General features: G+C 35.3%; 3 protein-coding genes across 4 annotated transcripts in view; all 3 read left to right on the top strand.

The window, feature by feature from the left end:
• Positions 1–3,861: 3,861 nt before the first annotated feature.
• Positions 3,862–16,545, top strand: LOC117330331 (slowpoke-binding protein-like). Its single transcript, XM_033888538.1, has 14 exons — positions 3,862–3,964; positions 4,530–4,603; positions 4,956–5,047; positions 8,094–8,171; positions 9,064–9,215; positions 9,545–9,655; positions 10,562–10,657; positions 10,940–11,025; positions 12,039–12,142; positions 12,523–12,617; positions 14,152–14,205; positions 14,617–14,679; positions 14,975–15,039; positions 15,442–16,545. Exons 1-14 carry the CDS (start codon positions 3,935–3,937, stop codon positions 15,722–15,724), a joined length of 1,383 nt encoding a protein of 460 aa, XP_033744429.1. The 5' UTR covers positions 3,862–3,934; the 3' UTR covers positions 15,725–16,545.
• An 8,627-nt stretch (positions 16,546–25,172) lies between these two features.
• Positions 25,173–52,727, top strand: LOC117330330 (nicotinamide phosphoribosyltransferase-like). Its single transcript, XM_033888536.1, has 9 exons — positions 25,173–25,272; positions 30,212–30,442; positions 38,155–38,283; positions 38,943–39,101; positions 41,469–41,599; positions 45,189–45,417; positions 46,519–46,779; positions 48,140–48,262; positions 48,381–52,727. The coding sequence occupies exons 1-9, from the start codon at positions 25,216–25,218 to the stop codon at positions 48,513–48,515; spliced, it is 1,455 nt and encodes a 484-aa protein (XP_033744427.1). The 5' UTR covers positions 25,173–25,215; the 3' UTR covers positions 48,516–52,727.
• A 7,598-nt stretch (positions 52,728–60,325) lies between these two features.
• LOC117330329 overlaps positions 60,326–64,254 on the top strand; it is a 10,917-nt gene continuing 6,988 nt past the window's right edge. The window contains exon 1 of one of the 2 annotated variants that reach the window (XM_033888535.1): positions 60,326–60,675. In XM_033888535.1, coding sequence (XP_033744426.1) covers positions 60,393–60,675 — 283 coding nt within the window. In that variant the 5' untranslated portion in view covers positions 60,326–60,392. Of the gene's footprint in view, positions 60,676–63,947 lie in introns of those variants that run through there. The other variant, XM_033888534.1, reaches the window with a different exon arrangement.

Below are 64,254 nucleotides of genomic sequence, written 5' to 3'. Positions count from 1 at the left end.
GTTTCACCCCCTATCTACTTATCGCACATCTTATCTTACTTCGTCACCCATCAAGTCTTTATCTTACTTCGTCACCCCTCTAGTCTTTATCTTACTCCGTCACACATCAAGTCTTTATCTTACTTCGTCACCCATTAAGTCTTTATCTTACTTCGTCACCCCTCTAGTCTTTATCTTACTCCGTCACCCATCAAGTCTTTATCTTACTTCGTCACACATCAAGTCTTTATCTTACTTCGTCACCCATCAAGTCTTTATCTTACTCCGTCACCCATCAAGTCTCTATCTTTCTTCGTCACCCATCAAGTCTTTATCTTACTTCGTCACCCATCAAGTCTTTATCTTACTTCGTCACCCATCAAGTCTTTATCTTACTTCGTCACCCATCAAGTCTTTATCTTACTTCGTCACCCATCAAGTCTTTATCTTACTTCGTCACCATCAAGTCTTTATCTTCCCGCGACAGCTCATCTAGTCTTTATCTTACTTCGTCACCCATCAAGTCTTTATCTTCCCATCTCACAACATCAAGTCTTTATCTTACTTCGTCACCCATCAAGTCTTTATCTTCCCGCGACAGCACACCTAGTCTTTATCTTCCCATCTCACAACATAAAGTCTTCATCTTCCCATCTCACAACATAAAGTCTTTATCTTCCCATCTCACAACATAAAGTCTTTATCTTCCCATCTCATAACATCAAGTCTTTATCTACCCACGTCACAACATAAAGTCTTTATCTTCCCGCGACAGCACACCTAGTCTTTATCTTCCCATCTCACAACATAAAGTCTTTATCTTCCCATCTCACAACATAAAGTCTTTATCTTCCCATCTCACAACATAAAATCTTTATCTTCCCGTGACAGCACACCTAGTCTTTATCTACCCATCTTACCACATCAAGTCTTTATCTACCCACGTCACAACATAAAGTCTTTATCTTCCCATCTCACCACTTCAAGTCTTTATCTTCCCATCTCACAACATAAAGTCTTTATCTTCCCATCTCACCACTTCAAGTCTTCATCATCCCACGTCACCACATCAAGTCTTTATCTTCCCACATCATTATATCAAGTATGTATCGTCCCACGTCACAACATCAAGTCTTTATCTTCCCACATCACCATATTAAGTCTTTATCTATCCACGTCACCGTATCAAGCCTTGATCGGCCCACGTCACAACATCAAGGCTCTAACGTCCGCATCACCACATCAAGCCTTTATCGTCCTACACCACCACATCAAGCCTTTATCGTCCCACATCACCACATCAAGTCTCTAACGTCCCACATCACCAACTCAAGCTTTTATCGTCCCACATCACCAAATCAAGTCTTAATCGTCCCACATCATGATATCAAGTCTTTATCATTCCACATCACCACATCAAGTCTTTATCGTCCCCACATCAGCATATCAAGTCTTTATCGTCCAACATCACCACATCAAGTCTTTATCGTCCCACGTGACCACATCAAGTCTTTATCGTCCAACATCATCACATCAAGTCTTTATCATCCCACGTGACCGCATCAAGTCTTTATCGTCCAACATCATCATATCAAGTCTTTATCATCCCACGTCACCACATCAAGTATTTATCGTCCAACTTCATTTATATCAAGTCTGTATCGTCCCACATCACCACATCAAGTCTTTATCGTCCCACGTCACCACATCAAGTCTTTATCATCCCACGTAACCAATTCAAGTCTTTATCATCCCACATCACATCAAGTCTTTATCATCCCACGTAACCAATTCAAGTCTTTATCATCCCACGTAACCAATTCAAGTCTTTATCATCCCACGTGACCACATCAAGTCTTTATCATCCCACGTAACCAATTCAAGTCTTTATCATCCCACATCACATCAAGTCTGTATCGCCCCACGTCATTACACGATACCTATAACTTTACCCTGCCAAGTTTCAATTTGACCACGTGGCCCATGTCAACTTTATGTTAGCATGTGTCAATATTATACTTATTGATGTAACGATTTGTTAATCATAACCTAGAAACATCGATATATGTTTAAAGCTTAAGGTGACCACAGGCGTCTAATATTTATAGCCTATATATAGTGATTTACTGTACTTTTAAATGATACTAGAGCACACTGGGGTATTATTGACCATTTAAGGGTAAATTCACTGCATCCGAGAGTTGCACTGTCACATACTGCTCAAACATCGATGATCCGATAGCCTAATTGAAGAGCCATATTTATTGACCAACTGGATGCACATACGTTTTATGACCTTGAGATAACCTTCAGTGTTATTCAACAATATATGCCGGGTATTATCGACCACTTCCGGGTATTATCGACCGTAAGAAAACTTTTTAAAGAATTGATATATATTTTTTTATGGACAATATTTTCATCCAAACTAGATATAACACACTCCATATATGAATCTTCTTTTAAAATTATAATTGTAACTACAGAAATGTATAAGGTACTGGGTGCCGAAAACAAACTATGGAAACAAAATACAAAATGTAAGTTGTTTCACGCTACATGTATATGGGCCTTACAGTCTGCATCCCGATTCAGGTTTATGAGAGTTGCATCGTTGCTGCATGGAATCTACTACCATAAACTACAGAACTGATATTTATCATCAACCTGATAAGTAACCAGGTGTTAATTGTTTTCTATTGTTTTGTTGTTATGTTATAATATTGTTATAATTCGTAAATAAATTGTAAAGTTTATGTATATGTTACAGTGGGATTAAAGCTGGTACCCGATTCATTAGGGACTGTTCTGGTAAATAAATATAAACACAAGTGTATCTAAAAAAGATATAATCTAATAAATAAATCCTTTTATTGTAAGCTTATATCCATAAAATTACCAATTTGATTTTGAATACGGCTTATTTTGATTATATTCCACTGCATGTCTTAATTCTGATTGATCAGAAAAAAATGAAATACGTACCGGTGAGTGTATTCGAACATGTAAATTCAATTGTAAAACAAATTCGCGGAACTATCACTTTATTTTATCTTTTTTTCTAACCATTACACTACTGTACAAATAGTTTACTAATGAGTCAAATATATATATAACCTTTATAATGTTAAATCATACGTGCGGAACTCCCCTTTATTTTTCGATTTAGCCAGCGGTCGATAATACCCCGCAATTGTAATTTTGTCAGGGTATTATCGACCATCCCATTTTTCTTGTAGCTGACATGACTATCACATTTTTCATAAAAACCTTAAAAATAATCATTCATATAGGCCTACAGTTCATACAATAAAAACTGTCAGCCTATCTGCTTGTGCATAGTAAAAAAAAAACACTTTCATTTTCCCTTTCCAGTTAAATTATCCCGTAACGTTAAGTTGTTTTGAAAGACCCGCGCTAGCCAGTTTCAACACTGTCATCCATTAGTAATTTAAAGGCTCTCAGAAATATAAGGAAACCTCTAGTTATTCCGAAGGGAGTATTCTGAGTGATAGAAGCGATGGAATGACAAGACAACGCTTCTTACGACTTTTATCAAGCTTTAATAAGACAAATGGTCGATAATACCCAGTGGTCGATAATACCCCAGTGTCTACAACTGGAAATTACATTTGTAAAAAAAAAATTATTTGATAAGTGCCTGAGGCTGAAGCGGAGACCCGATGTTTAACTTAGACAAAAATGAAAAAGTTTTTGGTCGTTGTTTTAATTCGTATCTAAGTGCAGTATTTGGTATTGATAAAACCCCAAATAATATTAACTGAGATAGAGACTATACCAACCACAGTTATGTCCCTTGTCAAAACCGAAGCCTACCAGAGTTACGCCGCTTGACACGATCTGGAACGAAATCACATGACCGAAAAATCATGTGGGTGATAGTTCAAGTCTAGGTTACATGTGATGGAAACATCAGGCAGATGACAGCGGCAAAATGGCAGACGACGTGTCAAAGTATCTATACGTAAGTATGACCCAACAAGCAGACAGTATTGTCTTAGGTAACGATAATCAACTCATGGCCGTATAATTCTTTAGAAATGAAAGTTGATGATGATAACGCAGTCTAACTGTTTGTTTACTTTTGTCATCTTATGGATGACTGAGCTGGGTTCGTAGGTCTAATCATGTAATGGAAATATTCTTGACTTCGGCTTATTCTCAGACCTCACTGGAACAAGGAAATATATATCATGATAAATAATATTATCACATGTTCCTGCTGGAACCAAGATTGGAACGCCTGTCTCTGCTCTTCCATTCAGTTTCGTTTTAATCTTTTGGCCATAAAGAGTGAAAGTGATGTCGTACTAGTTACGTTTTTTTCTTACAAATATCATGACACTAATAAATGACTCGTGTGCATAACTGTCAACCCCCCCCCCCCCCCCCCCCCCCCCCCCCCCCCCCCCCCCCCCTCCTGCCTGTGTTGTTATTTAAAATAATCTCTATAAAGATGGGAAAATATTCTTAGATAAAAAAAATTGTAATGTTGATGATTTTGATAAAATTATAGATTAATTTGACAGGTTCCGATCCTCCTGGGAATCTTAGTTGTGGTGCTACTGGTCGTTCTCGTATGGTGTCTGTGTAAGAGATGCGGGTAAGTTACAACTGTTTTGTTTTTGTTAATGCAGATCTCTCTCTCAGTTTGTTAAGAAATGATGCAAGTTCAGTTTCAATTGATGACATTTCTCATGCATCCATAACTATTAAATTGTTAGGGTGATGTCTGCTTGCTGTGATTATAAGTATGTAAATGTAGTTTAATTGTTTATACATAAAAATTAAGTAATTGAATTGAATTGCAAGTTCTTTGTTTTGTATTACAGACATATCAGTATTATCAGCCAAAAAATATAATGAAGTAATTAAAATTATACCTGCTTTTGAAACAATGACAAATGCAGAAGTGTCACAGTTACAAATTTAAAATTGTAATATTCTATTTACAGGTCAAGATATGACTACAGTGTGTTGCGCAGTGATATGGAACTACCACAAAAAATGGACATGGAGAGACGAGACCAGCAGAACAGTCTCCGAGGTATTGATCTATAACCCCTTATAAGTTATATTGTAGATAATATACAATATGTACTATTATTGACATCACCTAAGTTAACGGTAGTTGTCTCCCCTTAGAAAATGCACATAACACCACCTGGCATAAGTTGCCATCCCTTCAAATGATATATTAGCATACATTGCCTTGACTCTAGCTGTTTGCAGTGCCTTGACTCTGGCTGTCTCCCCATAGAAATCCTACTTCGTACAAAATCAGATGGCCTACATTGAAAATTACACCTAAAAATATGCACAGGACTTTGAGGCTGATTCCCATTAGAGATCCTGCATTAATGCCCTACAATTTTTGGCAGACCCAGGTTCATTTATCTAACTTCATAGAACCTAAAATGTATAGGCAGCATTTATTAAGGTTATCTCCCTTTAGAGAACCATTGCTCTACAGCATTATATTATGTTTTTCCCTGAATGGGACCTAATCCTACATTATAATGCACCAGATAACATTTGGTATAGTTGTCTTCCCCTTAGATAACATACATATTACATCCGATTTTGGTTTTCTCACCTCATTGTAAATCTACTCATACATTTGTACCACTTTAACAATAGGTCGTGCTTTATTCTGCCCCAGTTTAACAATAGGTCATGCTTTATTCTGCCCCAGTTTAACAATAGTTTGTGCTTTATTCTACCCCAGATTAACAATAGGTCATGCTTTATTCTGCCTTAGTTTAACAATAGGTCATGCTTTATTCTGCCCCAGTTTAACAATAGGTCATGCTTTATTCTGCCCCAGTTTAACAATAGGTTGTGCTTTATTCTACCCCAGATTAACAATAGGTCGTGCTTTATTCTGCCCCAGATTAACAATAGGTCATGCTTTATTCTGCCCCAGTTTAACAATAGGTTGTGCTTTATTCTACCCCAGATTCAGTGTTTGAAAGTATGTATGAAAATTCCTTAGACAATTGGTCTACAGAAAATTTAAATCCCTTAGCCCAAGTCATTTTTCGATAGACCTATTTTGTAAACATATATTGTTTAAAGTAGCATAACTGCATCGCGCAAAAGCTTGCATCATCAAGTTCATACTCACTTAAATGTTTGAAGCCAATAACGACAGTAATTAATCAGGGTTTTCAATAAAAATATTTGTAAAAGGCTACAAATGAATAGTAACAGGTATACATGTAGCTGAGGATTACGATAATATGCAGGCCTCAGACCACAATTAATTTCCCTCTATGTTAAACCAAAGAAAAATAAAAATAAAAATATTTCAAAACATTGCAAAAAATCTAGTTTTCATATATGTTGTAGAACTGTTCAATCTGAATCTGCAGTGAGCTGGAAAGTACCTCATGACCGGCATTTAAGAAAGATATTTTTATTTAAATGCCACCACCCCTCTATATTATGGGAAAATCCGGAAAATTACAAAATATCACTACTCAAACCTTATAACTCCCTGTGTCCTTCCTCACAAACAAACATGCAAATGGTGTCAAAACAAAATTCTCCCACTAGAATAGATATTGCACTACAAATATATGTTAAAATTATGAACATATCTGCAATAGCTAAGTCAGGAAAAAATATTTAGTAACATACCTGAAATTTACTTATGTACTACAGTCGTGTACAACGACCCGGAAGTGTAACTGTGGTCTGAGGCCTGTATGTTTTTAGACATTTTTTAAAAAGTGAATTAAGTCATTTGAACCGGCCAAAACACCATTCTAACCGGTCAATTTGGCCGGCAACCGGTTCTAAATGAAAACACGTTACGTGCTATTCTCAGTAAAAACACCTTGATTGTAAACTCTGATTTCATATGATCGTTTGTCAGAATATATTGGAATGTTGTTTACATGAATTGAAATGTATGTCAGGACTCAAACTTTTCATAGCCATTCGGGCCAACATTTAGAAATTTTACATAGACCGGCCAGGTTTTCTATAGCCTCGGGCCATCGGACCACCTTTACTTTCGAACACTGCAGATTAACAATAGGTTATGCTTTATTCTACCCCAGTTTAACAATAGGTTGTGCTTTATTCTACCCCAGATTAACAATAGGTCATGCTTTATTCTGCCCCAGTTTAACAATAGGTCATGCTTTATTCTGCCCCAGTTTAACAATAGGTTGTGCTTTATTCTACCCCAGATTAACAATAGGTTATGCTTTATTCTACCCCAGTTTAACAATAGGTTGTGCTTTATTCTACCCCAGATTAACAATAGGCCGTGCTTTATTCTGCCCCAGTTTAACAATAGGTCATGCTTTATTCTGCCCCAGTTTAACAATAGGTTGTGCTTTATTCTACCCCAGATTAACAATAGGTCGTGCTTTATTCTGCCCCAGTTTAACAATAGGTCATGCTTTATTCTGCCCCAGTTTAACAATAGGTTGTGCTTTATTCTACCCCAGATTAACAATAGGTTATGCTTTATTCTGCCCCAGTTTAACAATAGGTCATGCTTTATTCTGCCCCAGTTTAACAATAGGTCATGTTTTATTCTACCACAGTTTAACAATAGGTCATGCTTTATTCTACCACAGTTTAACAATAGGTTATGCTTTATTCTGCCCCAGTTTAACAATAGGTTGTGCTTTATTCTGCCCCAGTTTAACAATAGGTTGTGCTTTATTCTACCCCAGATTAACAATAGGTTGTGCTTTATTCTACCCACAGATTAACAATAGGTTATGCTTTATTCTACCCCAGTTTAACAATAGGTCGTGCTTTATTCTACCCCAGATTAACAATAGGTTGTGCTTTATTCTACCACAGTTTAACAATAGGTTATGCTTTATTCTGCCCCAGTTTAACAATAGGTCATGCTTTATTCTGCCCCAGTTTAACAATAGGTCATGTTTTATTCTGCCCCAGTTTAACAATAGGTCTTGCTTTATTCTGCCTCAGTTTAACAATAGGTCATGTTTTATTCTACCCCAGATTAACAATAGGTTGTGCTTTATTCTACCCCAGATTAACAATAGGTTGTGCTTTATTCTACCCACAGATTAACAATAGGTTGTGCTTTATTCTACCCACAGATAATGCCTGGATGAACTGCAGTTTCTACTTGAGATCACACCCCCAGTATGATAAGGTCCAGCAACTGGAGGACATGGGTTAGTATCAGCAAATTGATAGTTGTTTGTTGTATACTGATAGGTTGCTTTACTCTAATAAATCATGTCGGACTATATCATCAGTATTACTTGTAAGTATTTATCATTTACTTATTGTTTGTTTAAACAAATTATAATTGACTAATTCAAATGTATTATATACCTGTGTATTGTCCAAAAGTTTGTCCAGCGTTGTATTTACCTGTCTATTGTCTGATATAGGTTGTCCACCATTACATTTACCAATTACATTTACCTGTCTGTTGTCCAGTAGATTCCCCCCCCCCCCCCCCCCCCCCCCCTTTACATTTACCAATTACATTTACCTGTCTGTTGTCCAGTAGATTCCCCCACCCCCATTACATTTACCAATTACATTTACCTGTATGTTGTCCAGTAGACCCCCCCCCCCCTTTACATTTACCAATTACATTTACCTGTATGTTGTCCAGTAGATTGCCCCCTCCCTCCCATTACATGTACCTGTCTATTGTCTGATATATTATATTTTACTGTGTATTGTCTGATATAGGCTGTCCCCACCATTACATTTACCTGTGTTTTGTCCACAATTACATCTACCTGTGTATTGTCCACAATTACATTTACCTGTATATTGTCTGATATAGGTTGTCCACCATTACATTTACATGTGTATTGTGTCCACCATTACATTTACCTGTGCATTGTCCACCATTACATTTACCTGTGTATTGTCCACCATTACATTTACCTGTGTATTGTCACAATTACATTTACCTATGTATTGTCCACAATTACATTTACCTATGTATTGTCCACCATTACATGTACCTATGTATTGTCTAATACCATGGTGGTGTTTATAGGGATCTTTATCACTAACACAACTATCTCTGTTACTGTTCAACAGGGTGTAGATCTGACAAATTTTGGTTCAAAGTATTTGACAAAAGAACAAAGTCGGAGAAAATTCTGTCAATATCACCATCCAGCCCAAATATGATTCCTTCATTTAGCCTAACAACTAGTAAAAACTTGAAAGACTTACTAACCCTTATCAAGGTAAGCCCAACACTGGAGATATTTATGTATGGTGATCATTGTTGATCAAATAAGGATTTATTGAAAATGAAAAAAGCTTTTCATAGTGCTGGACTTTTCAATGCTTTTTATACAGTTCTAAATAGTTTAAATTTCAATGTTATAGATAAAAAACATCAAAATAAAACATTTTATTCCTTAGTCAGAACATTACTTACTAGGTAATTCATTACTTTCCTATAGATATGGTTATGCATAAACAAGAAAATATACATATATGTGATGTTAGAGGAACTGATTATCGAACTCACTTGTATAAAAAAAATATGGAGATGCTCTTTTTTCTTCAGCATCCGTATTTGTTTCCACTGTCAGATGTAGACTTTGTCGTAGATCAGCGGCTTGTTGTCACCATTCAACCAGTGTCTATGAGGGGCTCACTTAAAGACTATATATATCAGGTAAAGATCTGTGCTCACTCAACAATTTTATGGATTAAGAAATCTATACCTGTATGTGTTTGTAGGAAAAGTGAAAGTGGTTGGAGGGAATTGTAGGTTGATATAAATTAGGAAGTCCAATGTATTGATAAATACTGTGTTTCTGTGTTTCAATATACATGTATTTCTTACCTATTCTAAATTCTGGTGAAGTACAATCTCAAGTCAAATTAAGTTGTTATCTGAACTATAAAGTCAGATGTGTAATTGATGAAAATCTATAGTTTGGAAACATAACATTTGACCAAAATATATGGAAGCACTTACCTTACATAAACGTTCCTGTGTGCAGAATTTAAAAATCAAATGAAAATAAAAAAAGAAGACTTTCTCAGGGACATGAGTACAGAGTTGAACCATAGTCTGTTTAGAAACAAATGAAGTGATATTGACTAAAGTAACGGGTATTCTTATAAAGATTTATCCGACCTTCAAGTTGTTTTTAGCTGACATCTGCAATGTAATATGTAGTAATTCCAATTATTTAAGTAGGATTATAGTTAATATTTATGCATAGGTCATATCAATAAAAAGGTACCAATATCTAGGTCATATCAATAACTAGGTCATGACAAGGTCATATAAAAAACTAGGTCATGACAAGGTCGCATCAATAATTATATAGTAGGTCATGTTAAGATCATATAAAAATCTGAGTAACACTAATATCTAGGCCATGTAATGTAGCATGATCAGTATTAATGCAAAGCTAGATAATACCAAGGTCAAATTGATAACTAGGTAATACATTGGCCATGCCAATAACTAGGTCGTACCAAGGTCTGATCAATTGTTATGTTTTAAATTCTTGCATTGTATCAATTCCTGCAATTTTGAAGATAACATGCTTGTCTGTTTATTTCTCAGTATAGATTTAATGAGCAGTATTCTCTGAAGTACAAACATCGAAGTCGGGGACTAAGTCCAGGACAGGTGAAGCTGTTTGGTCGTCAGGTGCTGGAGGTAAACAAGAGCATTGTGTCATTTGTTGTCTTAACTGATTGCAATCCCAAAGTAGTATTATCAACTGCATGAATTGAATATAAGGCAAGTTTTATACCTTTGCTTATACATAATGTACGAGTTCATTTGCTGAATGTTTCCATCATCATGTTTACTGGTACACAGCTATTAATGTACCTGAAAGGAAAATGTAACTCAGACAAAATTTGTATGACAAAATTCTCTTTGTATATAAAATATTAAAACACTTTATACACTGGATGTTGCATACTCTTTGTTCAGGCCCTGATCTTGCTGGATGACAAAGGTTTTCCTTCCCACGGCAATGTACAGTCTGGTAACATCATGTTCTCCAAGGACTGCTGCAGGTAGGCACATCTACATATCCAATACATTTGTATATATTCATTGTATAAATAAACCTGTTTCTGTATCTATTAATTTTCTATGTTAAACTCAGCTACAGATACTTATCAATGAAATATGAGGGGAAGATTCGTACTGGTTTATGGAAACCATACCTGATGTGGTTTGCCTGATTATTGAGATTTTAAAAACAATAATTAAATAAGTTTTCAGACAATTCTTCCAAATATTACTTCCATATTACATTTTCATCAGAGGGTCTTTTACTGGCCAATATACTTTATACTGGTAAAATATTGCATGTGTGAAATTCACAAAGGGAGACATTTCAGGTCCCTTAATTGTCTGGTGTGGAGGTGTTCATATACATGTGCAAGCAGCAGGAACTGATTCTTTGAGATTGTATATCTTCTTGTAACCTGTGTTGTTTAGTTCATTTGTTATAATGACCCACAGGTTAGGAGGATGTACTTTAGATTGTGTTGTAAACTTTGGTTGATACAACCCACAGGGTGGGGTACTATACTTGTATGTTATAAAATTCTGAAACGGTTATAATGACCCACAGGTTGGGAGGCTATACTCGTAGATTGTGTTGTAAAATTCTGTTATAATAACCCACAAGGTGGGAGGCTGTGCTTGTAGATTGTGTTGTAAAGTTCTGTTATAATAACCCACAGGGTGGGAGGCTGTACTTGTAGATTGTGTTGTTAAATTCTGTAACGGTTATAATGACCCACAGGTTGGGAGGCTATACTCGTAGATTGTGTTGTAAAATTCTGTTATAATGGCCCACAGGTTAGGAGGCTGTACTTGTAGATTGTGTTGTAAACTTTGGCTGATACAACCCACACGGTGGGAGATTATACTAAATTGTGTTGTAAAATTAATGACCCACAGGTTGGGAGGCTATACTTGTAGATTGTGTTGTAAAATTTTGTGATAATAACCCACAGGGTGGGAGGCTGTGCTTGTAGATTGTGTTGTAAAATTCTGTTGTCATTATGACCCACAGGTTGGGAGGCTGTGAGAATGTGTTCCTGGGATTCTCTTCTCGTCTATATCCAGTGATAAAGAGAAAGATCAAAGAAGACAAAGACATAGATATTATAAGTTTTGGTGAGTTGATCAGTGTCTCTATATGGTGCACGTGGGTTTTCCCCAGGTACTCAGGTTTCCTCCCACAGTAAACACCTCTTGTGCCCTTCCATCTGGGACAATAAGAGTGATTTATATAAGGTGGTATAACTTGTTAAAAAATAAAGTTTACAAGAATAGCTGATCAAATATCTGTAGTAGGAAGGTGAACATACTGCCAATCAACTATTATAAACAAATTTTCTTTTATTTTATGGAATGCCAACAAATGTGAAGGTTTATATTGATTGGCTGTTTTGATATATTGTACCTTGAATTCCAATGAATTAGATCAGTCTCAAATACTCAAGCTGATTTCCATGATTATAACTTAAAGTAATTAATGTTGTTTCTTTTTGTAGGTCATTTATTATTTGAGATGTGTACTGGTGCAGAGTTACCTACAGCCCACCCGAAACCTAATGATCTGGATAGGTGTACAAATGAACAAGTAGAGGTGAGCATAGAAATATATTAAAGGTTTATTTTCTCTCTGTTTGATAAACGAGTATAGTTAGCTCTCATGGTATAAAGTGTCATTGAGCTTACTGTAAAGTGGGAGTCCATCATCTTTTAACTTCTTCTACAAAACTATAAGCAACTGAGTCCTAACATATGACCAGGAGGTACATGGAAAAGAGTGTACAATGAAACCCTGTTATTTCGTCACCCGTTATACCGCCAAATTCGCTTATCACCATCAATTTATTCAGAATGGATTTCCGCCGAGGCTAATGCATCCGTACCGCCAAACTCACATACCGTCATCCGCCTTCATATTTCGAGAACAAATGGTAAAAATAACATCATCTTGACCTCATTAATCGCCATATTGAGTCCAGAAGGACGTGTGTTTATATGTTATTGTTACGTGGCTGACTGCCGAATGACATAATTAGCTGTACACACTGAGCGCGTGTACACACATGAAATCAATGAACCATGGCTAGCACAAGCATTCTACAGCTGAATCAGACATTCAGAAATGTTTATCTCTTCAAGAGTTTGTTCTGTCAGTTTGTCAGTCGAAGGCAAAACAAACAACAATTTATATATTTTTCAGCGCCCCGGTAGAACATGCACACAGTTAAACGAGGTAGCATTTACTGTAGACCATGTGATGAAAATTACGACGACATTCTCTGGAAAATAATTAAATTTGATATTTATTTGTTATCAGAGCATATCTATGTAAAATTTGATGCAATATTTTGATATGAATAAATTGTTTTTGATTTTCAAAGTCTACAGTTCTTACGGAAACACTAGCTATAGTGTTTGGACAGTAAACTCGGGTTTGAATGGCAAACCCAATATACAGCCAAACTAGTTATATCACCAAAATCGCGGAGAATAGAAGGTGGCGCTATAGCGAGGTTTTGCTGTACTGTATCTTCATATAATTAATCTTGACCTATTTTTAAGGTCCCAGGGGTAAATATGTGAATATTCTTATCCTCAAGCTCAAGCAGGCCTGATCTTCTGCTTAGGACAAAGTGGTGTGAAATAAGTATAAATAACCTTGACCAATTTTCAAGGTCACAACCTAGGACCAAAATGTTAAAAAGTTCTTTTGCGAATCTTCTGCTCGTGTTCTAAAAGACAAAGTGTACTCATCTTTAGTCAGTATGCACCTGCTATGGAATGCGTTTAAATTTCTTCATACCAATAACCTTGACCTACATGTATTTCATTGTCAGAGGGGTCAAATATATGCTTATAAACCTTCCAGAATCTTCTCTGAAATTCGAGAAGACCCATGAAGTCAAAATATTTTACCAACAGGTACATAGGACAGACAAAAGGATGTACATATGTAGGTGTGTTTAAGAGGAAACAAATAAAATGTACATGACTTTGTCATCATACAAAGACAATGAGAACATGAATAGTATAGAACACCAATGAAACTGATTGTTGTGATCACAATAACAACAAGTAAAAAATATTTGATACATATTAACATGTCATATGGTTTTGTTTCCTTCCAGATGCTGAACTACATATTTAGTAATGATTCTGGAAAGTATCCCAGTTTGCAAGATGTAAGTTATGTATTAATAAACATCTTTGTTTTTTGTAAACACATCTATTTTGATCGATTACAGTTTAATTTATAGTTACTTAACAGATAATTGAAATCAACTTGAATAGATATTTTACTAAAATCAAGACTGTAGACCGTCATGAAGGCTGAAGAATGTAGTATATCATTTATAGTTATCATGGGGTTATTGAGAAAACTACAGAAATACTTCAATTAGATGTACTGATGTTTACAGCTTTTGAAAGTTGAAGTTGATATAATAAAACTTTTACCGATACATTTGCTATTTTACAGCTTTAGCTGATATAAATGATGTTTTACAAGTTTTTCTGATGTAACTGATGTTTTATTAATTACTTTTGCTGATATAAATGATGTTTTTTTCAACTTTTCTTAATATGGTTTCCAGATATGTCAACAGCCATATTTTAGAGTAAACCTCCCGGAGTTGGATATATACAACCCTGCCCCTGTGAGTCCATCATTTCATTAGATATGTTTACATTGTTAGTGTCTGCAATTATTAGATTTTATAAAACTGTACAAGCTTCAACTCAATCCACAGTATTGTTCTGATGATTGTAAAATAATGTTAGATGCTTTTTCATGTGATATAGCTTTCGAGTACTTCAGGTACAACATTTAAAAGTGAAATAAAGCTGGGACATCATATACATTTTTGTTTAGGGATATTGATGTTAACCGTGTAAACAGATAGTAGTAAAATTTTACTGTAAAAATGTAATAAAATATTATAATGTTTACAGATTAGTCTGTCCTCCCCGATGAAGTCTCTATTGAAGTCAGTACGTAAAGGAAAGGTCCCACCAAAGTAAGTAAGACAGGATGATCTTGTTAAGATACAAAAGAAATGAATTATACATGCAATCATATTAATGTGCTGGAATACATGGAATTAATATTAAAGTGTCCAGAATACCTTATTTATAATTACATTGATATATGAGCACTCAATGAATCACAGTGAATTCAAATTGATATGTAACTTTCAAGAAGTAAACTTAAGAAAAAGAATAGCCTCTATTTAAAAGTAGAAAAATATGTTTACATCATCGATGAAATTAGACAGTAAGATGGAGAGTGTTTTGTTTACATGGTAAGGATGTATGATTATAAAATCTTTACAGAAGTCTCAAACAAATACCAATGCTTGAATGATCATTTGACCTTTAACCTGCTAGTACATTTAATTCTTAATCTGGCAATTTTACAGGAAAACTAAAAGGAAAGAGAAGAGAACTCCTACACCTCCATCCAATAGCACCTCTTCATCAGGATTGCCTCCTCCTGCCCCTCCTCCAGGGGTACCCCCACCTCCACCTCCCCCTCCTGGACCCCCTATCCCAGGACCACCACCACCGCCCCCACCACCACCGAGCTCATCTGCTCCACCCCCACCATCATCGTCGGGGAGGACTGCTCTGCTCAGCTCCATCAGACAGGGTGCTAAGCTGAAGAAAGCAGTGACTGTGGACAAAAGTGCCCCCAGGATATGATCTCTCAACTTTCACCTCTGAACCTATCCATCGGGTCACCAGACTGAATGTTGGTATACCCTATAAGTTTTGTACATCCAGGACCGGTGACAGCAAACAAATATATACTCACTTTAATCAAATATGCCCCATTCTTATAATATCTTACTGTGACAATATACACTGAGAGTTGTGAATAATCATGACCTAGGCTCAGGTCAGATCTAGCATTAAATGTATTTCTGAAAGAAATCTGGTCTATTCAGTTGCTGTAAATTGTTATTGTTTCTTTTGAAACTGTTCAGGTTAGAATTGAAATGAGATTGTAACACAGAATTGTTTTGTTATTGTTGAGTCCATTTAAAATAACCAGGCCATTTTGTCTATTTATCATTATGTAACAGTTGAGAAATTGTTGTTTTAACTGATTGAAATCCACGATAGGTTCACTGTTTCTGAACTCATTTCCCCTTGTGCATAAGATCAACTTCTGTAAAAGATTGTTATCCCCACCTGACAAGGTCAAGAAAGGGATATAGTGTTCTGCTGTAACTTTGTGCTTACATATTGTCAATTTTTGTTAAATTTCACAGATCTAGTATGAAAATATAGCAAATTGGTTTTTGTTGACAGAGAGGATTTGTATTGTTTGGGATGTCTTTTTATCTATCATGCATATATTGCTAGTTTTTGTCTCCAATCATCCACCATAGAACATTTATTCTCTCACCCTGGACAAGGATATCCGCAGTTTTACCGGGGTGAGATTTTCTTATCTCACCCTAGGGAAAAGACAAGCTACACATGCTCTTTGAACGCGCTATTGTTTTCGATAGGGTGACGTCACTATGACCTGACCCGGAACATTTGAATGTTAAATATTAATATTATTCACAAAATAAATTAGAATAAGTATTAATTATCAGAGTTAACTGAGTGTTTGGTGTTCTTTTCAACAAGCTAATCGGAACTATATTTGGTATGAAATCAACATCATAAGGTGTAAAGCGTCTGCTGCAGCCTTATCACAATTAACAGTCATCCGCTGTCCACGTGTTCTTGTTTAAATACGTTTGGATTTGGTTCACATTTCGATTGGAAAACAGGGTAAGAGAAAAATAATAATTCACCACTTTTTGGGATGAAATAGGGGGGAGATTGTTAAGTTCCTAAACACGAGGCTTGCCTCGTGTTTGGGAATTTAACAATCTCCCCCCTCGGGTTGAGATCCCCCTATCTCACCCCAAAAAGGGGTGAAAGATTCTATTAGTCTCCCATGGTTGGAACAGAGAGGGTGTATATTGCGTTGAGTTTATATTTTAACTGTCCCTCTACTTTAACATGACATGATTAATATCTATATGTTGCAGCTGTGTATTATACATGTATATGTATATGTCTGTTGATTACATTTATGTTTGTTTATTTGCTTTGAATACTAAAAGTATGGATGGAATTAATTTAACATGACAAAGCTTACAGCATACTGGTATTACACCTGATAAATTAGCTTTGTGGAGAATTATCAGAGACACTTCAAATTTAATTACATTTCATTTTAGTGGTACAGAAACACTCATTCCCTAGGCTAGAATTAAACATACAAAAGCAGGCCTATTGTGAATATGTTGCAATAGAAATATACTGTTCGGAAATTTCTTTGTGTGTTTAGTTTGTTAAATTTGTACATTTATTTATTACGATTGGTGCTTATCTTTTATTTCAAAGTTGTGACTATGGATTTTTTAACAGTGGCAACAGCGTGGATACAATTTTGTAGTATAGTTAATTATTTTGAAGTATTGTTCAACATTTTATTAATGTCTTTTCTGTATTTAAAACAGAATTAAAAGGAGTCATCATTATTTTATATGCCTTAGGAGTACAGAATGTGCCAAATCATTAACCTCTGACTTGTAATGAAAGCTTACTTGTCAAATTTGCCTGGAGATTTTATTTTTTTCCCTTGTTTTTGACTTCCAAATTTAGCATGATTCACTTATTTTGTAGGTTCAATATAGAATATCTTATAACCTGCAGTATAACCAACTAAAACTTAATGGTGTCAAATACTATTATTTTATCAAATATGACATTTTCAGATTTTGCCATCTCTTACTAAAACACGAAAGCGCATGACATGTATTACTGTAATATACAAAATGTACATGTATAGGACATGATAAAGTTGTTTAAACTTGTGACATGTTTACCTAACAAACCGTTATGATTTTATTAAGTGACCACTACCAAATGTAATTGTGTTCATAAGACTAGAAATGCAATGATTATTAGATTTTGAAGCTTCTTGAGGTCTTTTCCTTTCCTTTCCCTGATGTAGTTTATTAATGCTCATGCCAGTATAAATGCCAGAGTTTTAGTTTAATTACTCGTATGATTATGTGTGATATCAAACAATCTTTTAAGTCCCTATTTATAAGTTATTTTCAGTTTGTTTGTTAATTAAAGATGGTTGTATGAAGAATTCAGTCTTTAGAATACAATGTATTTTTGCTTTATGCTTGTAATGAATTTGTTTATAGTTGTGACTTTGATAGATCACTTTAGTGATTGTAGGTTACACATGTAGATTTCCTGGAGATGAAATAGTGGTATTTGATCTACATGTGATATTTTCCTTTTGTTTCTTTTAAAATTTGTTTTATTCAGTAATGAACTTGATTTAAGCTACTAATTTGTCTTGATTTTATGTTTACAATTGTTTTTAAAAGCTCAAATGACCATGATGACCATATTTGTATTTATCAAATACAATGTACATATAATTTGTTTTCCTAATTAATATGTGATAGATTGATACACATTGTCATACCTATATGAAAGTGCTCAATTAAAACAAATTATCTATAATTTAGAAACAGTCACAAATAATAGGATATCGGCATGATCATGAGTTTTCATCAAATGTTTTCAATAAATTAATGTTCTCTGTTGAAGTGTTGAGGAAGTAAAATGACTCCAACACAAGTTTGAGATTCTAGATCTCTTTTAACTTTATGAAATTACCTAAAACCGGTATGAAATGTGTAACACCTTTCTGACAAAATTTAAATAATGAGCAAAGAAAATCATAAGTACTTCACTTGTTGCCTTATTATGTGGTTATTTCATTGTTTCTGGTAACAATACACTTAACTACCCATTTTATATTGAAATATCACATGGTTCTTATTTACAGACACAGACATTCATTTAAATGTTATTAGTGCAAGATGTTTGAGCTGTTATACTGTTAGCTATGCATATCAATATATTGGCTATCTGTGACGCTGTTCATTATAATTAGGTACATTTTGTATATGCTGGTTATAACTACCTGCCAAGTAGGCTGAAATGTGTTGTAGTGACCAGAGAGATTGATTGGTACACGTGTACTTCCTGAAGACCTTCTTAGCTTCAGAAGCTCCTGTTCTTTTTATTTTTAGGTCATCTGACCCACCATGACAGCCCTCCAAAAACACATTTTAAACTTCTTCTCCAGTTCCACTAGTGATTGTGCTGGAAATTGGTGAGGATGTTAATGAAGGGGAGTCAAGAAAGGGTTGTGATTTTGCAGTCTCTTAAAAACTACATGGCACCCACGGCAGCCATTTTGTTACATGGTTGTGCAATCATTGTTTAAGCAACACCTATTTCAAACTTCTCAAGTTCTGCCAGAGGGATTCAGCTCAAATTTGGCTTCAATGATCCCGAGATGGTCCTGACCCGGTGTGGTTATTGTGGTCAGTCCAAAATTAATTATGGCTGCCGTGGCCAATAATGCCACTTTACCGGCTACTGAGTATGTATACTTCATTAGTACAAGGGGGACTTTGGAGTCCGATGACCATTAAGGCCCATGGGCCTCTTGTTAATTTTGTTAAACTGTGTGAATTTTTTATTATGGTACCATGACCCCATGTTCTCCAGACGGACCTGTGATATGATCCCAGATTACACTGTACATGTCTGGATTAACAGACAGGCCATAAGGTCTCTGGGTATTGTTTTTTGTTTTCATTAAAACTTTTAACACATAACAACACAATAAACGCATTAAGTTTAGGTATAAGAGTGACAAGTTTGTGCCTTCGTTCAGTACTAAAAACATTGGTTAATCCAGATAAGCTATTGTATTGTACTTGATACACCTGTATGTTGGATACTTTAAGAATGTTATTAAAACGTAAAGTCAAATTCAGTTGTTGTTGTCAACACATCACTAGTACATTTCCTGTCCATTAGATTTGTACTTTTACAAGGTGATATTCAGTGATGTCTGTCTGTCATCAGTCACTCCATGTTATACTCATTTCAACTTCTATTTCCCTCACAAGCAAGCCCAGTTATATCATTACCAATATATCATGATCCATTACTTTCCTGTGCCCATCTGTAAGCTTGTTATTTGAAAAACTTCTCAAGAACTGCTCTGCTGATTTGTTTAGCATATACTAGAATGAAAGAATACTGACATTTAAACGAAACTATATTTCTAACTCAAATTTGATAAAACGAGGACAAATACCACATTAATGGCCAACAGTTGGATCCATAAACAGAAGTTCAAATTAAGGAGTCCTGTTTTCATTTGTTCATGAATTCCCAACCCATGTCAATATATATAGATGTATGTCAAATCTGTCCAGTCCCTGGGGGCAACGGTGGCTGAGTGGTTAAGGTGTCCCGATACTTTATCATTATAGCCCTCCACCTCTGGGTTGCGAGTTTGAAACCCACTTTGGGCAGATCGATGCATGGTACTGACCATAGGTCGGTGGTTTCTCTCCGGGTACTCCGGCATTCCTCCACCTCCAAAACCTGGCACGTCCTTAAATGATCCTGGCCGTTAATAAGACGTTAAACAAAATAAAACAAACCAAACCCTTTGACAGAATCACGGAATTTGTGTTAGGGGACTCAAAAAGAAACAAAATCTCCACAACCAACTAGCAGTGAATAAAACAGCATACCATTCATGTTTGCATCAAACCAAGAGACTTGGCAAGAGTTACCAAACACGGTTGATTATATGTACTACAATACATATATGGACCATTGGTTGGGAATTCGTGCCTTGCACCAACAGAGGTGCTGAGGTGAACTTACCAGAGGAACAACTTAAGGCTATAGTCCTAAATGGTCTGAGGCCTCATATACAGCAGTTTGTGTTACAGAGAGAGCCAAGGGACATGGAGGAAGTTCGTAAAGCGGCAAAGCTAGCAGAAATGACAACTTCAAACCTAAGTCAGCACCAGGAGAAGTTAGTGGCTGCGATTGAAAGACTTGAGGAAAAATTTCAAGCAATGACGGTACAAATAAATGCAGCACAACAAGAACAGAGTTCCTCAAAGACCTACACACATTCATGTCAACGTTGTGGACTAGGCACTCATCAGTCAAATCAACATTGTCCTGCACAGGGAAACAAATGTTTCCAGTGTGGAAAAACAAACCACTTCTCCAGGATGTGCAGGGCCTCACAAAGAACACCTCGGCAATGACAACGACAGCCAGCACCTGTGTCACGTTCCAAGAAAATCAAGTCAAAACCACAAATAACATCAGTAGAAAAGTTAGAAAAAAACAATTTAATGATCACTATCAACAACGAAAAGGTTAAGGCCTTGATCGACACAGGAGCAGAAATTTCATGTATTTCGGAGGATTTGTTACATCAACTCAATAATGGAACTCCATTAGGCAAACCGAGAGTACCACTTGTGTATGGAGTAAGTGGTAAATGTCTAAATTCAACTGGGACTATTTTCTTAGACTTTTACATAAACCGGCTGAAGGTAACCCACTGTTTTCATGTTTTTCCATCACTCCATTGTAAGCTGATCCTTGGATATGATTTTCTTACAGACAAGAAATCTGTGGTTGACTGTGTGAACAATACTATTTCAGTATTTGAGGGGTTAACCATTGCTAGTTTGACTCCAATCGCTGAGGAAAACAGTGCTACTGGGAGTGTCATCTGTAAAATATCAATACCAGCACAATCAGAATGCAACGCGCCAATCAAACTGAGTCATTCAGTTGGTTCAACTATCCTTGTGGAACCAGTGGAGCATTTACCAACAGTTCATAACATCATGGGAGCAAGGACAGTTGTGAAAACAAAAGCTACAAATAGAGCAACATTTCGGGTCATAAATCCAACCAATAGACAAATAACCTTAAAACCAGGAAAAGTGATAGCAACAGCTTCTGGAGATTTGGATGTTATGGATGAGGGATTACAATTTGACAAAAGTGGCATAAAGGTTGAAAACCATAGTTCCTTTCAACAAGACAAGGAAGTGGAGGACCTAGATTTTGATCTCAGCGATTCAAACCTAAGCCCTGTAGAAAATAGCAAATTGGTGGAATTTCTCAAAAGAAACCGTGACATTTTTGCAAAGGATTTATCAGCATTGGGGTGTACAACTGTATACAAACATAGAATAAACACAGAAAGTGAATCGCCCATCAGGCATAGGTTTTACAGGACTAACCCAAAGCAAAGGGAAGAAATAGATCGTCAAGTTCAGGAAATGCTAGATAACGACATAATTGAACCATCCAATTCTGAATGGCACAGCCCTGTGGTGCTTGTGAAAAAGAAATCTGGTGAATTTCGCTTTGCAGTGGATTATCGTCGAGTCAATAAAGTCACAAAACCGGAAGTATTTCCACTCCCCAGATTAGACGATATTGTGGACACTATCGGAGAAACTTCAGCAAAATATTTTACTGTGTTGGACATGTGTTCCGGATTCTGGCAGATACCTTTGGATTCAGAGACAAAACATAAGTCAGCCTTTGTTACTCATAATGGGCTATATCAGTTCAAAAAGCTTCCGTTTGGACTTTCAAATGCGCCAATGAGTTTTCAAATGGTGATGACACAGGTACTTAAAGGAGCTGCATGGAAATATGCTCTTTGCTACATTGATGACATTTTGATATTCAGTAAGGACCTGGAAAGTCATCTACACCACCATGAGGAGGTATTTCAAAGACTTAGAACTGCAAATTTGAAGTTGAAACCATCTAAGTGTAAATTTGCAACACAAACTGTTCAATATTTAGGACATTTGATTACTCCAAAAGGAATAGAAATGGACCCCAGTAAAATAACAGCCGTCACAGATTTTCCCACTCCAAAGAATCAACACGATGTGCGAAGTTTCCTGGGATTATGCAATTATTATCGCCGCTTCATCAAAGGTTACAGTGAAATCAGCAACCCAATGAATAGGCTACTACAGAAAGAGGTTCAATTTGAATGGACACCCGACTGTGAAGATGCATTTCAAAAGCTAAAAATAGCCATGACCACAGCTCCTGTATTAGCATACCCAAACATGAATGCTTCTTTCCTTCTGTCAACCGATGCATTAGGAGAAGCTATTAGCTTCATTCTTGGACAAAAAGATAAAGATGGGAGGGAACATCCCATTGCATATGGTGGACGGGCATTAAAACCAACTGAGAAGAAATGGTCAATCACGGAGCGCGAGTGCTTGGCTTTAGTAGAAGGTATTCATCACTATCGTCACTTTTTGGAACACCAACATTTTACAGTTGTGACAGATCATGCTGCCTTGAAATGGTTAGGGGATATTAAGCATTCCACTGGAAGACTGGCAAGATAGAGTATGTTGCTACAGGGATTTCACTATACGGTTATCCACAAGCCAGGGAAAAATCATCAAAATGCAACGCCAACCGCTTAAAGTCCTATAAGGACCCGGACATGAGAGAACGGTGACCATGACCGTAAACTGGCCAGGCCAGGGACCCCACTGAGCCACCCACTGGGCTACAGAGGCAGATCTCAGTTGATGTATACAATTACTTGTGTTTGGTAATAATATTTAATATAGAATAAATCAAAGCAGGTTTATTACTATATGTAGATGTATGTATATATCAGTAAGAAATAATTAGTAGTTTGCTGTGATTGTTCAAAAAGCGACAATGGTCAAAGAAAAGCGTTTATCACCGGAATGTGTAGTTATTAGTTGAATAGAATACATATTATAACGAGTTACACTATTTTAGTATCGTGATTCAATTTATTAAAATTCATTCCTCAGCGTACATACATATATTAAACTGGTCACTTGCTTAAATGTTTGTAAACCCCATCCAAACTACATTTCTCAATATTTTTGTCGTTTGTATCTTGCTGTGACGAAAGATAAGAAAGTTTGTTCATATAATTGAATTATTTTTGTTCTATTTATTGTACGGGACCTCCCACTTTGGTTACAAAGGCCAAATACGTGTGTCTGCATATCTTCAGGGACGTACGCACTGAACACATCCCTGCTCTTACAAGCTTGTTTATTATTAGTACTTGAGGCTTATACGTCCTTGTTTATAATGTCTGTTTTCACCTAATTAATTTAGTTTCAAGTGTAATATGTCCACGTACAGCATATGTGTATGTTAATGAAGCTTTCTCTGCTGAGCTGACGTTTGTTTTCATGTAAATGTGGACAAATAATGCAATGTCTAGCATGTGCATTTATAAATGCACAAGTCATATATTTTGATATTATATGATATGATAATTAATGGATGCAGGCAATACACTGTATGCCTCTATATCCATATCTGAATTATTGGTTAAAATATTATTGTTGTGTTATAACCTGCCAAATGGTTGTATTTTAGTTCAAGATCCTTCCAATGGTTATCAGGGTTAATTGATTTCAAAGTTTTTTTTATCGTTTGTAAAAACGTTGATGTGTGCTTATGTAATGGAACATCGAAGACAAGGTAACTCAATTGGTAGAACATCCGGCTCTATGGTATTAGCCCGAGTTTTCTCTGATCCATCCTGACATCATACGTGTCTGGTGTTGGACATGTACATGGTATCAGGGCTATGGTTTTATAATTTGCGTATGAGTCACCGTTTTAACATTCATTTTTTTCCATAGATCAGAACCCCGTCCCTCTATAAGAGTTATCATGAATTCGAATTTCAAGAAAATAGGTTACCTTTGCTATATACCTTAAATATCATCGCTTTGCTTATTATCAATTATTTTCAGGGACATACATGTCCCAATTATTTTTTAAATTGTGTTTTGATATAAATATATATATATATATATATATATATGATAACGAGGAGTTGATTCAGTATGTATTCTTCTTTTTATGTATAGGGAAGTGATTTTTTATCTTAATAATTTTGTTTCTTGATATAAACCAAAAAACAAAAAACAAAACAAAAACAACTTGATTTAAACAGGGACGTAACAGATAGTGTTTTTAATATGTAATCAGCGACATAATGTATGCCCATGATGTAACCTCTATGATATAAACAATCTCAGACGGGATCTTGACTTATTAAGTGTTTACAAACACTTTGATACAAGCTTCTGACTGTCGAATTATTTTAATATTATGTCAAGAAACGTGTAGTTAATGGAAAGAGTGGTCTCCCTTCGAGCACCGACTCGCATCGTTGCTATGACGTCACGATATTCCTATTAGCGTACAAAATGGCGTACCCGGCTGGAGGAACGGACAACATTCTGCTTATCACCGACTCCTACAAGGTAGAATGTTTGTGTTTGATACTTTTGCTTGTCTTAGATACTCGTACGGTAATAAGGCTACAGTGCTGTGTTTTTGGTGACCAGAATGTTTAATGATATTTCACGAGAACAGAATTATCTCGAAATCGTCGATTGTTGTTATTACGCTAAATCAGCCAATTTCACCACACAGCTTGTCAATGACTTATAAAACCGATCACCCACACATACAACGTTCGTGTTAAAACATGCTTTTTAACGTCTTTAATTAAATCCCTGAATCCAACAAGTAAACAAGTAAATGATTTAAGGTTTTGATAATTAGTTTATATTTTTCTATGGAAAATGAAAGTAGAAATACAAATTTAATCGGAAATTATTTTTATCAAAATTTTCAGAAATTTCTTTGAAAAAGGAACGAAAGTTATGAAAACTGTTTTAAATTTGTATATTAACTTTAAGAAATTACGAATCATTATACTGACAGATTAATAATGCTAAATTATTTGAATGCACATTATTGAAATGTTTTCCCCACATATATTAATCAAATCTTTTTTTTTTTTGACATTATAATGTAACTACAGTGTAGTTAGAAATATTAGTAAAATGCTTACTTATGCAAGAAAAAAATCAAAAATAAGGAAAAATAATTTTATACGGTTATGCAAATTAAACTAAACATAATTTTTGATATATATATACATGTCATGTAGATCAGAGAATATACTTAAATGCAATATAAACAAATAATCAGGAAATAAAACTTATGTATAATAGATCCACAGAATTTCATCTATCATTGATCTTCCGATAATAAATTAAATGTACTTTAGGGATATATTTTTTTGCCAAAGTGTAAGTGCAATTTTTATGATAATACACCTTTATTGAGTATGGTCATATAATTATGAATAAATCAGAAAATAAAACCTCATCAGAATTGTGGTTTTACCATCTCTCAATGGTTTCACTTTGTGGCTCATGAGTAGTCATGTGACCATTATGATCAAATCAGTATTGAAAGACATGTACAATACTAAGGCAATATATAGGACATGTCCTGTTAAACATTGCCTGCACTGGAACATTTGTGAAAATATGTGCACCTGTGTATCCTGGGTTGTTTGGTATGGTTTATGTTTAATTGTAATAGGTGATATTAAAATTACTTCCTTGTATGAAAACATAAATAGTGTTGCATATGATTTGTTAAAAATAAAAGAAACTACATGCTTGGTTACCTGAGCTTTAAACTTCAAAATGATATGAACATCTATTACATTTTTAGTTTGGAGACAACATTGATTAAGAACATGAAAATACTGTATTAACTATGATAATGATAGATATATATGGTAAAAGATGGAATGTTATCACACAAGATAAAGGGCTGTTCAAATCAACAATGTTTTAGTACATTATAAGACACTTTTGTATTTTTCATACAGTTGTTTGCAACACATGGATTTGAAGTTCTAGGAAATTTCCCAATCTAGTGAAAAATGTGTCTGCTTTTTATAGCCAAAAGTGACATTCATAGCTAAAATTTGCTTAATTGTCCCAAACTGATTGAAACACTTTTTTTTCTCTCTCAAATTATATATATTAAAAATAAAATATGAATTTGCTTTAATTGGTGGTGAGATTTAAAAATACTACTAACTGTATTAATTGTCAAGGAAGAAAATTACTGTAATGTTATGTGTTGTTGTTTCCTACGTACTGATCCACTGATAAATAAAATTTAACTTCCTGGAGACTTGATATTGACACAGATAAAATTTAACTTCCTGGAAACTTGATATTGACACAGACAACAGCAAACATTAAATTGAATATATAACTAATATAAGAGGCTGCCACCCATGAGACTCTTGTGGAAAATATCATTAAATTACCAGATAAAACTATCAAAATCATCTGTTCAATTATATATACTATATATTAAAAACAAGTATTCTAACCTGAATTATTTGGTTTTCAAATTAAATAGCTTTCACTGGTGGTAAACTGCACATTTAGTCATATAAGGTAGACTAATATAGGCTTTGCCTGTTGTTCAAAAGGATGCTTTTTCATCTTCATTTTTATCATTTTATGTGTAGATTGGTCATTTTATATATCTGTTTGATATATTTTCTGACATTTGTGATGGCTCTTTGTATGATACTTCGTATTACTGTATGGGTGTCATTTGAGGCAGAGTCTCCTTGTAGTAGTTGGTGACTTCCTCACTGAACAACATACAGGAGGCCAGTCGCAAGCCATCCAGAGCAATTAGGTTAAGTCATCTCACCCATGGACATAACCACGACAACAGACACTAGTCCGTTTCTCACTTCCCCTTTTTAGAAACACAAAGAAACTTCATTTCGAACAGATCTTTATCTGAGCTAGGTCGGAATACTTGGTCTGGTGCTCTAGCCAACTGAGCTATCATGGCCCCTGAGAATTTTTAGCTGTTAGAATGATACAACTCCTATAAAAAGCACAATGTGCCAGGATAAATCAAAATGAGAGTTCGCCATGGGAACTTTGTTGATTTTTAATTGCAGACAGTGCTGTTTTCAGGGTTCGGTGATTTTTTTTCTTTTCTAGTATGACACTCTGAAAGAAAAAATATTTAAGATATCTTAAATTTTGTTCATTTATAATGTTGAAAAGTGTAGGTGATCCACACATAAGGAGGTGAAATACAGAACACCTTACATATATAGGGATTTTAGAAAAGTCAGATCATTTAGGAAAAAATTGAACAGCAGAAAAAAAAAGTTTAACAAGACTTTTAAAACTGATACTGATAAGTATTTAGTTAGCTATGATGCATGTATTTTTATTTTATGATAAACTTATATCATTATTATTATCAATATGTTTCCATACAGGACCCTGATATGAAACCTCAGGTCATATGTATGTCACATGTTGCAATCATTGTACCTTACACTAAATTTCATTGCTTTAGATATGAAAAAATATCAACTTTGTCAAAATGGTTTAATTGTGTCTATACCCTTTGAATGAAGGGAGACATATATTGTATTAGCATTGTACCTCAATATCAAAGGTCAGATAAGTGTGTATTTTTCCAATTATTTATCCGAGCAATAACTTTAAACTGTTAAAAGATATCTAAATGAAAGTTGCTGTATACTTTTATCACCCACTGACAAAATGCATTGCTTTATCATGATCATGGGATCATTTCAACCTTGACCTAAATGTCAAAAAGGTCAAATATATAAAAATTTTCTGGGACATAACCTCTTAGCCATTGAAGATTCTTGATAAAAGTTGCATTAGCTAATATAAAGACAATGTGCAATGCATTGCAATGCCATCAGGTCACTTTAACCGTATTCTCAAGATCAAAGGTCAGAGTTAAAATTTTTAGCCCACCATCATCAGATGGTAGACTATTCAAATTGTCCTAAGTCTTTGGTCTGTCATCAATCTGTAACCATGCAATCCATCATATCACTAGTACTCCTTCTTGAATTGGACTGAAGGGGTATATCTAAACCTTCACCTAGGCCTGTACATGTAGGTTCAATACCCTTGGTCCCTAGTTGTATCCATTTAATTTTGAGTGTTATCGGGAAAAGAAAATGACTGACAAGGAACCATCTCATGGTTTGTAAGTGTCTAAGTTTTCTTTTTATCAGATTTCATTAGAGTTCAGAGGAAAAGAGGAAAGAACAAAAACTTTATAATAATGCAAATTGCTGTTTTGTAAAATATAAGCTGTTTATTAAATTCAAGAACGCATGCACTTTGCTAAGTTGTTATAACCATCAATCAGGAATATAGCAGAAGAGCCATATATATATATTAAAAAAAAGAAGAAGAACATAAGGGAAAAGTAGAGCAAAAAAGGAGCCTTACATAAACCCACTAAAGATCATTCAATGGTGTGTGGCGAGATCCATCTGGGATTTCTTGTTCACAAAAACAATCTCTTGTTAATTTGAATCTAAGTGAAAAATTTGGTCAGAGTTCATTTGAAGGGGCATGCAAATGAAGAAATTTGAATAAATTTAACATAAACATCATTTATGTTTAATTTTGTTGTGATACTTTTCAAATTTCCATATTAAATTATTTTCTATTGAATTATTCATTAAAGAGCATGTTATTGCATTTCAGATTACATGTACATGAGTATTTTAATAAAATCATCTAAGATGACTGCAAACAATGTATACATGTATCAAAAACTTAAATAACAGGATGTGTTTCTTATTAAGCAACTCATGTCAAGTAATTAGATATTTTAAACAATATACTTTAACATTATAAATATCAACTGATAATAATCACTCTTGTTGAGCCTATAATGGAAGCACATGAGGGTCTTTGGGGAATCAAACTCAGGCCACCTTAATAGGTGAAAGGCAGGTGTGTTAATTACCACATGTGGCACTCGACCACCCTACAGGTACACTTTGTAATCAAGTCCTTGTTCTTATGGGTTATTACCCATCAACTAAAATTGCAAACATCACATGTAGCAAAATCATTAGATAAGCAAAGCTCTGAACCTAGAAGTCATTAATGAATAGTATTGTTGAGATATAATCATGTTAATTCCCAGAAAATGTCAGATTTCCATTGTGTCAGTGATAAGTTGCACTGTACAACAGTCTCGAACATACCTGCATAGATTTAGAAATGTTATACCAATATTTTCATAAAAACATGGAATGATAAACCTAATTATTTCTTCATTTTCAGGAAAAAGCATAAAGATTTAGCTTTTGCTAACAGCTTGTTTTTGTCCCAGACTTAGCACTGGCTCACAGTTGCCCATAGAGTGTGCTACCATTGTTTCTATATATCATTAGAACCAGGGCCTCTGTGATAGCAGTAATTAAAATAAATGTATTTATATATATACTGAGGCAGTAAACCAAAAAAATCCAGAGAAGTGAACGTTAGTTTTTATCCTCTTCAACAGGTGACACATCATAAACAGTACCCTGCCAACACAACAGTTGTCTGCTCCTACTTTGAGAGTCGAGGAGGAAAATTTCAGGAAATTGTTTTCTTCGGTCTACAATACATCATTAAGCGCTTCCTAGAAGGTACAGTGGTCACAAGAGAAAAGATAGAGGAGGCCAAAGCACTGTACAATGAACACTTTGGTCATGATTACTTCAACGAGGAAGGATGGAATTATATCTTAGAGGTAAGGAAGACATGTTAATATTTTAATCTCAAAGGTCATCAGGAATTGGTACTATAAAAAGCCACTTGTTGTGTTCAGTTTATAAACAGCTCCAAATCATTATCTCATATACAAAATTGCTAACTTAAATATTCTATCTAAACCATTTTATGATTATTGACTTTTACAATAAAATGCAGTATACATGTATATCTATATGTAGAATAATCACCTAGGCCTGCAGACAACGGATGGAAACTTTTTTTTTTAATTTTTGCAAATATTTTGCTTTTTGGAATGTTTTTAAAAACTGTATGTATGTTTGGTAATGAATCACCTTCAGGTACACTTATGTTATGAAGCTATATGTATTTCGGTTTATCTGGCAGTATGTTGATATTAGCAATAACTAATAACAAGAGACTTGTTTTTAGGTATGACTAACCATACATGTACATTAGTTAGAAACACTGCTCTGGTTTGACTTAATATTACTATCCTATTATACAGGAAATTGTGTAAAACCTTCATGTTGTAATACTATTAGCTCAGACTCCTACACATTCTGACCCTGTACAATTAATCAATGCTGATATGTAAATTGCAGTAATTAATAGCATCAAATCATAATGCTTGAGTTCAGATGGACAAACACTGTGAAGTTGGTGCTGATCATTATAGAGTAACATCATTGATAAACTACACTAATCAATATGTTGACATGGTTAGGTTGTGGCTCTGTTTACTATTTTATGAGCTCATAGATGCAACAGTATTCATTATAACACGTACACAGTGTTTTTATACCCTTGTTTGAGTTGTGCTTTATACACATAATTATATGTTATGGGTATTGCATTAACAATGTTTAATTCTAGCCTTTGTACATAAGAACAGCGTATGTTGCATGCTAGATTTTATTCAAGGCCAAATATACTGAGGAGTCAATGTTACATGCATGCTATGTGTGATTATCAAAGACTTCTCTCTATCATTCCTTGGTCTTTGATATGTTAATGTCTTATTTCAAGGACTTCAGTGTAAATTTCGAACCATCTTAAAGTTTAGACAAATTGAAGTTTATGTCATTCAATATATACTCAGTCTATATTCTGGACTCTAGCCTAAATCTTGGCTGTAGACCTCTACACTCTGGCCTAAATCGAGACTTTAGATATCCTGTACTCAGTCCTAAATCTTGCCTGTAGGCTTCTACACTCTAGTCTAAATCAAGACTGTAGATATCTTGTACTCAGTCCTAAATCTAGGCCTTAGACCCCTACACTCTAGCCTAAATCTTGGCTGTAGACCTCGATCTACACTCTAGCCTAAATCGAGACTTTAGGTATCCTGTACTCAGTCCTAAATCTTGCCTGTAGGCTTCTACACTCTAGCCTAAATCTTGGCTGTAGACCTCTACACTCTGGCCTAAATCAAGACTTTAGGTATCCTGTACTCAGTCCTAAATCTTGCCTGTAGGCTTCTACACTCTAGCCTAAATCTAGGCCTTAGACCCCTACACTCTAGCCTAAATCGAGACTGTAGATATCTTGTACTCAGTCCTAAATCTAGGCCTTAGACCCCTACACTCTAGCCTAAATCGAGACTGTAGATATCTTGTACTCAGTCCTAAATCTAGGCCTTAGACCTCTACACTCTAGCCTAAATCTTGGCTGTAGACCTCTACACTCTGGCCTAAATCGAGACTGTAGATATCTTGTACTCAGTCCTAAATCTAGGCCTTAGACCCCTACACTCTAGCCTAAATCGAGACTGTAGATATCTTGTACTCAGTCCTAAATCTAGGCCTTATACCCCTACACTCTAGCCTAAATCTGGGCTGTTACAGACCTCCTCACCTCCTGCCTACATCTTGGCTGTAGACCCCTCCACTAGATTTAGGCTGTCAACATTCCTGAAATCTGAACCTGTCTCTCATCATTTGGTCATTAATGAGCTCAGCAATAGAATTTAATGTAATGTTGTAAGCACACAATCATCATAGTTATACATATAGGTTTCTTATAGCAACAAATAAAGTGCTGTAAACTTGTTATACTATATTCCACTACAGCCGATCAGGGGACAGATCTTTATACTGATGCTTGTGCTATATATGGCCATGGCGCCATATCAGGAAGTGTTCATAGGCCTGAGAGTACATCACAACTCTCGAGAGGCTTTGTGGCGGGTTGGAACACGCCCTTTGATCCAGAGGGTTTAAGGAAATTGACAGTTCTGATGTGACTATATATTGACATTATAGTATTGATTTGTACAGAAAGTAATATTCTGTTTTCATTAAGTGTTACTAAAATAGCCAGGACATTTAATTGTAAAACACCACTACTGTAAAAGTGAGGTATTACTAACTGGAAAGCTTCATGGTTGAGCTAACACAGGTTTATACTTCACACGAGAGTGTTTAATTAATTACATTAACATACCGGTATGTATACTCATAACATATAACATACAACTGCATTCTTTATAACGTTAACATACAGGTGTATTCATATTCGCATTAAACATACAGGTGTACAGTATAACAAATTACATATATAAAACATACAGGTGTATAATAACTTACATAAAACATACAGGTGTATACTAATTACATAAAATATATAGATGTATAATGAATTACATCAAACATACAGGTGTATAATAACTTACATAAAACATACAGGTGTATAATAACTTACATAAAACATACAGGTGTATACTAATTACATAAAACATACAGGTGTATAATAACTTACATAAAACATACAGGTGTATAATAACTTACATAAAACATACAGGTGTATACTAATTACATAAAATATACAGGTGTATACTAATTACATAAAATATACAGGTGTATAATGAATTACATCAAACATACAGGTGTATAATAACTTACATAAAACATACAGGTGTATAATAAATTACATAAAACATACAGGTGTATACTAATTACATAAAATATACAGGTGTATAATAACTTACATAAAACATACAGGTGTATAATAACTTACATAAAACATACAGGTGTATAATAAATTACATAAAACATACAGGTGTATACTAATTACATAAAACATACAGGTGTATAATAAATTACATAAAACATACAGGTGTATACTAATTACATAAAATATATAGATGTATAATGAATTACATAAAACGTACAGGTGTATGATAACTTACATAAAATATATAGATGTATAATGAATTACATAAAACATACAGGCGTATAATAACTTACATAAAACATACAGGTGTATAATAAATCACATAAAACATACAGGTGTATACTTCATTACATAAAACATACAGGTGTATACTTCATTACATAAAACATACAGGTGTATACTTCATTACAGAAAAAATATATAGATGTATACTTCATTACATAAAACGTACAGGTGTATACTTCATTACAGAAAAAATATATAGATGTATACTTCATTACATAAAACATACAGGTGTATACTTCATTACATAAAACATATATAGATGTATACTTCATTACATAAAACGTACAGGTGTATAATAACTTACATAAAACATACAGGTGTATAATAAATTACATAAAACATACAGGTGTATACTTCATTACATAAAACATACAGGTGTATAGTTAATTACATAAAACATACAGGTGTATAGTTAATTACATAAAACATATACGTGTATAGTATAATTACATAAAACATATACGTGTATACTATAATTACATAAAACACACAGGTTGGAGACATCTGACTATCCTCTATTATATAAAACATTCAGATGTGCACACACAGGTGTAAATTTGATGATACATGTACATATATAATATATATATATAACTAGGGACCACTGAGTATTATTGTAGGTATCTACCAGTATATATAACTAGGGACCACTGAGTATTATTGTAGGTATCTACCAGTATATATAACTAGGGACACTGAGTATTATTGTAGGTATCTACCAGTATATATAACTAGGGACCAATGAGTATTATTGTAGGTATCTACCAGTATAACTAGGGACACTGAGTATTATTGTAGGTATCTACTAGTATATATAACTAGGGACACTGAGTATTATTGTAGGTATCTACCAGTATAACTAGGGACACTGAGTATTATTGTAGGTATCTACCAGTATATATATATAACTAGGGACCACTGAGTATTATTGTAGGTATCTACCAGTATAACTAGGGACACTGAGTATTATTGTAGGTATCTACCAGTATAACTAGGGACACTGAGTATTATTGTAGGTATCTACCAGTATAACTAGGGACACTGAGTATTATTATAGGTATCTACCTGTATATATATATAACTAGGGACACTGAGTATTATTGTAGGTATCTACCTGTATACATGTTACTAGGGACACTGAGTATTATTGTAGGTATCTACCAGTATAACTAGGGACACTGAGTATTATTGTAGGTATCTACCAGTATAACTAGGGACACTGAGTATTATTGTAGGTATCTACCAGTATAACTAGGGACACTGAGTATTATTATAGGTATCTACCTGTATATATATATAACTAGGGACACTGAGTATTATTGTAGGTATCTACCAGTATATATAACTAGGGACCACTGAGTATTATTGTAGGTATCTACCAATATAACTAGGGACACTGAGTATTATTATAGGTATCTACCTGTATACATGTTACTAGGGACACTGAGTATTATTGTAGGTATCTACCAGTATAACTAGGGACACTGAGTATTATTGTAGGTATCTACCAGTATACATGTTACTAGGGACACTGAGTATTATTGTAGGTATCTACCAGTATAACTAGGGACACTGAGTATTATTGTAGGTATCTACCAGTATACATGTTACTAGGGACACTGAGTATTATTGTAGGTATCTACCAGTATAACTAGGGACACTGAGTATTATTGTAGGTATCTACCAGTATAACTAGGGACACTGAGTATTATTGTAGGTATCTACCAGTATAACTAGGGACACTGAGTATTATTGTAGGTATCTACCTGTATACATGTTACTAGGGACACTGAGTATTATTGTAGGTATCTACCTGTATACATGTTACTAGGGACACTGAGTATTATTGTAGGTATCTACCAGTATACATGTTACTAGGGACACTGAGTATTATTGTAGGTATCTACCAGTATAACTAGGGACACTGAGTATTATTATAGGTATCTACCTGTATATATATATATAACTAGAGACACTGAGTATTATTGTAGGTATCTACCAGTATAACTAGGGACCAATGAGTATTATTGTAGGTATCTACCAGTATATATAACTAGGGACACTGAGTATTATTGTAGGTATCTACCAGTATAACTAGGGACACTGAGTATTATTATAGGTATCTACCTGTATATATATATATAACTAGAGACACTGAGTATTATTGTAGGTATCTACCAGTATAACTAGGGACCAATGAGTATTATTGTAGGTATCTACCAGTATATATAACTAGGGACCACTGAGTATTATTGTAGGTATCTACCAGTATATATAACTAGGGACACTGAGTATTATTGTAGGTATCTACCAGTATAACTAGGGACCAATGAGTATTATTGTAGGTATCTACCAGTATATATAACTAGGGACACTGAGTATTATTGTAGGTATCTACCAGTATAACTAGGGACACTGAGTATTATTGTAGGTATCTACCAGTATATATAACTAGGGACACTGAGTATTATTGTAGGTATCTACCAGTATAACTAGGGACACTGAGTATTATTGTAGGTATCTACCAGTATAACTAGGGACACTGAGTATTATTGTAGGTGTCTACCTGTATAACTAGGGACACTGAGTATTATTGTAGGTATCTACCTGTATACATGTTACTAGGGACACTGAGTATTATTGTAGGTATCTACCAGTATACATGTTACTAGGGACACTGAGTATTATTGTAGGTATCTACCAGTATATATATATAACTAGGGACACTGAGTATTATTGTAGGTATCTACCTGTAAACAAAATGTACATGTTACTAGGGACACTGAGTATTATTGTAGGTATCTACCAGTATAACTAGGGACACTGAGTATTATTGTAGTTATCTACCAGTATAACTAGGGACACTGAGTATTATTATAGGTATCTACCTGTATATATATATAACTAGGGACACTGAGTATTATTGTAGGTATCTACCAGTATAACTAGGGACCAATGAGTATTATTGTAGTTATCTACCTGTATACATGTTACTAGGGACACTGAGTATTATTGTAGTTATCTACCAGTATACATGTTACTAGGGACCACTGTATAACCGATGAGAATATCTGTGTAGCTATGAGTTCTGCCATGGCAATGGGACAGAAATCTATAGCTGATTGATCTAAGACAGAGAGGATGGAAGACAGGACTTGCTAAGAGTGAAGAACAAATGTTCTACACTGAACATGTTTTGCCTGGCCCTTCAGGTCGCTGTAGTTATCTTCAGGTGAGACAGGAGCCTCAAGTGGAAAACAAATTTGTTCATCGGAGTATGAGCTGATCAGGAAACATGAATTATTGATTGGTTACAATCAAAGGACATATAATTAATAAGCATTTTATCGAGATTTTTTTTTTTTTTGATTTTCATAAAAATAGATGTTATGAATATGGAAAAGCAGATAAATTTATAGATGAGATGAAAAAATAAAATGAAATAAAAATGATTAAATTTAATATTGAATGTGCATTATAATTTCATTGCCTTGATAACATTCTGCAAATTAAAAGTCAAGGACAGTGACTTTGTTACCAAAAGGCCCATGGCAGAGACCCAATATGTCTGTAGTATGCTGGCATGAAGGACTACCAAGTTTGTTCAAATGGATGACCTTGACCTTCATTAAAGGTCACAGGGATCAAATATACTAAAATCTTTAAATAACTTCTTCTTGATAACCAAAAGGCCCAGAGACCCAATATTAAGTTTGTAGCATGCTGGGATGAAGGGCTACCAAGTTACCAAATGGATGACCTTGACCTTCATTCAATGTCACAGGGGTCAAATATACTAAAATCTTTTAACAACTTCTTGATAACCAAAAGACCCAGCGACCCAATATTAGGTCTGTAGCTTGCTGGTTTTATATTCGAGATGCATTATTGATAGATATGCATGATTTTATCACAACTGCTTTATAATGATGTGTAATATTGCTTTATATTCATTGTAATATTGCTTTATAATCATATGTGTTGTGAATCAACATTACATGTGTCTATGTCCCAACACACCAGACAAATAAATGTAAAATGATAGCATATCTTCTGTAAATGAGTGCTTTAGTGGGAAGTTTAGATTGGGCATATACTAAATTCAAACACTATAAAACTGTACCCTTGGTTTCTGGTGTTGAAACACTCAATTGTGGCAGAACTGGATGGTTGCAGAACTGTACTGGGCTGAGATCCCAGGTTAGTCCCAGTCTGATCATGCATTTTTCCTCTCCTGTTACATTTGGTGCCAAACTGGATAATTGTCTTGTGTGTCCTTTTTGGTCACAGGTGGGATGAATGTAGCGGAACTGGACTGGGCTGAGCGCTGGTGGCCAGGTATCTCAAATGTTTAGAGTGTGTGTAAGAGGTTGGAGTCTAGATCTGGTCGTTGCATTTTTCCTCACTAAAAACCTGCTTTATGGCACATACTTTACTTTTCTATGTTTTTCATGCTATGAGTACTATAAATAGTTACTCTTCGTCTTATAGAAACATGAAGGCAAACTACCTATGAGGATCAAGGCTGTCCCCGAGGGATCTGTGGTCCCTTACAAAAATGTCCTTTTCACTGTGGAGAACACGGATCCAAAATGTTTCTGGCTTACCAACTACTTTGAGGTGAGTTACAAGCAAAGACCAATCACTTAGAGAGTTTACAAAATAATTTTGGTGTGACAGTCATACAGAAGTTTTGCTGTAAATATTATCAACAGTTTCCATGATGATTTATAAGCACATTTAGGTGACATTTTGTTAATTCTACAAGACAATTTTTTTATCTCAGCAATAAAGAATTAAAGAAAGCCTTCATCCCTGTTACATCTGTCACAAATCTGATCAAGAATAAGAAGTTTGCCATGCACTCATTGGGTACTAATAAGATGCTGATAGTTGTATGGTGAAACATAAATTAATGCAGTTTAATTGGAAAATTAATTGTTTTTCATTCTTGAAATTTTAATTAGAGTATAGAACGAGAGGACCCAACACCTTGATTCTAAATGGCGTTTTATAAAATTTGTCATCTAGGCGTGGATACCTTTGAATTTTTCACTTTTTCTAAATTTTAAATAAAAAATTTGTTTAGCTTCATTTTCCAGCAAAGGTGAAATGTACGCAGAAATATTTCAAAAACATTCTCTATGTTCACAATAAAATGTTTATTTGATAGTTTCAGTATGTTAACATGAGAATAACATCTTTTTAATACATATTGAAAGTTCTATGAATTTCCATATACAAAGTTATTCTACTAATGAGATAACTGTTAATTGTAGACCCTGCTAGTCCAGGTCTGGTACCCTATGACAGTGGCCACAAACTCTCGCTACCAGAAGGAAATTATCGCCAAGTATCTGGATGAGACTGCAGATAGCATGGAAGGTCTTCCTTTCAAACTCCATGATTTTGGTTTTCGCGGATCTACATCTGTAGAGGTAAATGTTTTATCATTTCAAGGGTTGTAATATTAATATATTGAATGATTGTGAATGAATTAGACTCTATGTCTCCAGGTAAAATGACTTACACACTACTAGTATAATAGGAACTGTCTCATGGTTTAATGAGTTATCCCCCTTTAATCTATTTCTTATGATTAATATTAACAGAATAAATATACAAGTATTGATTGTGTAATACATTATCCCCGACTTGCTGACTGGCATACCAGGTACATTTAGTTGGAACAAGACAAATATTTCTCGATTTATAAATATATTGTATTATGAATACAACAAATATATTTTTTATATCTTAAGATGTTAGGAGTTATCCCCCATCTGATCTGCTGGCATCAGAAAAAAAGGCTTATTACAAGTGTCTAAGAAGTTATGTTGCATCCAATGTATTGAACATTCTAAACATCTACCTATGTAAATGTTCATATATCTTTACGTCACTTATAATTAATTTTCCATTGTTTGTATGCAGAATGCGGCTTTCTGATTGGTTGAGATTTTTTTTCATACCACTATGAAAGAAATTCCGAGAATGGCGCAAAAAATGTGACGTCACAATACCACAATTGACATTGCATATTGATTTGAGAAAAAGAATCCCATATAAAACCAGTAAAATTGTACATAAAACATGTTTTAAATTAGAAAATTATTTTCAAAATTAATTATAAGCATTGATGTCAATTATTTTTTAGTTTCATAGAGGTATGAAAAAAAAATTGTTTGCAAACTTCTGTAAGAATCATACAGTTTGCAAACAAATTTGTTCGGATGAAACTAAAAAAAATTGACATCAATGCTTAAATAATATCCATATATATGCAATATACATTGTCATCAAAGTGTTTAGATCTTATAGATGGTATGTCACTTTGATCATGTCATAGTATTAGGTTATAAGTGTCCTACCAGTAAAAGCAGGGGGATTATAGGTTTCCTCTTTGTCCTTCATATAGCAGTGAACGTATGAACGTAACACCAAAGTTTGTCAGCAATCTAGTAGCTTCATTCCTTTGGGTATTTTATTCCATCTTCACACAATGATACTTGGACCATACTATCTCAGACAAGTTGTATAAGGTCATTGTTACAATTTTTATTGGGGTTGCGGGTAGGGAACATGTATTGCTTTAACAATGCTCAGTATGCTTGTTTATCACTACTTTTTATGGCTTGGTAGATCATAAGTTTGGGGCTCACACAGAGTCATAAATTGTCTTCATTCATCATTTGTGTTTCTGCATTATATAAATCCAATCATAATCACAGCTTATCATCGTTATGTTCAGTTCATTCATGGTTTAAGATTTGGATTACCTGTCACTGTTTTAGTGTGTCTATACAGTATGATATTAGTCAAGTGTTTGAATTGGAGTACACTTCCATTGTGCTGGTATGAGAGAAGCAGAGAAGTTCTAGCAGTCTCTGTTAATAACGAGTTACCTCCCTTTCTATGAGTTTATATTTGATGATGATAGCAGTTCTAGCAGTCTCTGTTTATAACGAGTTACCTCCCTTTCTATGAGTTAATATTTGATGATGGTCCGCAGTTCTGGCAGTCTCTGTTAATAACAAGTTACCTCCCTTTCTATGAGTTTATTTTTGATGATGGTTCACAGTTCTGGCAGTCTCTGTTAATAACGAGTTACCTCCCTTTCTATGAGTTTATTTTTGATGATGGTCCACAGTTCTGGCAGTCTCTGTTAATAACGAGTTACCTCCCTTTCTATGAGTTTATTTTTGATGATGGTCCACAGTTCTGGCAGTCTCTGTTAATAACAAGTTACCTCCCTTTCTATGAGTTTATATTTGAAGAAGATAGCAGTTCTGACAGTCTCTGTTAATAACGAGTTACCTCCCTTTCCATGAGTTAATATTTGATGATGGTCCGCAGTTCTGGCAGTCTCTGTTAATAACGAGTTACCTCCCTTTCCATGAGTTAATATTTGATGATGGTCCGCAGTTCTGGCAGTCTCTGTTAATAACGAGTTACCTCCCTTTCTATGAGTTTATTTTTGATGATGGTCCACAGTTCTGGCAGTCTCTGTTAATAACGAGTTACCTCCCTTTCTATGAGTTTATTTTTGATGATGGTCCACAGTTCTGGCAGTCTCTGTTAATAACAAGTTACCTCCCTTTCTATGAGTTTATATTTGAAGATGATAGCAGTTCTGACAGTCTCTGTTAATAACGAGTTACCTCCCTTTCCATGAGTTAATATTTGATGATGGTCCGCAGTTCTGGCAGTCTCTGTTAATAACGAGTTACCTCCCTTTCCATGAGTTAATGTTTGATGATGGTCACACCACTAATTTAATGTAATATGTGTTATAACCCCTGCAGTCGGCTGGGATAGGTGGAGCTGCCCATCTGGTAAATTTCATGGGTACAGATACAATTGCTGCTATTGCCACTGCCAGGAGGTTTTACGGCTGTGATATGGCAGGTTTCTCCATCCCAGCTGCAGAACACAGGTAAGTGCCAAGTAGGTACATTGACATTACATTATATATTCTGATTTCTACCCATGGAAGTTTTAATTATCATCATCATGCAGGGATAGCTTTTGAAGTTGTGGCTCACAGACTGCGAGATCTACTTGACCCATACAATTGACCAACCGTTTTGATTGAAATACAATACCTGATAATTTATTCTCACATACATAAATATAGCTTTTCATATACATAGACATTAAAAAAGCCTGTTCAAGTGTCAGTAAACTGAAGTATTACTATGTTTTGGCTGATTGAATTGGAATAAAGTATTAATTGAAACAATGTGTACTTACATGATCTGCGACATGGGCATGCAGTGCTCATGTTTACACTAACAACACTAAAAAAACAAGTTTACAAGTATAAACATTTATTTATCAACTCAAATTTTAGGAACCAAATCTTAAGTGAAAAATGACCAAAAAAATTCATTCAAACATGCTATCAGATGGTGAGCTAACATTTACAAATGTCATAGATGGGTGATGTATATTCATATAAATAGTCATTGAAGAGGCCGGGGGTGGTGCATACACTCTGCCAGGTATAGAGAGTCCCAAGCCCGAATTGAGAAAGGAGGAGGGAATCTGTCATATATAGCCAGTCCCAAGTCTGTATTGAGAAAGGAGGAGGGAATCTGTCATATAAAGCCAGTCTCTAGTCTGTATTGAGAAAGGAGGAGGGAATCTGTCATATATAGCCAGTCCCAAGTCTATATTGAGAAAGAAGGAGGGAATCTGTCATATATAGCCAGTCCCAAGTCTGTATTGAGAAAGGAGGAGGGAATCTGTCATATAAAGCCAGTCTCTAGTCTGTATTGAGAAAGGAGGAGGGAATCTGTCATATATAGCCAGTCCCAAGTCTGTGTTGAGAAAGGAGGAGGGAAACTGTCATATATAGCCAGTCCCAAGTCTGTATTGAGAAAGAAGGAGGGAATCTGTCATATATAGCCAGTCCCAAGTCTGTATTGAGAAAGGAGGAGGGAATCTGTCATATAAAGCCAGTCTCTAGTCTGTGTTGAGAAAGGGGGAGGGAATCTGTCATATATAGCCAGTCCCAAGTCTGTGTTGAGAAAGGAGGAGGGAATCTGTCATATAAAGCCAGTCCCAAGCCTGTGTTGAGAAAGGAGGAGGGAATCTGTCATATAAAGCCAGTCCCTAGTCTGTATTGAGAAAGGAGGAGGGAATCTGTCATATAAAGCCATGCAGTCTCTAGTCTGTGTTGAGAAAGGGGAAGGGAATCTGTCATATATAGCCAGTCCCAAGTCTGTGTTGAGAAAGGAGGAGGGAATCTGTCATATAAAGCCAGTCCCAAGTCTGTATTGAGAAAGGAGGAGGGAATCTGTCATATATAGCAAGTCCCAAGTCTGTGTTGAGAAAGGAGGAGGGAATCTGTCATATATAGCCAGTCCCAAGTCTGTGTTGAGAAAGTAGGAGGGAATCTGTCATATATAGCCAGTCCCAAGTCTGTGTTGAGAAGGAGGAGGGAATCTGTCATATATAGCCAGTCCCTAGTCTGTATTGAGAAAGTAGGAGGGAATCTGTCATATATAGCCAGTCTCTAGTCTGTGTTGAGAAAGGGGGAGGGAATCTGTCATATATAGCCAGTCCCAAGTCTGTGTTGAGAAGGAGGAGGGAATCTGTCATATATAGCCAGTCTCTAGTCTGTGTTGAGAAAGGGGGAGGGAATCTGTCATATATAGCCAGTCCCAAGTCTGTATTGAGAAAGGAGGAGAGAAACTGTCATATATAGCCAGTCCCAAGTCTGTATTGAGAAAGGAGGAGGGAATCTGTCATATAAAGCCAGTCTCTAGTCTTTGTTGAGAAAGGGGAAGGGAATCTGTCATATATAGCCAGTCCCAAGTCTGTGTTGAGAAAGGAGGAGGGAAACAGTCATATATAGCCAGTCCCAAGTCTGTATTGAGAAAGGAGGAGGGAAACTGTCATATATAGCCAGTCCCTAGTCTGTATTGAGAAAGTAGGAGGGAATCTGCCATATGAAGCCAGTCCCAAGTCTGTGTTGAGAAAGGAGGAGGGAATCTGTCATATATAGCCAGTCTCTAGTCTGTGTTGAGAAAGGGGGAGGGAATCTGTCATATATAGCCAGTCCCAAGTCTGTGTTGAGAAAGTAGGAGGGAATCACTGAATCAATCAACAATATCTACATGTACTTGATATCGTGAGACAACTTTGACAAATGGAGCCTTCAGAAGGACAAATAACAATGACATATTATACATATTCACTTCTGTTGTGACATCACTATATATTATTGGGAAGTGTTGTGTAAGCTGATAAAATCTACAAAAAACAAAAAAAAAGAATTGAATAAGCCTATTGTTTAAACATATTGCTTTTTAAAGAATTATTTTATCTGCCTGAAGACTTACATGATAACGTTTTCACCCTTTTTTGATATTGAATATGTATATAATATAAGAAAATAATGCAGGTTTTGTCTTGTTTTGTAGGTTAGGTAATATTATGAAAACTTGTTCAAAAGTTTATGAAAAGGAGATGAACTGTCATTTCAAGCTGTTCATGGTCTTACATCTTTAAAGCTAATAAAAAAACCTAGATGAGGAGAACAGACATGAAGCTTAGTCACATTTTTTGGTCACCTATCCTCTGCTGTCTGTTCATAAACAGTTAAAATTTACAGCTTCTTCTTATTAAGCAAGAGGCACAGAGACCTGATATATTGCATAGGCATATAGTATGCTTGGGTAAAGAGCTATCGATATTGTTTAAGTGAATGACCTTGACCTTCATTCTAGGTCACAGAAGTCAAATATGCTAAAATCTTTAAACACCACCTTCTCGCTGTCCAAGAGGCTTAGAACCCTGATTTTTAGGCTATATATAGCTTGCTGGGGTGAAAGCCTATCAAGATTGTTCAAATGAATGACTTTGATCTTCATTTAAGGTCACAGGTGTCGATATGCTAAAATTTTTAAATGCTTTCTTCTCACTAACCAAAAGGCCCAAAGATTTTATATTGGGCTTTTAGCAAACTAGGTTAGATGACATTGACCTAAAATTCAAGGTCACAGGAATCTAATCTGCCAAAATATATCAAAACTCAGGGGACTGTTAAGGCTGATTGGCCTTTTGTATTAAAGAAGTAAAGAGTAAAGATTGTCCTAGCAAATATAACTTTAAAAAAGGTAAATTCATATGATACCCTGGCAAGGAAATCAGCTCTCTCTATTTTGAACAAGTCTATTGCCATCTTGAAAACATTTGCTGTCAGGTATGTCAATCGACCACTATCAGTTCACGTCATACTTACCGTTGTCTGTCTCAGCCACGATGGATGAGGAAACTGCCATTACCCTCCTCATAGCTAGATTGATATACAAAAAAAATTGATTACTAATGATATACAAGCAGCAGTTAAATATAATCTGGTAATCTGCCTAAGATGTGTCCAAAAAAGTGACAAATTTTAAACTCACATTCAACAAATACATTGTAGTCCTGCCCTTTACTCTAATAAAATTTCTTATAAGACAGCTATTATTCAAACATTTGGTATGCTAACAGAATTTTGTTCACATTTTCAGTACAATAACAACATGGGGCAAGGATGGTGAGTTGGAGGCATTCCGTAACATGCTTACCAAGTTTCCCAATGGGCCAATGGCCTGTGTCAGCGACAGCTATGACATTTGGAATGCATGTGAGAAAGTATGGGGAGAAGAGCTCAAAGACGAGATCATTGAAAGAGGAAAAAGTGGCGGTGTCCTTGTAGTAAGACCTGACTCCGGAGTACCAGAAGAGGTTGTGGTAAAGGTAGGGATGAAAAACAATTCTACATTCTAGTTCATTCAAGATGTTACTTTACAATTTATTGTCATTCTGATGTATCAATGTCTTTATCAAAGTACACTCTATACACAACTACAATAAAACCCCACTTACATGAACTCCCCCCTTCCTTGCATACTCCATGTTCTTCGAGCTGTTCTATTGGTCACGTCCAAATATATTCTTTGTAAATTAAACTTGGATAAGTCAAACTGCTATTCGTTGAATACCCTACATTTCTCCTACTAGTATTCACCCCTTTCCTTCATATTCATAGAATTAGTGCTACCTATTTATTGATCAGGTACCACACTCGACAATTTTTACCTGTGTCTGGGCCAACCTCAAGGTGCCATGGTCGAACACAAACGTGTTTATACTTTATACAAGTATCGGGTCAGGACAGTAGATAGGTACCAGATTAATGCTGCCTTCACTACATACCTACGCTACCTGATTTTAAGTATTTATTAAAGTTACAATGATAATTGTTGATATATGGCTAATACATCAGACATCCAATGACTGTACAACATTTTGAAGGTAATAGAGGATCTGCATGTTTAAAATAATATTTGATATTTATGGGAAGGATTGACTATAGTGTTTACAAAAGTGATCACCTTAATTTCTATTTTACATTATGTCAGAAAACATTTTTACATTTATATTTACCATGAATAGATGTACCTGCATGGCAGATACTTACATGTAAATAGGCAGGCCTTTGCATTTTTGGACACTACAGTCTATATCTAAGTAAAGTTATTAAATCATTCAATTTTGTGTATGTCTTCCCTCATGCTACAGTATTCAAATTTAATGTTTACCGTTAGAATATATAGATACACTCTATATTGTACTAGGCATAATTATTTATTTGAAGATTGTGTTTGTTGTTAACATATGATGATGACCTTAAGATCTAAAACTAACCTGTGATAACTTGCATATCTTGTATCCCATGAGCTATTGACACTGTCCCCTGGAGTTCGAGTTAGCAGGGTTTTACTGTACTTTTAGTCAACATGAATTCAAATTTATTTTTTCAGTTAAACAATGTTTCTTTATATATTGAAACTACAGGTGCTGAATATTCTGGGTAACCAGTTTGGTACCACAACAAATACTAAGGGCTACAAGATGCTTCCACCGTATCTGAGAGTGATACAAGGTGATGGCATTTGCTACGAAAGTCTAGGTGAAATTCTGGAGGCCATGAAGAAAGTTGGTTGGAGTTCAGACAACCTTACATTTGGGAGTGGAGGAGCTCTCTTACAACGGTTGGACAGGGATACCCAGAAATGTGCCTACAAGTGTAGCTATGCTGTTATAGCAGGCAAGGAGGTACTGTGTCATTGACCTTATATAGACATGTATCTAAAATTGTGGCTACATTGTTATAGCTGGCAAGGAGGTACTGTATTTTAGACCTTATGTTGTATATATACTTGTGTCTAAAAGTGTAGCTATGTTGTACTATGAGGTACTGTATCATAGACCTTATATAGACATGTGTCTAAAAGTGTAGCTATGTTGTACTATGAGGTACTGTATCATAGACCTTATATAGAAATGTGTCTAAAAGTGTAGCTATGTTGTACTATGAGGTACTGTATCATAGACCTTATATAGAAATGTGTCTAAAAGTGTAGCTATGTTGTACTCTGAGGTACTGTATCATAGATCTTATATAGACATGTGTCTAAAAGTGTAGCTATGTTGTACTATGAGGTACTGTATCATAGACCTTATATAGAAATGTGTCATGAAAAGTGTAGCTATGTTGTACTATGAGGTACTGTATGATAGACCTTATATAGACATGTGTCTAAAAGTGTAGCTATGTTGTACTATGAGGTACTGTATCATAGATCTTATATAGACATGTGTCTAAAAGTGTAGCTATGTTGTACTATGAGGTACTGTATCATAGACCTTATATAGAAATGTGTCATGAAAAGTGTAGCTATGTTGTACTATGAGGTACTGTATCATAGACCTTATATAGACATGTGTCTAAAAATGTAGCTATGTTGTTACAGTAGGCAAGGGGGTACTGTATCATAGACCTTATATAGACGTGTGTCTAAAAATGTAGCTATGTTGTACTATGAGGTACTGTATCATAGATTTTATATAGGCATGTGTCTAAAAGTGTACCTATGCTGTTATAGTAAGCATGGAGATACAGTAGCTGCAGATCTAATATAAACATGTGTCTTCAAGTGTAACATCATCATAGACCTTACATAGACATGTGTCTAAAAGTGTAGCTACGTCTTTAAGGTAGGCAAGGAGTTACTGCATCATAGACCTTATATAAACATGTGTCTTAAAGTGTAACTACGTTGTTATAGCTCGCCACGCGGTACTGTATCATAGACCTTATATAGACATGTGTCTAAAAGTGTAGCTACATTATTATAGTGGACAAGGAGGTACTTATCCGTTATTGTGTTAATTGAAACTTAAATCTACCTATATTACTTTGCAGCTTGTTGAGATGAAATGTCCAACATGAATTATGTTTATTGATTATGGGTTCTTCCTTGTTGAAAATATCTTAAAACAGGTGCATACACACAATTGTAATGTCATGGATCATAAATTATTCATTTGAAACATTTCAAATTAGTATTTAAAAAATTAAGGTTAAGAAATTGTAACAGATTGATTAAATGATGATGACGTTTGCCTGCTACAGGTCAATGTGTTTAAGGCGCCAATCACAGACTCAGGAAAGAAAAGTAAAAAGGGACGTTTAACTTTGGAGTTTGAGAATGGACATTACGAGACTAAGGAGGAGGGAAAAGGAAACCCAATTATGGTTTGTATTTCGGTATTTGCTTTCTTCCTATCCTTATATACCTTGTACATGTTTATCAACGTATTACCTGTATCATCCATTCATATTCCTAAACTTTTGTCCATACGTTCTGTTGTAGGATGCATTGGTAACAGTGTTTGAAAATGGGAAATTACTAAAAGACTATAGTTTTGATGAAGTAAGAGGAAATGCAGAATTGGAACTTGTGAAGCAGAGGAAAGAAATGAGCGGTCAGCAGATGGAAGATGTATAGGTTAGAAACTGTTAAAGGTCAAACCAGACACTGACCATAGTGTTCAGTACACAGTTCTTTGGACTTCTTCTGCCATCAAAATACCATGGAATATCATATTAATTTTAATTTATGGATGCTGAAACACCAGACCTAAATGTATAGAGAAACACTAAGCAGACATGTCATGTAAGTTTAGCTTCTAGAAATAATGTTGTCATTAGAGATATAAAGTATAGCTCCCACATTAATGGTATTAAAACATGTTATAATGTACAACTTTTGTTATATATAATCATACACTAAGTATAAACCATCATTTCTTTGGCTTTCTTCATCATCTAAAACATTGTTTTTTCTGCTGGTTATAATTCTGTACCACTTTGTTATATATCATGTGACATTGTATGTCATGTTATATGCATGTCATGTGACATTTTATGTCATGTGACCTGTTGAATATCATGTGACATGTTATATCATGTGACATGTTATATGTAATTTTTACTGAAATGACCTTTGGGTCCAGTTTCATTCCAGAGGTTGGCTTGTTGGTTATACTTGGCCTCTGTTGGCATGGATTGATCAAATTGTCTTTCCTATGTCTGTCCTGTTTTTTTGATGATAGTAGGTATTTATATATACTATTCAATGCCTTATTTACTCTGTTTTGTTTTTGCATTCACCCATTAATTTTGCTCTTCAATGGTCTTTAAGATACAGTTTCCCTTCTAGTGGCATGGCAGTATAAATCAAGTTTGTCCTTAGATAATATATGACACTAATGCACTGTATTATAGCCTAAAAGGTTTGTATGTTTTACATTCTAAACAGGGTGTAATTTATTTCCCCAAAGACAGAAATATCTATCTGTCCAAGACATAAATTCATTGATTATCATTTTATTTTTGTTCTATACTTTGTTTTTATAGAAAATTAAACCTGAATGTCCCTAAATATCTTGTGTTATGCTATTTTCAGTAGTAAGTGTTTATTTTAAATGTCAGTTATGATATGAAGATATTTACACAAAGGATAAAGGTATATTGTTGTTCTGTTTTGTTTTGTTTTTTCACTGATTGAAACAATACATTACCATTATTTTTGCTTTAAATGAGGATTATTATTGATATGGCACAAAACTGTTCTCACTGATATTCAAAAATCATAGTTTGATAGCATGATTGTTTTAGTTTCCACATTACTTTGTAGGTAAATAAACTTAGATTTTATGGGTAGTTTTTCACTTGATGTGAATTGATTACAAAGCTACCATTTCAGTCCAACTACATCTGCTTTTCAAGCTGAAAGTTGTAGCAGATCAGTATATTTTGGTTATGGGAAAGATGAATCTTTATTATCCTGTTATTCATAGGTACATTTTGGCCTAGAGTATGGTTAATCTGTCCATTCTTGCCATGTATATTTTGACCAAAGCAAAGATACATCTATCTTGAAATTTCTCCATGAAAATTCTCACATATTTTTTTAACAAGAAATCACCACTTCATCAGTTGATAATGTTATCTTGCACCATCTACTGATGTAATAGACCAATCCTTTAATTACATCCCCTGCTACATTAATAGACTCATCCATCAAAGTTGCTTCCCCTGCTACAGTAATAGACTCATCCATCAAAGTTATTTCAACCTGCTACAGTAATAGACTCATCCATCAAAGTTATTTCAACCTGCTACAGTAATAGACTCATCCCTCAAAGTTATGTCAACCTGCTACAGTAATGGACTCATCCATCAAAGTTGCTTCTCCTGCTACAGTAATAGACTCATCCCTCAATGTTAATTCCCCTGCTACAGTAATAGACTCATCCATCAAAGTTACATCCCCTGCTTCAATAATAGATCCATCCACTACTTACTCATAACAAAGGCTGGAAGATACCAATCAGGGGAGTGTCATGTGAATGCTGGTATATTCTCAATATCTGATGTGACAATACTCAATTTATTATCGTAAGAAAAATTACAATAAAACAACATATCTACATGTAGTACTAAAGTAAGACTTGGACCTACTCTAAATATGACTTGTTTCTTCTCTATGTAAAACATACAAAATGCAGTGACTAAGATTTCCAATTTGATGTATTAACATGGTTCTGCTCAAGGTTTAAAAGATTAACTGTTATACCCATATTTCCATGCAGCATTGCTGATTAAGATGATGTATTTGCAAGTTCATCCGTCCAGCTTTTGTCAAAGGATTGTCCAGATAACAAATTATCGGCAAACGTATGTAGAGAAAATAATATTGCAACATAAGTAATTTCATATCATCATTCAACTTTGAGATGATCCCCACGTTCAAATATCAATATCGCTGAACAATAAGGTGACCTTTGAATAGATGAAGCAATTTTTATAAAAAGCACACTTCTACCAGTGTATATTAAGTAAGTCATTATTTTGTTCCATTCTTATAGTTTGATAAGAAAGAATATTTATTTCCTCAAAAACAGGTTTCAGTTTTTATTTCCCGCAATTTTACTAATTCTATCAGTTATCTATACACTTTGATATTTTCATGACCAATCCCAGGCTATTTAAAATTTCCTTTTGCGTCATCCACCGGAAACGACCCCATTAATTCCAAGTATGTTTTCATAAGGATGTTACGAACGCAGGAATAATGTGCTTCTATGTATATATCGAATAAAACAATATTGAAATAAAATTAACATACAGACCGTATATGTATGATAATTGTATGATTATTTCTATATACTGACGGATTTATTTAGACGCACTCAAATTGTATCACCCAACTAAGTTTGAACCGATTTCCATGGCATTCAATTTGTTCGTCCGCTGTGCTTGCCTTTTAAACATTATATAACATCTGCAATTATCGAAATCAAAATTTAGCGGAATGCTTCAGTGCAAAAAGCACTTAATTAGAATACCGCTAAAAAGATGCACGTTTACAGTATCGTAATTATGTACAGCAATAAAGTGCATGATGCCACTGCTAAAATATACACGTTTACAATTACGTAATTATGTACAGGGATAAAGTTCATGATGTGTCTCAGGCTTCCACCACACGGCCTTTCTATTGCATGGTGGACTGAACACACGAAATGGTTTGTTTCAGATCTCGGACAAAAAGAGCATGTGAATGCTTAAGAGTTTTTTTTATGTAAGATGGATTTTGTGGATTACTTGGTAGATTAGAATAATGTAGATGGCTAAAGTATGTTTTTGATGAAAAAGTAGTAATTTGTTTATGACGTCATAGTACGATTTTTGTTACCATGCAATGACCAACCAATGAAAAAACCGTGTTGTAAACACATTATTATTCAATATATTTGTATTTATATCTATAACACGCTTCTCAAAATTTAACTAAGTTACTTAACAAATCGACTAATGATTTCCTGAAAGTCCAGAGCAATATCGACTAATGATTTCCTGAAAGTCCAGAGCAATAAAGTGTTGAATATTCAAACAAAAGATATTTATAGGTAATAATAAAACCAATTGACCAAACTCACAGGGACTGGCACTAATTCATAACTCACAGTCCATGAATTATGTATGTTTGATACTATAATACTTGGGTTTACAGGTCCCTGTGACAAGCATTCTATACAGAGAGATGCATGTACCACAGGCGTCTGCTTCTGGTAAATATTTATAGAAAAGATATGTTAGCCCCTACTCTTACTATATCAACAAGGTGGAACACTCGGATCAGACGATGTATCGATAGTGGAACGGAACTAGCGGTATTGATTGGTCGACAATTATAGCTTGTATTGTTTACAGAGCTGTCGACCCTTTAGATTGACTGTTGCATACCACTCTAAACACTACTCCAGTTCCGGTTTTAATCCATTTTATCTTCATTAAATCATTGCCATCTGACCGAAGACTAACATGAATTGATATATAAGGATTCTAAAACCAATGTACGTTACTGAAGTTTGTGCATTACACCTTGTTGATATGTTGATAAAGTAGGAGGGCTAATATTTTTTTCTATTAATACTAACAGATGCAGACACCTGTGATATATCCCAACATGCCTACCAAACTAACCGTGAATACACAGTAGTACTTTTACATTATTGATTTCTATGTTGATGAGTGTAACATGTTTGTATACTTACAGATTTGTATAAATGTATACTGCTTGGTATAACTCAAAATTTCCAATTGTATGCTTTTGACTGTTGAGATGAATAAAAAAATCACCTAATAATTATGCAGACTACAGTTGTTCTATATAAATATTATATTTTCTTGTCAATTTTGTGAAGAAACTCCTTAAAACATGATCTACAATATTTCTTCACAAAAACATCGTCTGTGTTAATTGATATAACTATATAATGTGCAAAGGAGAAAAAGTATAAATTTTTATTTTACCTTGAATATTACATGAAAATTGGGAAGGTAATTATCTATACTATCCTGATGTGTTGGTGGAAAATAATCGTCAATATCTCCTTAATAGTCACAATCATGAATGAAAACAAAACAATTTTACGTATTTTTTAAATTCATGAATAAAGTTTGATAACCGTTCTCTGAAAACTTGACACGTATTTTGTATATCGTAGATGCTATGACTCGGAAGTTTAGATACTACAAAGTAAGTCTTGGAGAAACAAAAAAAAAGTAGGAAGTACACGTGTCCATCATTTAGATAATTAGTAATATTCCTACTAGGGTTCCTGGTTGTATTTATAGCTCACCTGGTCCGTCGTCCGTCATCATTTGCCTTAAATCAATTTTAGTCCTGAATCCCTGAATGGATTATGATGAAATTTGGTCTTGGACGTTATTGAGAAAGGGGTATCTGATAAACAGAGGATGTGGCTCTCCTGGGGGCGGAGAGGCGGGGCCCAAAAAGGTAAATTTGGGTAAATTCTTTAAATCTCTACTAGTCTTGAACGCCTGAATGGATTGTGATAAAATGGTCTGGAGCATTATTCGGCAGATGAGATATAATGTTGTATAAACGGAGGATGTGGCTCCCCTTGGGCCAGAAGGGTGGTCCGATAGCGGAAACTGAGGTAAATCCTTTAAATACCTACTTGGCCTGAACCCATGAATAGTTTTTGATGAAATTTGGTCTAGAACATTATTGAGGTAAGGAGATCAAACGTTGTATACACGGAGGGCGTGACTCGCCTTAGGCCGTAGGAGCAGTGCGCAATAGTGGAAATTGAGGTAAATCCTTTAAATCCCTACTAGTCCTGAATGCGTGAATGGATTTTGTTGAAATTTGGTCTGGAGCATTATTCGACAGAGGAGATTTAATGTTGTATAAAACGAAAAGTGTGGATCAAAAGTGTGGGCCCAATAGGGGAAACAGGTAAATCGTTTAAATATATTAGTCCTGAACCCCTGAATGGTTTTTGATGACATTTAGTCTGGAACATTATTGGGCAAAGGAGATTAAACATTATATAAACGGAAGGTGTGGCTCACCTGGGGCCGGAGGAGCGGTGCCCAATAGTGGAAATTGAGGTAGATCCTTTAAATCCTTACTTGTCCTGAACGCCTGAATGTGCCTTAAATCCATGTGTATGCCTACATATCCCATGAGTGTGCCTGAATAGCCCGAATGGTGCCTAAATAACGCGCGAGTGTGCCTTAATAACCCGTGTGTGTGCCTTATTAACCCCCGTATGCCTAAATAACGCGCGAGTGTGCCTAAATAACCCGTGAGTGTGCCTAGATAACGCGCGAGTGTGCCTAAATAACGCGCGAGTGTGCCTAAATAACCCGTGAGTGTGCCTAAATAACGCACGAGTGTGCCTTAATAACCCATGTGTGTGCCTTATTAACCCCCGTATGCCTAAATAACGCGCGAGTGTGCCTAAATAACCCGTGAGTGTGCCTAGATAACGCGCGAGTGTGCCTATAACGCGCGAGTGTGCCTTAATAACCCGTGAGTGTGCCTTAATAACGCGCGAGTGTGCCTTAATAACCCGTGTATGTGCCTTATTAACCCCCGTATGCCTAAATAACGCACGAGTGTGCCTAAATAACGCGCGAGTGTGCCTTAATAACCCGCGAGTGTGCCTTAATAACCCGCGAGTGTGCCTTAATAGCCCGTGAGTGTGCCTTAACCCGCGAGTGTGCCTTAATAACCCGCGAGTGTGCCTTAATAGCCCGTGAGTGTATGATCGATGACTACGCTGTCACCTTAATCAGACTAATGACCAATGTGAAGCGTACTAGCACTGTCTTATGTAATGTCGACATGGTAAAAGATTCGATCTACTATAAAGGATGTTTCGTCTTTATTGATCCCATTGACACCAAGTTCGTAAATAGTGTGACGAGATGGTACAGATAGAATAGAATCAAACAAGTGTACAAGATGGTATGATGTACTGTAATTCTGTAAAACATAATTAACATACAACCCATCGTGGAATATACCGTGAGGGAATGTGGCTATACGCATACATACGTTCACCAACATAGCAGGCAATTCCACATATATGATGTTAACCTTCTATTGACGATCCGCATACATTTCACTTTATCTATCTTAGACTAATATGCATAAATATAATCATCAATATTTTCCTCACAATACTGCAGCGTTTCTCTTCACTAGCTAGACACTAGTAATAAGTTTGGCTAATTATGCAGCGTTTCACTTCACTAGCTAGACATTCGTAATAAGTTTGGCTAATCATATATACTGATGATTAAATATTCGAGCTTAGGCTTCTTTAATGTTAGTTACAAATATACACACCAATACTCGTGTTTTCTACTCTTGATACTTCCAGCTATTGTGACGCCGTATCTTGTGTACTGCAGATTTCAAACCATGTTGCCTTGTCCATAAATTCACAACCACTAGCAGAGACCAATTGTATTGGATCAAAAGTGTGGGCCCAATAGGGGAAACAGGTAAATCGTTTAAATATATTAGTCCTGAACCCCTGAATGGTTTTTGATGACATTTAGTCTGGAACATTATTGGGCAAAGGAGATTAAACATTATATAAACGGAAGGTGTGGCTCACCTGGGGCCGGAGGAGCGGTGCCCAATAGTGGAAATTGAGGTAGATCCTTTAAATCCTTACTTGTCCTGAACGCCTGAATGTGCCTTAAATCCATGTGTATGCCTACATATCCCATGAGTGTGCCTGAATAGCCCGAATGGTGCCTAAATAACGCGCGAGTGTGCCTTAATAACCCGTGTGTGTGCCTTATTAACCCCCGTATGCCTAAATAACGCGCGAGTGTGCCTAAATAACCCGTGAGTGTGCCTAGATAACGCGCGAGTGTGCCTAAATAACGCGCGAGTGTGCCTAAATAACCCGTGAGTGTGCCTAAATAACGCACGAGTGTGCCTTAATAACCCATGTGTGTGCCTTATTAACCCCCGTATGCCTAAATAACGCGCGAGTGTGCCTAAATAACCCGTGAGTGTGCCTAGATAACGCGCGAGTGTGCCTATAACGCGCGAGTGTGCCTTAATAACCCGTGAGTGTGCCTTAATAACGCGCGAGTGTGCCTTAATAACCCGTGTATGTGCCTTATTAACCCCCGTATGCCTAAATAACGCACGAGTGTGCCTAAATAACGCGCGAGTGTGCCTTAATAACCCGCGAGTGTGCCTTAATAACCCGCGAGTGTGCCTTAATAGCCCGTGAGTGTGCCTTAACCCGCGAGTGTGCCTTAATAACCCGCGAGTGTGCCTTAATAGCCCGTGAGTGTATGATCGATGACTACGCTGTCACCTTAATCAGACTAATGACCAATGTGAAGCGTACTAGCACTGTCTTATGTAATGTCGACATGGTAAAAGATTCGATCTACTATAAAGGATGTTTCGTCTTTATTGATCCCATTGACACCAAGTTCGTAAATAGTGTGACGAGATGGTACAGATAGAATAGAATCAAACAAGTGTACAAGATGGTATGATGTACTGTAATTCTGTAAAACATAATTAACATACAACCCATCGTGGAATATACCGTGAGGGAATGTGGCTATACGCATACATACGTTCACCAACATAGCAGGCAATTCCACATATATGATGTTAACCTTCTATTGACGATCCGCATACATTTCACTTTATCTATCTTAGACTAATATGCATAAATATAATCATCAATATTTTCCTCACAATACTGCAGCGTTTCTCTTCACTAGCTAGACACTAGTAATAAGTTTGGCTAATTATGCAGCGTTTCACTTCACTAGCTAGACATTCGTAATAAGTTTGGCTAATCATATATACTGATGATTAAATATTCGAGCTTAGGCTTCTTTAATGTTAGTTACAAATATACACACCAATACTCGTGTTTTCTACTCTTGATACTTCCAGCTATTGTGACGCCGTATCTTGTGTACTGCAGATTTCAAACCATGTTGCCTTGTCCATAAATTCACAACCACTAGCAGAGACCAATTGTATTGTACAAAGATTTGCGCCTGTCATTTACCACAACCCTCCAACCACTGGCAGGTTAGCGAATCTTGTGCCTTTCCATTCCTCCAACCACAGACAGGGTAGGTAAGTTTATGCATTTCCTAGCCCTACAACCACCGAAAGGACAGCGAATCTTTTGTCTTTCCAAACCCTCCATCCACCAACTTTTTGCCTTTACAAACCCTCCTACCATCGATAGGGTAGATAATTTTGTGCATTGCCTAAATCTATAACCACCAACAGGGTAGCGAATCCGGCGCCGTTCCTGGCCTTCTTTCTAACCTCTAACTACTGACAGTCAAGTGTCAATCCATTTGTATTACTATTTCTAGGACAAAACTACGAGTTTTCTTCCTTCAATGCCTAATAAAAAAACAACAACAACAAACAGTTCCTACCACTAAAATACAGCTTTATGATTTCATCCTAAAATTTCTACTACTAAAACACGGCTACTTGGTTTTCTCCTAGAATTCTTACTAGTATAACACAGCTACTTGTTTTCTCCTAGAATTCTTACTAATATAACACAGCTACTTGGTTTCCTCCTAGAATTCTTACTAGTATAACACAGCTAGTTGTTTCCTCCTAGAATTCTTACTAGTATAACACGGCTACTTGGTTTCCTCCTAGAATTCTTACTAATATAACACAGCTACTTGGTTTCCTCCTAGAATTCTTACTAGTATAACACAGCTACTTGTTTCCTGGACAATTGTGCCTTTATTGATGCAATATTCAACCAATCCAGACTGTAACCATGTGGTTTGGTAGGAACCCCGACATGCCCACCGTACATAATGTCAATTATAACACTGACGTCACGTAATAATTTGACCAGCACTATCACATTTTTTAAGAACAATTTCCCATAAAAATGTTTTTGAAACATAAGGTTAGGTTAACCGTTCAGTTTTGAATTATGTATTTATTTGTTAGGTTTGATAAAGTGATTATTGTTAGTTTACTGATTTACCAGGGTTACAGATAAATTTAAATAAAAAGACTAAGTATTTTTCTTTGTTTTCATGGTAAATACTCAAATGTGATTGGTCGAAAAATTCTTTTCATTCTTCTATGAAAGAAATTCAGAGAATGGCGCGAAAAATATGACATCACATTACGACAATTGACGTTGCGTATTGATTTGAGAAAAATAATCCTATTTAAAACCAGTAAAATTGTACATAAAACATGTTTTAAATTAGAAAGTCATTTTCAAAAATTAATTATAAGCGTTGATGTCAATTATTTTTTAGTTTCATCGGGGTATGAAACAAATTTTGTTTGCAAACTTCTGTAATTTTATACAGTTTGCAAACAAAATTTGTTTCATACCCCGATAAACTAAAAAAAAAATGACATCAATGCTTAAATGAAATTGATGTTAGTGAGAAATTTTAACCATACACATCATGTTATACAAAAAGAAATATTTTGTTTCAAATCTGAAAATTGTTAAATAAATAACAAACTATGTCTTTGAACGTACCACTGAGAATTTCACATGGATTGTGTTTTGTGAGTAATTTCTTTATAGAGAAAACTTACTGTATGATAAAGTAATGGGCACGCCAACGTGCCGGTAAGGACGGAATGCTCAGTCAGGTCATGCGGAATGTCAAATAGATGGAAAGATATTAATCATTGAATATCATAACCATGGAAGGATATTTTTCATTGACTTTTGTAGAATAAAGGAAATAAATAGGTTTGATTTGAAAATATTTTATTGTTATAAACAAAAGGATCGGGCACAAGTTATTACAACTTAGAAAAAGCCCTCTCCACAAATAAATAGGTACATGATGTTTTGAATAGTCTGACAGCTCTGAGACTTTGTATTGTTCTGCAAGACTGCATCACAAATATACTGACATGACTGTGTGTATCTAATGATTTTGTATAAATTTGACGTGCTCTGTAGAATATTCGGTGTTTGTTTAGACAGACAGTAATATGGACAAATAATCATTATGATAGGATATTAATACCCGCCGTTTGTCTTTTCTGCACTCTAGTGTACTGTGAACTGAAACTATACATTAGAGTAATAAGTATCCCGGAAGTATCATTTCCTGATTCCTTGACGAAACCCGACGTGTAAATATGTCTGTCAAAGACATACTCAAAACAGCAAAAAGGCACACTGATGGGCACAATCAGAAACATTAAAATCCAACTAAAAAAGGGAATTATAGTGTCTCGTATAAGGCCAAGAAGGCTCCCATGCTATCTACACAGCCTTCAACCTTCCACTACTTTGTATTGCTATCAAGAAAGGGAACATTCACAGTAGAAAAACTGAACCGTCCCTTTTATGTAGGATTTTACTAGTTGTCCATATAAGTTTGGAGAGTTTGTATTTAATTAATCAATATCGGTATACTAAAGTGTAGTTTACAACCTGTTCCAGCAATGGCCATTATATCTAAAGTGAGAATTGAATTAATGCGGTAAAGCCGTCTTGACGTATCCCGTCTAAACCAAGACTATACAGTATATACAAACCGACAAAACTGTTTTGTCAAATCCAGGTAAATACGAGTACTAGCATACAGTCAACTGCTGCGTACTTTACAATCATGCTGAACACACTGAATATTGACACAGTCATCCAGACGCGGATGTCTCAGACAGATGCATGGATCCACAACATGTTTGTCCAAAATACAAATCATCTCTAAATGAGTACTGATTCCCATTCATTTCTTTAACGCTAAACTGATTTGATGTCCCGATAAAAAATCTGTACATCGTTTAACACATGTAGAACACATCGTCTGACCTCTCTTGGATAGATATGAGCATATAGTATTTTCAACGAATATACTTATTATAAGATATGACTTGTTGTATTTGTCACGAAAAGTTTGTATATCTCCACGTGTTTAATGTCTTTGATTCCGCAGACGTCGTATATACTCTCTCTGCATGCCCTGCATGCGTCAACCACAAATCAAATTAAGAAATATTAATGAAATCCTAGGGGAGTAACGAATAAGAAAATAAAAAGTAGGTTCATATTTCCCAAAGCGCTGTCAACATACTAGGGCGGAATTATACAGAAGAAACTATATACTAATTTACTCGCTACATAAAATGATCACATTTTATTTAGGCAGTCAGTTGATTAGCCTACAAATGTATATGTTATTACTCAGATCATTGTATGAATAAACCATAAAAGGACGAGTTTCTTTAATTTGTCGTTAAGGTTACACAACTTCGAACAGGTAGAGTGGACGTGTCAGAAATGATGATATATTACAGAGCTGTCATCACGTGATTTAGCTGCCATATGTAAATTAGATCCCTAACGAACCAGTCAGATCACCGTTTGTGGTGAGGTGTAAGACAATTAAGGCGATTGTTAGTCTAGCTGTGTGTCGCCTCCCCACTTTCGTCGTACGCTCTGTTGGGTTAAGACCGTGGGTCGACACCGGAGATATGTACACCAGAGTCCTCCTCCTCCTTCTTTTCTGCGTCGGATATGTTTACCCGAAGTTTCCTCCTCGAGGTAGGAGACCAAATGGTCGACGTCAGATCACCAACCTGTGTGAGGAAGTAGTGGGGCAGAAATTCCTCAGCCACCCCTCCGACTGTACCAAATACATATTATGTATTGGTACCACGCTGCACAATCTCAACTGTGGAAACCAAGTTTGGGACGAAAATCTCGGCAAATGTGTCGATAAAGGCATGACCAAGGGGCCGGATCCCTGTCGAAAACGTAGGTACTGATATATTGGGTAAGACCACGAGAACAAACCATGGCCATGTTATATATAAGAATTATTTCATCGAGGAACATAATGAATTTTAATTTACGTTAAAAATATGAAATTAATTAATTTATTGGATTACATCTCCTTTTCTATTTTAATATCTGTTTAAATCTGTTTGTTCCCATGCCCTCCTTTCTGAGTTGACCACTTCTGAAAGAAGGTTGTCTTTATTAATTGACATGTACTAGGTCTGAAGATAATCTCATATCTAAATGAGCTAATATCCTGTTTGGCCTCTGTACAATTATCCCAGATTTATCAATGATGAGCTATTATTACTAACACGAAATTTATAGGCGATGTCAATCGTAAATACCTTCATTCAAAAGTTTTTTACCAGCAGATTGCAAACTTTGGGCGATACATTGGAATGTTTTGTTGTCACGATACGGTTCATATTTTCAGAACGTGATATTACCTGGATTTGACATTGCTGTACGTAGCGTTTTGGGTAATCGAGACAAAGAGAGGAGTGTGGGCCATCTGTTTTCCGAATAATCTTCCTCTGTAACCAATCGGGCACTACACTGCTAAATGTCTATCTTGTTAAAATGAACATTGGTGCCACGCATTCATTTTATACATATATTTATATATTTTTTATACATGTGTTCAAAATGGATTATTAAATTAATAACACATTAAGTAATTGAATCATCTTGTTCACTATTTAACACGTCAAGCTCTGGTGTGGCTGACATGTACAGCTATACGCTCTCCTCGTAATGTCTCCACCACCGACTTGTATGTTAATATATTATAATGAGGCTTATTTAGGTTAACCGTTCAGTTTTGAATTATGTATTTATTTGTTAGGTTTGATAAAGTGATTATTGTTAGTTTACTGATTTACCAGGGTTACAGATAAATTTAAATAAAAAGACTAAGTATTTTTCTTTGTTTTCATGGTAAATACTCAAATGTGATTGGTCGAAAAATTCTTTTCATTCTTCTATGAAAGAAATTCAGAGAATGGCGCGAAAAATGTGACATCACATTACGACAATTGACGTTGCGTATTGATTTGAGAAAAATAATCCTATTTAAAACCAGTAAAATTGTACATAAAACATGTTTTAAATTAGAAAGTCATTTTCAAAAATTAATTATAAGCGTTGATGTCAATTATTTTTTAGTTTCATCGGGGTATGAAACAAATTTTGTTTGCAAACTTCTGTAATTTTATACAGTTTGCAAACAAAATTTGTTTCATACCCCGATAAACTAAAAAAAAAATGACATCAATGCTTAAATGAAATTGATGTTAGTGAGAAATTTTAACCATACACATCATGTTATACAAAAAGAAATATTTTGTTTCAAATCTGAAAATTGTTAAATAAATAACAAACTATGTCTTTGAACGTACCACTGAGAATTTCACATGGATTGTGTTTTGTGAGTAATTTCTTTATAGAGAAAACTTACTGTATGATAAAGTAATGGGCACGCCAACGTGCCGGTAAGGACGGAATGCTCAGTCAGGTCATGCGGAATGTCAAATAGATGGAAAGATATTAATCATTGAATATCATAACCATGGAAGGATATTTTTCATTGACTTTTGTAGAATAAAGGAAATAAATAGGTTTGATTTGAAAATATTTTATTGTTATAAACAAAAGGATCGGGCACAAGTTATTACAACTTAGAAAAAGCCCTCTCCACAAATAAATAGGTACATGATGTTTTGAATAGTCTGACAGCTCTGAGACTTTGTATTGTTCTGCAAGACTGCATCACAAATATACTGACATGACTGTGTGTATCTAATGATTTTGTATAAATTTGACGTGCTCTGTAGAATATTCGGTGTTTGTTTAGACAGACAGTAATATGGACAAATAATCATTATGATAGGATATTAATACCCGCCGTTTGTCTTTTCTGCACTCTAGTGTACTGTGAACTGAAACTATACATTAGAGTAATAAGTATCCCGGAAGTATCATTTCCTGATTCCTTGACGAAACCCGACGTGTAAATATGTCTGTCAAAGACATACTCAAAACAGCAAAAAGGCACACTGATGGGCACAATCAGAAACATTAAAATCCAACTAAAAAAGGGAATTATAGTGTCTCGTATAAGGCCAAGAAGGCTCCCATGCTATCTACACAGCCTTCAACCTTCCACTACTTTGTATTGCTATCAAGAAAGGGAACATTCACAGTAGAAAAACTGAACCGTCCCTTTTATGTAGGATTTTACTAGTTGTCCATATAAGTTTGGAGAGTTTGTATTTAATTAATCAATATCGGTATACTAAAGTGTAGTTTACAACCTGTTTCAGCAATGGCCATTATATCTAAAGTGAGAATTGAATTAATGCGGTAAAGCCGTCTTGACGTATCCCGTCTAAACCAAGACTATACAGTATATACAAACCGACAAAACTGTTTTGTCAAATCCAGGTAAATACGAGTACTAGCATACAGTCAACTGCTGCGTACTTTACAATCATGCTGAACACACTGAATATTGACACAGTCATCCAGACGCGGATGTCTCAGACAGATGCATGGATCCACAACATGTTTGTCCAAAATACAAATCATCTCTAAATGAGTACTGATTCCCATTCATTTCTTTAACGCTAAACTGATTTGATGTCCCGATAAAAAATCTGTACATCGTTTAACACATGTAGAACACATCGTCTGACCTCTCTTGGATAGATATGAGCATATAGTATTTTCAACGAATATACTTATTATAAGATATGACTTGTTGTATTTGTCACGAAAAGTTTGTATATCTCCACGTGTTTAATGTCTTTGATTCCGCAGACGTCGTATATACTCTCTCTGCATGCCCTGCATGCGTCAACCACAAATCAAATTAAGAAATATTAATGAAATCCTAGGGGAGTAACGAATAAGAAAATAAAAAGTAGGTTCATATTTCCCAAAGCGCTGTCAACATACTAGGGCGGAATTATACAGAAGAAACTATATACTAATTTACTCGCTACATAAAATGATCACATTTTATTTAGGCAGTCAGTTGATTAGCCTACAAATGTATATGTTATTACTCAGATCATTGTATGAATAAACCATAAAAGGACGAGTTTCTTTAATTTGTCGTTAAGGTTACACAACTTCGAACAGGTAGAGTGGACGTGTCAGAAATGATGATATATTACAGAGCTGTCATCACGTGATTTAGCTGCCATATGTAAATTAGATCCCTAACGAACCAGTCAGATCACCGTTTGTGGTGAGGTGTAAGACAATTAAGGCGATTGTTAGTCTAGCTGTGTGTCGCCTCCCCACTTTCGTCGTACGCTCTGTTGGGTTAAGACCGTGGGTCGACACCGGAGATATGTACACCAGAGTCCTCCTCCTCCTTCTTTTCTGCGTCGGATATGTTTACCCGAAGTTTCCTCCTCGAGGTAGGAGACCAAATGGTCGACGTCAGATCACCAACCTGTGTGAGGAAGTAGTGGGGCAGAAATTCCTCAGCCACCCCTCCGACTGTACCAAATACATATTATGTATTGGTACCACGCTGCACAATCT

The sequence above is a fragment of the Pecten maximus genome, chromosome 7 (assembly GCF_902652985.1).
Source record: "Pecten maximus chromosome 7, xPecMax1.1, whole genome shotgun sequence".
NCBI lineage: Eukaryota > Metazoa > Mollusca > Bivalvia > Pectinida > Pectinidae > Pecten > Pecten maximus.
This window is presented reverse-complemented; position numbering and strand designations above follow the sequence as displayed.

Coding starts and splice junctions, on each gene's coding strand:
- LOC117330331 (XM_033888538.1), top strand. CDS start 3,935: ATGGCAGACGACGTGTCAAAGTATCTATAC. Junction 3,965..4,529: donor ACGTGTCAAAGTATCTATAC/GTAAGTATGACC, acceptor TTAATTTGACAG/GTTCCGATCCTCCTGGGAAT. Junction 4,604..4,955: donor TGTCTGTGTAAGAGATGCGG/GTAAGTTACAAC, acceptor TTCTATTTACAG/GTCAAGATATGACTACAGTG.
- LOC117330330 (XM_033888536.1), top strand. CDS start 25,216: ATGGCGTACCCGGCTGGAGGAACGGACAACATTCTGCTTATCACCGAC. Junction 25,273..30,211: donor TTATCACCGACTCCTACAAG/GTAGAATGTTTG, acceptor CCTCTTCAACAG/GTGACACATCATAAACAGTA. Junction 45,418..46,518: donor CAGAAGAGGTTGTGGTAAAG/GTAGGGATGAAA, acceptor TTGAAACTACAG/GTGCTGAATATTCTGGGTAA.